The sequence below is a fragment of the Triturus cristatus genome, chromosome 9 (genome assembly GCF_964204655.1).
Source record: "Triturus cristatus chromosome 9, aTriCri1.1, whole genome shotgun sequence".
In the NCBI taxonomy this organism is placed as follows: Eukaryota; Metazoa; Chordata; class Amphibia; order Caudata; family Salamandridae; genus Triturus; species Triturus cristatus.
Window position 1 is genome coordinate 588,212,260 of NC_140592.1, and position 72,089 is coordinate 588,284,348.

Consider the following 72,089-nt stretch of genomic DNA (forward strand, 5'->3'; position numbering starts at 1 on the left):
CACACTGCCTTACTCGAAGAGAGGGTTTAAGGTCCCGGACTTTTTACTTTATTATCTATGTGCGCAAGCGCAATATGCGCATTTTTGGTATCATCCAATCCCATATCTCACGCATGCGGCGATTGAAGAAGGGGATGCACACCCGAGTCCACTAAGGGCTATCATAACCCATCAGAGGCCCCCGCTGCACAACCGCGATATAAATACTATTGATACGACAAATAATGCTTGGCGGGCAATGTGTAGAAAGGCGCGTAAATTGCTGTTGTATGCCCCGGCGCTGCTGATACATTATCACCCTGAGTTATCTGTTACCCAGGAAGAGTTATGCATGGGTCTGCTCAGACAGGTGGGCTTTGATACCATGGGGGATTTATACGGAAATGGGTCCTTTAAACCACTTGCAGAGCTGTCATTTATAAGTAATCAAATGTTATTATTTCAATTTACATATCACAGGCTACAGGGAGCACTGAAGAAACTATATCCGACTCACCCTGCGGAGCCACCGCAACTGACCACTTTACAGTTACTGATCACGACCCCAACTGCTAAGCGACTGGTATCCAGACTATATGCTACACTGCAGGAAGACATTGCAGACAATACACATAAAGCGATGGGGAAATGGAATAGTAGCCTAGATGATCCGCTAACGATGGAGGAATGGGCCATGGCTTGCTCTCTTACTGGTTTGTTGACACCAAATGGAAATTAGCGTATGTCACACTATAAATACCTCCACCAGACTTATTACACTCCAGCAAGGCTTCATAGATATGGTCGGCGGGCAGAATCCAAATGTTGTCGCTGTAATGCGGAAATAGCAGATTTCATACATCTGGCATGGTATTGTGACGCAGTGGCTGAGTACTGGTCAAAAGTAACACAGATGTTGGGTACAATGGTGGGCGCGAACATTGCATGCACCGTTCGCACATGTCTGCTGGGCTTGCTGCCTGAAATACGGGCAAATAAGCGTAAGTTTTGTGTGGTTGCGTTGCTCCTGGCTAAGCGGAGAATATCGTTATGCTGGGGCAGCAAGAGAGCTCAAAAGGTTAAACATTGGATTCAAGACTTGACGTATTGCAGAGACACCTTGCAAACATATGAGGAGGAACTACCAATGGGTTCTAAACCTAGAGACTACTGGAAATATTTGGTTCAATTTTTACAAATGTACCAAGTTGATTAACTATGTTTAACAGCTGCACTATACATGATGAGATCTCCAGTAACATGGTTAAATTATAAACAATGGACGAAGGATGTTGTTGTACCACGGCCTGTAAGTTACTTACATGTTGATACTGTATGTTTTCTTTTGTTAAAACATGCTAATAACTAATAAAAATAAAATTAAAAAAATGCTGCAGCTCGTGTGCTTCTCAAAGTTCCCAAATTAGCTACCTGTCTGTGAGAGGGTCAAATTTAAGTCTTTGTGTATGGTCCAAAAGGCACTCCACAAAACGGGCCCTCTCTACTTCCATAAGATCTTTATGTAAAACGGGACCTCTCTACTTCCAGAAGATCTTTATGTGGCATGTCTCCAGTCGTAATCTAAGATCAAGTAGAGCTAAATTAATGCCCTTTCTGAGAATAAACATAGCTAGAAGGGGAGGCAGATGCTGCTTTTTCTCGGCACGTAAACTTTGGAACACAATGTCTCTCTTTTTGAGATCAAATTCCAATCAGAAACACATCAGAAAGATTTAAAAAACGTGGCTTTTCTTCTTTCTCACTAAGTAGAATTTTCAAGCCTCTCTCATTGGTCGCTTGCGCCAAGATGCCTTAGCACTTGCGCGCTTTAAAAAATCTTTACTTACTTACTAAGCAGCAGGTCATCCTTCTTCTGTAGTATCTACAGGTCCAGGAGTGTACTGAAGAGTTGGATCTGAGGGATATATATATATATATATATATAATAGATATATTATCTACTGGCGGTCGCCAGTAGATATTTATAGTTAGGACCTATTTTCCATAGGAAATCCGCAACATTCTATTTGGAATAACGTTGGAGCCGGTTGACGAATCCTGATCCTACCCTGAAAGTTTCGTGGTGATCCGTCAAGCGGGGGCCGAGAAAAAAGGGGGGTCCCAAAACGCGTTTTCCCCATGCAATTTCCCATAGGATCTGTTGTCGCAGCTACAGCCCGAACCGCTGAACGGAATGACACCAAATTTGGCAAAGAGGTAGTCCTCAGTTTGGACTCGTGCCTTTTGCATATATGGTGTGAATCTGTTCAGTAGTTCCTGAGAAAATTAAGGTGAAAAAGTTAGTGATATCTATGGCCGCGGAGGATCCGCGGACCGTACCCGCACCGTGAGCGCACCCTCCCCGAACTGAGCGTGCACCCTCCGGATCACGTGCTGAATGCTAATTGGCTGTCGAGTGTCCCTCTACATTCGAAACCAGGAACTGTTGGCGGCCATTTTCTGCCTCGGTAGCAGCAAGGCTGAAGATGGAAGGGGAATAAGTGTGTAAAACATATAAAGGGGGCAGGGTGGAAATACTCTGACCCTCTAGAGGTGCTTAGGGGGTCCCAGGAGGACCCCCTGGGGCCCCCTTTAAAAACAAAAAAACGGCGAAATGCGCGCATGGTGCGCGCATCCTATTGCGTTGGATGCACGGATCCTCTCGCGGAGGGTGCGCGGATCCACGGCAATGTTTTTTTTAAAAAGACAAGAAATCATTGATTGTATGACTACGTTCTACACTGAAAGGTAGGGTGTATATTTCTGTTTTTTAAAGGTATGATTCTTATTGGTTAACAAAAACAGATTGTAAGGAACATTATATATGATAAGCTGATATGTTGAAAAGTCAAGCATACTTCCTGTCTTGATTAGCAACATTGTGTGCTGAACTTGTGACCTGTGAGCTCAGTGCAGTGTTCCATGAGCTGTTTCTATGGTAACAAGCAGAAGGCAGATTGGGGGAAGGGTTGAAATGTATTTCAGTTGGATAGGGTTGAAATGTTTAACCAATAGAAATGTGTGTTTGCTTTTGAGTTTATGTGTGAAGGATTGTGATTTGATGTTTACATGTATATGTGTGGAAAATGAGAGGGAAACTTTTCCATTCTTTGTTTTTGCTGAAATGTCCACAGTGCAGAGATTCTGTAAAAGAAAATATGGTGAGTGATTGAGATACTTCTTAATCTACAAAAGAACTTGAAAGATGAGTTATTTAATTGTGAGGGGATGTATGTAGACTATTTTGATTTTAATCAGACTAATGTATTTCTCCTGCTAAAGTGTTGGGAGTACTTTTTTTCTCTACAATCTGTGTGCATGTAGAAACCATTCTGTGATAAGCATTTGTGTTTTTCATGTGTTTGCAGACAGATAACTGTGCTGTTTTTATATTTTGGTAGAATTAGAAACCAGTCATTGTTTATAAATTTGTGAAATGATTTATGTTATGTTTCTATACTAAAATGTAGTACTACTTCTAGATGAAGAAATGTGTTTTGGTATAGTGCAAGAGATAGTGTTATTTGTCTAGAATCACACAGTCAGTCTGTGTGCATTTGGGAACCACTGTGAGAGAAGCATTTGGTAACATCATGTATTTGCTGACAGATAACTGTTGTAACTTGTCATGTTGTGAAGTTTTAGTAGCATTAGAAGACAGTTATGGCTTATGATTTGATTAAATGAGTCAGGCTTTGACAGAAAAGTGCAGTCCTGAAATATGTAGATTGTGTGCAGTTCCCTTACCACTTGCACTGTAGTGAATGAGTTTTGGTAAACTCCTAGGGAAAGTGGTGCTTGTCTAGAATCACAGTGTGAGTTAGTGTGTATTTGGGATCAGTGTGAGAGAAGCATTTGGTGATATCATGTATTTGCTGACAGATAACTTTTTTTAAACCTGTCATGTTGTGAAGTTTTAGAAGCATTAGAATCCAATCTTTGCTTATGCGTTGATTAAATGAGTCATGCTTTGACACTGGTGTCCTGTACTTAAATATGTAGATTGTGTTCAGTACCATTAACTCTTCTAGACTAGTGAATGAGTTTTGGTAAACTCATAGGATAGTGTTGATTGTCTAAAATCACACTGTGAGTCTGTGTGCATTTGGGTAAGGATTGTGAGAGAAGCATTTGGTAACATCGTGTATTTGCTGACAGATAACTGTTTTAAAACCGGTCATGTTGTCAAGTTTTAGTAGCATTAGAAGCCAGTCTTTGCTTATGCTTTGATTAAATGAGTCAGGCTTTGACACAAAAGTGCAGTCCTGAAATATGAAGATTGTGTGCAGTTCCCTTATCACTTCCACAGTAGTGAATGATTTTTGGTGAACTCCTAGGTATAGTGGATGTTGTCTAGAATCACACTGTGAGTCTGTGTGCATTTGGGAACCACTGTGAGAGAAGCATTTGGTAACATAGTGTATTTGCTGACAGATAACTGTTTTTTTTTTGTTTTTTTTTGTCCTCATATGTCACTTTCCACCCTTTCTCTCTTGGTGACGCCCTAGGGTGTTAATTCTCTGATATAATGGAAGGATCCTTCTCGTTTGAAAAGCCTAAGGGAGGAAAATTGCAAGAACTTAACTCCGACTATTCCAAAACAAGGAGATCCGCCAAGAGATTAAAAGCAACTTAATCATAGGACCGGACTTTACCGATAATTTAACTTTAAATTCAAACTTCTATATATGTCCCAGCCCTTCACCCATAGTGTTCAAAAAATAAAGACCAAAATCTAAACTTCTTTTCTTTCTGAGGAACAGCCATATCTAGTTTTCCAGTAGATCTCATAGCTTTGATCCAGGTTAAAACTGTCGGGGAGTCAGGAGAAACCCAGAGTTTACAAATTTCTCTGCGGGCCAGCAGAATAGCATAAAACACTAACTTCGTTTTATCGTTCAAACTCTTGGATTGTAGATCCAATCGGCCAGTAATAATAGTTTCGGGGCTTACCTTTATTCTTTGCTTTAAAATTGTTGATAAGCAGTTACTTACAGAATCCCAAAATATCTTGACTGACAGATAACTGTTGTAACTTGTCATGTTGTGAAGTTTTAGGAGCATTAGAAGACAGTTATGGCTTATGATTTGATTAAATGAGTCAGGCTTTGACAGAAAAGTGCAGTCCTGAAATATGTAGATTGTGTGCAGTTCCCTTACCACTTGCACTGTAGTGAATGAGTTTTGGTAAACTCCTAGGGAAAGTGGTGCTTGTCTAGAATCACAGTGTGAGTTAGTGTGTATTTGGGATCAGTGTGAGAGAAGCATTTGGTGATATCATGTATTTGCTGACAGATAACTTTTTTAAAACCTGTCATGTTGTGAAGTTTTAGTAGCATTAGAATCCAATCTTTGCTTATGCGTTGATTAAATGAGTCATGCTTTGACACTGGTGTCCTGTACTTAAATATGTAGATTGTGTTCAGTACCATTAACTCTTCTAGACTAGTGAATGAGTTTTGGTAAACTCATAGGATAGTGTTGATTGTCTAAAATCACACTGTGAGTCTGTGTGCATTTGGGTAAGGATTGTGAGAGAAGCATTTGGTAACATCGTGTATTTGGTGACAGATAACTGTTTTAAAACCGGTCATGTTGTCAAGTTTTAGTAGCATTAGAAGCCAGTCTTTGCTTATGCTTTGATTAAATGAGTCAGGCTTTGACACAAAAGTGCAGTCCTGAAATATGAAGATTGTGTGCAGTTCCCTTATCACTTCCACAGTAGTGAATGATTTTTGGTGAACTCCTAGGTATAGTGGATGTTGTCTAGAATCACACTGTGAGTCTGTGTGCATTTGGGAACCACTGTGAGAGAAGCATTTGGTAACATCATGTATTTGCTGACAGATAACTGTTGTAACTTGTCATGTTGTGAAGTTTTTGTAGCATTAGAAGACAGTTATGGCTTATGATTTGATTAAATGAGTCAGGCTTTGACAGAAAAGTGCAGTCCTGAAATATGTGGATTGTGTGCAGTTCCCTTACCACTTGCACTGTAGTGAATGAGTTTTGGTAAACTCCTAGGGAAAGTGGTGCTTGTCTAGAATCACAGTGTGAGTTAGTGTGTATTTGAGATCAGTGTGAGAGAAGCATTTGGTGATATCATGTATTTGCTGACAGATAACGTTTTTAAAACCTGTCATGTTGTGAAGTTTTAGTAGCATTAGAATCCAATCTTTGCTTATGCGTTGATTAAATGAGTCATGCTTTGACACTGGTGTCCTGTACTTAAATATGTAGATTGTGTTCAGTACCATTAACTCTTCTAGACTAGTGAATGAGTTTTGGTAAACTCATAGGATAGTGTTGATTGTCTAAAATAACACTGTGAGTCTGTGTGCATTTGGGTAAGGATTGTGAGAGAAGCATTTGGTAACATCGTGTATTTGCTGACAGATAACTGTTTTAAAACCGGTCATGTTGTCAAGTTTTAGTAGCATTAGAAGCCAGTCTTTGCTTATGCTTTGATTAAATGAGTCAGGCTTTGACACAAAAGTGCAGTCCTGAAATATGAAGATTGTGTGCAGTTCCCTTATCACTTCCACAGTAGTGAATGATTTTTGGTGAACTCCTAGGTATAGTGGATGTTGTCTAGAATCACACTGTGAGTCTGTGTCCATTTGGGAACCACTGTGAGAGAAGCATTTGGTAACATCGTGTATTTGCTGACAGATAACGAATTTAAAACCTGTCATGTTGTCAAGTTTTAGTAGCATTAGAAGCCAGTCATTGCTTATGTGTTGATTAAATGAGTCAGGCATTGACAGTAAAGTGCAGTCGTGAAATATGTAGATTGTGTGCAGTTCCCGTACCACTTCCACTGTAGTGAATGAGTTTTGGTAATCTGCTAGGGATAGTGTTGTTTGTCTAGAATCACACTGTGAGTCTGTGTGCATTTGGGAACCAGTGTGAGAGAAGAGTTTGGTAACATCGTGTAGTTGCTGATAGATAACTGTTTTAAAACATGTCATGTTGTCAAGTTTTAGTAGCATTAGAAGACAGTTATGGCTTATGCTTTCATTAAATGAGTCAGGCATTGACAGTAAATTGCAGTCGTAAAATATGTAGATTGTGTGCAGTTCCCTTACCACTTGCACTGTAGTGAATGAGTTTTGGTAAACTCCTAGGGATAGTGGGGCTTGTCTAGAATCACAGTGTGAGTTAGTGTGTATTTGGGATCAGTGTGAGAGAAGCATTTGGTGATATCATGTATTTGCTGACAGATAACTTTTTTTAAACCTGTCATGTTGTGAAGTTTTAGTAGCATTAGAATCCAATCTTTGCTTATGCGTTGATTAAATGAGTCATGCTTTGACACTGATGTCCTGTACTTAAATATGTAGATTGTGTTCAGTACCAATAACTCTTCTAGACTAGTGAATGAGTTTTGGTAAACTCCTAGGATAGTGTTGATTGTCTAAAATCACACTGTGAGTCTGTGTGCATTTGGGTAAGGATTGTGAGAGAAGCATTTGGTAACATCGTGTATTTGCTGACAGATAACTGTTTTAAAACCGGTCATGTTGTCAAGTTTTAGTAGCATTAGAAGCCAGTCTTTGCTTATGCTTTGATTAAATGAGTCAGGCTTTGACACCAAAGTGCAGTCCTGAAATATGAAGATTGTGTGCAGTTCCCTTATCACTTCCACAGTAGTGAATGATTTTTGGTAAACTCCTGGGTATAGTGGTTGTTGTCTAGAATCTCACTGTGAGTCTGTGTGCATTTGGGAACCACTGTGAGAGAAGCATTTGGTAACATCGTGTATTTGCTGACAGATAACGAATTTAAAACCTGTCATATTGTCAAGTTTTAGTAGCATTAGAAGCCAGTCATTGCTTATGCGTTGATTAAATGAGTCAGGCATTGACAGTAAAGTGCAGTCGTGAAATATGTAGATTGTGTGCAGTTCCCTTACCACTTCCAATGTAGTGAATGAGTTTTGGTAATCTGCTAGGGATAGTGTTGTTTGTCTAGAATCACACTATGAGTCTGTGTGCATTTGGGAACCAGTGTGAGAGAAGCGTTTGGTAACATCGTGTATTTGCTGATAGATAACTGTTTTAAAACATGTCATGTTGTCAAGTTTTAGTAGCATTAGAAGACAGTTATGGCTTACGCTTTCATTATATGAGTCAGGCATTGACAGTAAATTGTAGTCGTGAAATATGTAGATTGTGTGCAGTTCCCTTACCACTTGCACTGTAGTGAATGAGTTTTGGTAAACTCATAGGGATAGTGGTGCTTGTCTAGAATCACACTGTGAGTTAGTGTGTATTTGGGATTACTGTGAGAGAAGCATTTAGCAACATCATGTATTTGCTGACAGATGACTGTTTTAAAACCTGTCATGTTGTGAAGTTTTAGTAGCATTAGAATCCAGTCTTTGCTTATGCGTTGATTAAATGAGTCATGCTTTGACACTGATGTGGTGTACTTAAATATGTAGATTGTGTGCAGTACCATTAACTCATCCAGACTAGTGAATGAGTTTTGGTAAACTCCTAGGATAGTGTTGCTTGTCTAAAATCACACTGTGAGTCTGTGTGCATTTGGGTAAGGATTGTGAGAGAAGCATTTGGTAACATCGTGTATTTGGTGACAGATAACTGTTTTAAAACCGGTCATGTTGTCAAGTTTTAGTAGCATTAGAAGCCAGTCTTTGCTTATGCTTTGATTATATGAGTCAGGCTTTCACATAAAAGTGCAGTCCTGAAATATGAAGATTGTGTGCACTTCCTTTACCACTTCCATAGTAGTGAATGATTTTTGGTAAACTCCTATGTATAGTGGTTGTTGTCTAGAATCACACTGTGAGTCTGTGTGCATTTGGGAACCACTGTGAGAGAAGCATTTGGTAACATCGTGTATTTGCTGACAGATAACTAATTTAAAACCTCTCATGTTGTCAAGTTTTAGTAGCATTAGAAGCTAGTCTTTGCTTATGCATTGATAAAATGAGTCAGGGTTTGACACTAAGGTGCAGAACCACTGTGAGAGAAGCATTTGGTAACATCGTGTATTTGCTGACAGATAACGAATTTAAAACCTGTCATGTTGTCAAGTTTTAGTAGCATTAGAAGCCAGTCATTGCTTATGCGTTGATTAAATGAGTCAGGCATTGACAGTAAAGTGCAGTCGTGAAATATGTAGATTGTGTGCAGTTCCCTTACCACTTCCACTGTAGTGAATGAGTTTTGGTAATCTGCTAGGGATAGTGTTGTTTGTCTAGAATCACACTGTGAGTCTGTGTGCATTTGGGAACCAGTGTGAGAGAAGCGTTTGGTAACATCGTGTATTTGCTGATAGATAACTGTTTTAAAACATGTCATGTTGTCAAGTTTTAGTAGTATTAGAAGACAGTTATGGCTTATGCTTTCATTAAATGAGTCAGGCATTGACAGTAAATTGCAGTCGTGAAATATGTAGATTGTGTGCAGGTCCCTTACCACTTGCACTGTAGTGAATGAGTTTTGGTAATCTGATAGGGATAGTGTGGTTTGTCTAGAATCACACTGTGAGTCTGTGTGCATTTGGGAACCACTGTGAGAGAAGTGTTTGGTAACATCGTGGATTTGCTGACAGATAACTGTTTTAAAACATGTCATGTTGTCAAGTTTTAGTAGCATTAGAAGACAGTTATGGCTTACGCTTTCATTATATGAGTCAGGCATTGACAGTAAATTGTAGTCGTGAAATATGTAGATTGTGTGCAGTTCCCTTACCACTTGCACTGTAGTGAATGAGTTTTGGTAAACTCATAGGGATAGTGGTGCTTGTCTAGAATCACACTGTGAGTTAGTGTGTATTTGGGATTACTGTGAGAGAAGCATTTAGCAACATCATGTATTTGCTGACAGATGACTGTTTTAAAACCTGTCATGTTGTGAAGTTTTAGTAGCATTAGAATCCAGTCTTTGCTTATGCGTTGATTAAATGAGTCATGCTTTGACACTGATGTGGTGTACTTAAATATGTAGATTGTGTGCAGTACCATTAACTCATCCAGACTAGTGAATGAGTTTTGGTAAACTCCTAGGATAGTGTTGCTTGTCTAAAATCACACTGTGAGTCTGTGTGCATTTGGGTAAGGATTGTGAGAGAAGCATTTGGTAACATCGTGTATTTGGTGACAGATAACTGTTTTAAAACCGGTCATGTTGTCAAGTTTTAGTAGCATTAGAAGCCAGTCTTTGCTTATGCTTTGATTATATGAGTCAGGCTTTCACATAAAAGTGCAGTCCTGAAATATGAAGATTGTGTGCACTTCCTTTACCACTTCCATAGTAGTGAATGATTTTTGGTAAACTCCTATGTATAGTGGTTGTTGTCTAGAATCACACTGTGAGTCTGTGTGCATTTGGGAACCACTGTGAGAGAAGCATTTGGTAACATCGTGTATTTGCTGACAGATAACTAATTTAAAACCTCTCATGTTGTCAAGTTTTAGTAGCATTAGAAGCTAGTCTTTGCTTATGCATTGATAAAATGAGTCAGGGTTTGACACTAAGGTGCAGAACCACTGTGAGAGAAGCATTTGGTAACATCGTGTATTTGCTGACAGATAACGAATTTAAAACCTGTCATGTTGTCAAGTTTTAGTAGCATTAGAAGCCAGTCATTGCTTATGCGTTGATTAAATGAGTCAGGCATTGACAGTAAAGTGCAGTCGTGAAATATGTAGATTGTGTGCAGTTCCCTTACCACTTCCACTGTAGTGAATGAGTTTTGGTAATCTGCTAGGGATAGTGTTGTTTGTCTAGAATCACACTGTGAGTCTGTGTGCATTTGGGAACCAGTGTGAGAGAAGCGTTTGGTAACATCGTGTATTTGCTGATAGATAACTGTTTTAAAACATGTCATGTTGTCAAGTTTTAGTAGTATTAGAAGACAGTTATGGCTTATGCTTTCATTAAATGAGTCAGGCATTGACAGTAAATTGCAGTCGTGAAATATGTAGATTGTGTGCAGGTCCCTTACCACTTGCACTGTAGTGAATGAGTTTTGGTAATCTGATAGGGATAGTGTGGTTTGTCTAGAATCACACTGTGAGTCTGTGTGCATTTGGGAACCACTGTGAGAGAAGTGTTTGGTAACATCGTGGATTTGCTGACAGATAACTGTTTTAAAACATGTCATGTTGTCAAGTTTTAGTAGCATTAGAAGACAGTTATGGCTTACGCTTTCATTATATGAGTCAGGCATTGACAGTAAATTGTAGTCGTGAAATATGTAGATTGTGTGCAGTTCCCTTACCACTTGCACTGTAGTGAATGAGTTTTGGTAAACTCATAGGGATAGTGGTGCTTGTCTAGAATCCCACTGTGAGTTAGTGTGTATTTGGGATTACTGTGAGAGAAGCATTTAGTAACATCATGTATTTGCTGACAGATGACTGTTTTAAAACCTGTCATGTTGTGAAGTTTTAGTAGCATTAGAATCCAGTCTTTGCTTATGCGTTGATTAAATGAGTCATGCTTTGACACTGATGTGGTGTACTTAAATATGTAGATTGTGTGCAGTACCATTAACTCATCCAGACTAGTGAATGAGTTTTGGTAAACTCCTAGGATAGTGTTGCTTGTCTAAAATCACACTGTGAGTCTGTGTGCATTTGGGTAAGGATTGTGAGAGAAGCATTTGGTAACATCGTGTATTTGGTGACAGATAACTGTTTTAAAACCGGTCATGTTGTCAAGTTTTAGTAGCATTAGAAGCCAGTCTTTGCTTATGCTTTGATTATATGAGTCAGGCTTTCACATAAAAGTGCAGTCCTGAAATATGAAGATTGTGTGCACTTCCTTTACCACTTCCATAGTAGTGAATGATTTTTGGTAAACTCCTATGTATAGTGGTTGTTGTCTAGAATCACACTGTGAGTCTGTGTGCATTTGGGAACCACTGTGAGAGAAGCATTTGGTAACATCGTGTATTTGCTGAAAGATAACTAATTTAAAACCTCTCATGTTGTCAAGTTTTAGTAGCATTAGAAGCTAGTCTTTGCTTATGCATTGATAAAATGAGTCAGGGGTTGACACTAAGGTGCAGTACCATGTACTATTCTGTTCACTGTGGCAGAACTGAAAATTTAAAAGTTTTACTTAAGCACTGGCCTAGAAGTAGTCTGAATATCAAGTCAGTTTCTAAGTACCAAATAGATTGCTTCAAATAAAAGTGTTCTAACATACTATACACTTGTCTGTTACACCTTGAATTCCCTAGTCAGTATCCATACACTTCCAGCAAACATCCTGTCACTCCCCTTGCACTCCTCCAGTGACCTATTAAGCACGATGTACTAATCCATTGACTGTGCCAAAACCCAAACACTTATAAATTTACCTAGACACTCTCTTTCCAGTACTCTAATGATTCAGTCACTGCCTAAGTATTCATGCACTGAGCCAGGTCTTAGCACATGGACTACGTCAAACCCATATCCACTATGCATGCACTCCTCTAACCACCTACACACTTGTCTTTCACACCTTCAATTCCCCAGTCAGTATCCGTTCACTTCCAGCAAACACCCTGTCACTGCCGTTGCACTCCTCTAGCGACCCATTCAGCATCATGTACTAATCCATTCACAGCCCCAAACCCTAATAAATTCACCCAGGCACTCTCCTTGCAGTACTCTAATCATTCAGTCAGTACCCAAGTACTCATCCAGTGACCCAGGCCTTAGTATATGGACTGCTTTAAACCCTTATCCTCTATGTATGCAGTCCTCTAACCACCTACACAATTGTCTTTCACACCTTCAATTCCCTAGTCAGTATCTATACACTACCAGGAAATACCCTGTCACTCTCTTTGCAGTCCTCTAGTGACCCATTCAGAACCATGTACTAATCCATTCACTGTGCTAAAACCCAAACACTTATAAATTCACCAAGATACTATCTTTGCAGTACTCTAATCATTCAGTCAGTGCCTAAGTATTCATACACTGAGCCAGGTCTTAGCACATGGACTGCTTCAAACCCCTATGCACTATGCATGCAGTCTTCTAACCACCTAGACACTTGTCTTTCACACTTTCAATTTCCTATTCAGTATCCATACAGTCCAGCACTTGTCACTGCCTTTGCACTCCTCTAGTGACCCATTCAGTACCAGGTACTAATCTATTCCCTGTGCGAGAAGCCTAGCACTTATAAATTCACCTAGGCACTCTCCTTGCTGTACTATAATCATTCAGTCAGTACCCAAGTAGTCATGCAGAGAGCCAGGCCTTAGCACATGGACTGCTTTAAATGCCTATGCAGTATGGATGCAGTCCTCTAATCACCTACACAGTTGTGTTTCACACCTTCTTTTCCCTAGTTAGTATTCATACTCTTCTAGCAAACACCCTGTGAGTCACCCAGTGTGTCTCCTTATAGTACTGTAATCATTTAGTCAGTTAGCATGTAGTCTTTTAGTGAGGTAGGCTTTAGGGCATGAACTGCTTCACAGTAGTATGCACTATGCATGTAGTGTTTTAATGATCGTCACACTTGTGGTTCAGGGCTATAGTTTCATAGTCAGTTTTTATATAAAATGTGTTTGTAGAGTAATGGAATAGTATACATTTGAAAGTTATTAATATACATTTATTTGTGATTCTTTTTTACAGATACAGAACAGGAGTGTTTCGCATATGTTTGCACTCTTCTCTTGCAAGATTGTTTGGATGAAGGGTCCTTAGGTGTTTCATCATACCTGCTGTGCCGCACGTGTATTTTTTGTTAGGATCTCCTCGTAACCGAACTCTTTGGCAAATCTTGCGAGTGACGAAGGTGGCATTGGTCTTTGTTTGCTCCTTGGAAAAAGTAAAACATTTCCTCACCACTGAAGAAAAACGTTGTTGGTGTGGTGCCTTCTGCAAAACATTTTCTTCAGATTCAGTAAATATTTTAAAGCGGCAACATTTACAGTTTTTGTAAGTTAAACTTGTAAAATTTTGTTAGCTGTATGCATTTTATATATTTGTGATTTGTTTCTTGTGGTATTTTGTTGAGAATACCATGTTGTTGTTTTTTTAACAATCTTTCTTATTTTCCAGGTCTGTCGTCGACATCCATTGTCCCCACAGTAGTGTTCCACCTTGTTGTTTTTTATTATTGTTGTTACATTTTATTAGTTTATTGTTCATATATATGTTAATAAAAAAATAAAGTTTGAAAATAGTTTTTCGTTTATATATTTATTATTATAAAAAATAAAGTTTGAAAAAAAAATGAATAAAGTTTTTGGTTGTTCTCTTAACTGCTGTGTGACTCTTTCTTGTTCTTATTACTGTTATTTGATGGAGTCCAGTAATAAGATATCTCAAAAAAGAGTGGGGGTCTAAGGGATATAGTTTAGAGACTCAAACAGTTTATAATCCCCAAAGCCTTTGACAAATAAGAATAATTATACGCCATGAACCGCCTTTAATTATGACAGATAAAACTGTGTCATCGGCCACTGATGAACCGTTCTCTTAACTTTGTTATGACCAATAAGAATTATTACACACCCTTGGCTTTGGCTAACCCCTTTCGGGGTATATACATTCTGACACAGCGTGATGCTACAGTCAATCTGTATAGTAGTATGTCTCTGTCGGCAGTCAGACTCCCGTGGACCCATTCACCTGTTTTTTAAATGCGTACTCTGTATACCAAGTGTTTAACATTTAACGAACCGATGTCCAGGTTACAAAATGTTTTTCATTTATATCATTTCCTAGAGCGGTGCCTCCTAACCTGAGCAGTTGCCAGGTGAGGCGAGGTGCATACCCAGAACTATTCGGGTAAGTGGCAACAGAATTTTCTTATCACTTGATGTGATTTACAGTTGTCTTAATACATGAATGAGTATTTCGCACAATTGATAGTCTCAATCTTTATGCGGTTTTTTGACCTAATTGTGACGCTACACCTTGTGTTTTATTTTTTCAAGTTTGTTCTGCTCCTATTCTTACAGGTAATTTTTCCTGTCCCAACGACAAGGTTCAGGTTGTATAATTTATGTGAGATTTGCACAATATACACTACAATTTTGCAGTAGCTTTTTGGTCATGACGAAAGCTGGGATATAATTTATCGAGGAGCTGAAACATGTAGACCAGTTTTTCTAACACAGTTATTTGTTCAAACTGTTATAGCACTGTTTTATTTTGGCATCAAGGTAGCACTTTAATAAAAAATTTCTCTTGTGCCTTGTTAGCCAATTTTAACAATCACTTTTCCTTCTCACTTTCACTGCATACATCACCCACATCATCTTTTTTGTGGTTTCCTCCATTTGAAACAACATACTGTTTGATGTTTTTGGGACACACATTGAACCTGTATCTACGTTCATCTGGTAGAGGATGGTTCTCTGGGTGATTTCCTGAGGTTCCCAAATGATGAAGCGAGCCACTTTAAGTGGATGATGGGAATCTTCTCATGCATATACATACCCAAGGAGACACTAATACAGTTACAGTCCGACTTGATTAGGTATTCACTGATAAGTAGCGTCGAGGTCAAAAAATAGTACTTGACTCACAGTTTCTATTGTATATTTGATGGAGTCCACCATGGTGTTAAATTTTGGGGCACTTATCGCTGGAATACTGGTGATATCTGCAGTTTGCACCAACTTTAGAATAGTGTGTTAGATTTATCTCAACTTTACTTCCGTTAAAGTGCTGATAATGAAATGGAGAGTAGCCGTTCCCATGCAAAAAGACACGAGGTGCACCTTTCCGATTTATTCAAAATACTAAAATCCTGTATTGAATTGCACTGAGGTATTGGCTGCACTTACAGTGTACACTCAAAATCTATTAAGAAATCTCATTGTATTTATATTGATTGGGAATAGTGCGTCAGGTGCTGGATCTTGATGAGATACACTGCTCAGTTCGTATATTGTTCTGCACACGAAAAAAATCACATCACAACTTTCACACCAATTGCAATGCGAAACAAATTCCGGCGATAAGACACGTTAGCACCAGGGATTTTACACTTGCTTTCTGCTGGTGTTAAGCAGGACAACTACCTGCACCATGAAGGGGAACACAGCCAAGAGCCACACCAGAACACCCACAGGTACCATAGAGTCAATGAGCATGATACAGGGATACCCATGAGGGCCAGAAGACTCCTCTCAACAACTCCAGGACCGCCAATGCCCCCCAAACCCACATCTTAGTAAGTGCGTCCCTGTGGTCATTGTCTTAGCATGATAGGCACGAGCCCTGCAACATCACAGTGTGCTGTCACCTCAGCGTTGGCAGTGAGCCTGGATGTGTAGCTACGCATGCCTCCTCCTCATGCACAACTGGCGTGTGCTGGTCTGGGGTTCACAGGTCAGTGTAGGGGTGTGCCTATCCGGCAAGGGGAACGGGGTGTCTCAGACATGTCCGTGTACAGGAAGTGCGGTAAGTGTGTCTCTGTGTTCTGATGTGGCCTGCTACAAGAGCCGCAGCAGTCGATGTTGTAAACTGGCATGCACCACCTCCAAACGGCACTGTGATGTTGTAGTTGGAATGTAGCAGGACATGCGCAAATAGGCATTACAATGGTGTGCCGTACAAGTGCACGAGATACAACAGCGCACCGTACAAAAGTGTGGGGGCTCGTGGAAGGGAGGTGCAGCCATTTGGCAACATAACACACAGTGAACTCGACCATGTGCCACATGCTGGGCATCTCATCCATGATGACCACGGTCGCAGACATCCCACAACACCAACGACTGGCCTTTGTACACATCCTGTATGAATGCAGCGTGGTTTTCACTTCTATGCTCGTTCAGTGGTGTGATGTTGGCGGGTTGTGTGACTTGTGCTCCTTGTTGGTGTGTTTCATTTTGGCCATTGTTAGTCTATATGTGTGTTGTACTTAATTGTGAATGTGTGCCATTCTGCCCAACTCCTCCCCTCCCCCCACTCCCTGCTTCTTCCTCTTCCTAGTGCTGTTGTGTCTATAATTTTGTTGCTGCACACATAAATACATGTAAAGAATAAATTAGAATAGTTCCTTGATTCTTTTAGGTTTCAAAACTTCTCTATTGGTTTCTTTTTAATTTTCCATATGAACCGTTTTTTTAATATTCAACAACACATAGAAGTCAGAAGTGCAACGTATTCTATCAACACACTTTCTAGAACATTCTACAACACGTGCAGGTTAAAAGTTCATCAATTTTTTAAAACTTAACGATATTTTTTGTAACATTTTCTTGAATATTTAACGACACGTGCAGGTTAAAAGTTGACGACTGTTTTAAGTTCGAACAGTGCCTTCCAAATGCAAGTGCAAAAACAACAATTGATGGACAGAATGCAGAACAATGTCATACATTCACCCCAGTACAGAGATCTGGGCCTAAATCCATCGTTTTTTTGCTCACCATGCCGTTCCAGTTTGAACCCAGCCATATGCAAATCAGTCCTGACCCTGTGCCTCATGGGAACAGTCCAGCCCGAATTGCCAAGCCAGGTCCTCCCTGGACTGGAAACAAGCATCCTAGGACCGGTTTCTGGCATTTCAGCCGTCTTCAGCCAGGCTTGCTTGATTTCCAGTGGCATGGAGAGCAAGGGACCCACGTCTGGGCATACCCTTCCCACTCAGAGTGACAAATGCAAAAACAACAATTGATGGACAGAATGCAGAACAATGTCATACATTCACCCCAGTACAGAGATCTGGGCCTAAATCCATCGTTTTTTTGCTCACCATGCTGTTCCAGTTTGAACCCAGCCATATGCAAATCAGTCCTGACCCTGTGCCTCATGGGAACAGTCCAGCCCAAATTGCCAAGCCAGGTCCTCCCTGGACTGGAAACAAGCATCCTAGGACCGGTTTCTGGCATTTCAGCCGTCTTCAGACAGGCTTGCTTGATTTCCAGTGGCATGGAGAGCAAGGGACCCACGTCTGGGCATACCCTTCCCACTCGGGGTGACAAATGCAAAAACAACAATTGATGGACAGAATGCAGAACAATGTCATACATTCACCCCAGTACAAAGATCTGGGCCTAAATCCATCGTTTTTTTGCTCACCATGCCGTTCCAGTTTGAACCCAGCCATATGCAAATCAGTCCTGACCCTGTGCCTCATGGGAACAGTCCAGCCCGAATTGCCAAGCCAGCTGATGACGGCTGATAGCCAGAAACCGGTCCTAGGATGCTTTATTCCGGTCCAGGGAAGACATGGCTTGGCAGTTCGGGCTGGACTGTTCCCATGAGGCACAGGGTCAAGACTGATTTGCATATGGCCATGTCTAAACTGGGGTGGTGTAGTGGGCAAAAGAACGATGGATTTAACCCAGATCTCTTGACTGGGGGAGAATGTCTGCATTGTCAGCATTCCGTCCATCAATTGTTTGTTGTAACGCTTTTCGCCCTAAGTGGGATGGGTATTCCCAGACGTGGGACCCGTGCTCACTACGCCACTGGAGTCAAGCTATCCTGGCTGATGACGGCTGATAGCCAGAAACCGGTCCTAGGATGCTTGATTCCGGTCCAGGGAAGACATGGCTTGGCAGTTCGGGCTGGACTGTTCCCATGAGGCACAGGGTCAAGACTGATTTGCATATGGCCATGTCTAAACTGGGGTGGTGTAGTGGACAAAAGAACGATGGATTTAACCCAGATCTCTTGACTGGGGGAGAATGTCTGCATTGTCAGCATTCCGTCCATCAATTGTTTGTTGTAACGCTTTTCGCCCTAAGTGGGATGGGTATTCCCAGACGTGGGACCCGTGCTCACTACGCCACTGGAGTCAAGCTATCCTGGCTGATGACGGCTGATAGCCAGAAACCGGTCCTAGGATGCTTGATTCCGGTCCAGGGAAGACATGGCTTGGCAGTTCGGGCTGGACTGTTCCCATGAGGCACAGGGTCAAGACTGATTTGCATATGGCCATGTCTAAACTGGGGTGGTGTAGTGGGCAAAAGAACGATGGATTTAACCCAGATCTCTTGACTGGGGGAGAATGTCTGCATTGTCAGCATTCCGTCCATCAATTGTTTGTTGTAACGCTTTTCGCCCTAAGTGGGATGGGTATTCCCAGACGTGGGACCCGTGCTCACTACGCCACTGGAGTCAAGCTATCCTGGCTGATGACGGCTGATAGCCAGAAACCGGTCCTAGGATGCTTGATTCCGGTCCAGGGAAGACATGGCTTGGCAGTTCGGGCTGGACTGTTCCCATGAGGCACAGGGTCAAGACTGATTTGCATATGGCCATGTCTAAACTGGGGTGGTGTAGTGGGCAAAAGAACGATGGATTTAACCCAGATCTCTTGACTGGGGGAGAATGTCTGCATTGTCAGCATTCCGTCCATCAATTGTTTGTTGTAACGCTTTCCAAATGCAAGTAGCAGGTGTGGTTGATCTGAGCAAATTTTATCCTTTGATATGTACTCCACGTTGAAACTGCTTTTTCCTAACCAATCACAAAGATGCTTTTCCACAAAACTAATGTGCACCCTACTTTTAAAAAAGAATGCTTTTCATGATATCTTTAGAGATAAGTTATAGATAGGAATTAGCATTTCAAAAACCTTTGAAATTCACTGAAAAAACCATAGGTTTCAGGGGCGTTATAGTTAGGAATTGGCATTTAAAAAACCTTAGAAATTCACTGAAAAAACCATAGGTTTCAGGGGTGTAATAGTTAGCTGGACATATCCCTCGTACAAAACCCTAGAAATTCCCCTGTTATAGTTAGTTCAGCTAACTATAACTCACGCCCCCGCAATGCACTGCTGATGACGTCACATATTACATCACTCATGACATGGTCAGTAACATCACTGATGACATCACTGATGACATCTCAAATGACATCACTGATGACGTCATCCATGTGATAAATTACCGCATCTTCTCACACCCTAATATAACCTTTCATACACCGACTCAAAATTTCAGACTTCCATTCTCAAAACCATAGATACTCCAATACCAATAACTACATACCCACTTATTAACTCTTAGGTCTACATACACCTCCACTCATTCACCTGTACAGTCACTCATACTTACAGTCACTCCATACAAGACTATCATATGCGTTTATACACCTATATAGACACTCACACACCACCAATCATCCATAGAGGTACTCTCACACCTAGTCAGTCATGCAAATAATCACACTCCCATTTACTCACCTATGCAGTTATACACACTCAAGTTCACTTACTCATAAAAATAGTACCACATTCTTACGCTCTTATACAATCATTGATACAAGCACACATTCATCCATACAGTCACTCTCACCATCACACACTCTCACATATACCCACTTATATACTCTTACACACATATATACTGCCTTTCACATATGTAGTTAGTCACAAATATACCACTGAGATATACATTCAATCCCTAACACACCAATACATACACTCACTCAACCATACAGTTCATCACAGATGCACTCTTAAAACCATGCACCCACTGAATCACCCACTCACACATCTAGTCACAGAGTCACACAAACCCTACCCACACAAACACTCAGGCACCCATACAGATACTCAGACAACAAATCAATAACCCATATAGACACTCATATAGCTATTCACAAAACCATGCAGCCACTTATACACCAACATACAGACACATACAGACATTCACACAGTTTAGTCACTAGTCTGCAGTAAGATACATTTAATAACTCACTTATAGAGTCAGTTACACACCTAGAAAAACATCCATTCACACACTTGTACAACCAATTATTCTTCAACAGGCCTTTCCCCATATATATTAAACATATTAAAACTGTTCAGAAACACATACTCACTGGATGATGTCATCAGTGATGTCATCAGTGATGTCATTTGAGATGTCATCAGTGATGTCACTGACCATGTCATGAGTGATGTAATATATGACGTCATCAGCAGTGCATTGCGGGGGCGCAAGTTATAGTTAGCTGAACTAACTATAACAGGGGAATTTCTAGGGTTTTGTAAGAGGGAAATGTCCAGCTAACTATAACACCCCTGAAACCTATGGTTTTTTCAGTGAATATATATATATATATATATATATATATATATATATATATATATATATATATTCACTGAAAAAACCATAGGTTTCAGGGGTGTTATAGTTAGCTGGACTTTTCACTTGTACAAAACCATTGAAATTCCCCCGTTATAGTTAGTTCAGCTAACTATAATTCGCGCGCCCGCAATGCACTGCTGATGACGTCACATATTACATCACTCATGACATGGTCAGTGACATCACTCATGACATCACTGATGACATCTCAAATGACATCACTGATGACATCATCCAGTGAATGTGTGTTTTTCTGAAAATTAAATATGTTTTATATATGTATATTTCAAGGTCGATGGAAGAATAAATGGGTATACAAGTGTCTAAATGTATGATTTGTTTTTGAAAAATTGATTGTGTAACTGACTGATTAAGTGTATCATAGTGAATACATGGCTTAGTGAGTAATGTTTAAATATGTAAATATCTGTATCAGTCTCTCACTTTGTGTATAAGTGGCTGCATGGGTTGGTGAGTAGCTACATGGGTGTCTATATAGGTGTGAAGGGGCGGAGAGTGTAGCCGACGAAGTGGCGATTCCCTGGAGACTCTGTTCGCTCGGAGACCTTGTGCCCCCTTCTCGCCCCTTGCGGACGCCCGGCGTGCCCCGTGCAGCGGATGAATGGTATCCATACCCTTCCTTAACTGGGACACAAGAAATGGAACGTGGTACCTTTAACACAGCATATCTGGACGACGCGACTCCGCCCCCTGCTGACGTCACGAAGGGAAGGGCTACGAATCCAGAGGAATCCCAGAAGAGGACGGACGGTGTTTCCCAGGAGGCAGAGGACGAGTTGGAGTGGAGACGGGAGGAGAAGCGTGAGTGGGAGTGGAGAAGAAGAGAGAGAGTAGCTGTAGACGAGGAGATGAGAGGAGACGAGATCAGCAAGCCAGGAGGCCAATGACACCTCGAGCCGCCCCGCAACGTTCCCACGGGAGGAGCGTGGCTAGAACAGGTACGGGGCCGGGTAGCGGGCTGGGTGGGGAGGAGGACACCGCCTACGCTCTGAGCACCCGAGTCAGTGTAAATAGAGTGTGTACCGATCATCCCCCTCCCTTCACTGAGCACTACCCCTTCGTACACGCGTTGGAGCTAAAAAGCACTCGCGCACTTGGTTTCCCTCACCCCCGGTCCCTGTTGCCTACCGTAATGGACGATTGTCCTAACCCTTGGTTTTCTTCCCCTTCCTTTCTGGGTAACCCGCTGAGGATGCCCGATACCTCCAGATCCGAAACCCCTGAGGGACGACCTTCTCGGCAAGCAGAGGGTGGTGACGAAACCAGCCCCGTAGTCTCAGCCTGGAGTCTTACAGAAGAACAAGACAGCCTCCCCCTCTTCAACAAACTCTCGTTGGGCGGCCCGCCAAAAGAAAGTGTTGCATAAAATAAAACCCACTTTACCGCATCCTGGTCTGGTAGTCGACTCTGTCCCTGATACCCTGCCACAATAGGTTATTAGTTGTTTTTTTGAGTATCAGTCTGAGTGTCTGCATGGTTCGGTGGGGGGTATTACGTAGTGCATAGGTGCATGAATGAGTGACTCACTCTTTGTATGTGTTGAAGACAGCATGTGTGCAGGACTGTATGGGTGGATGAGTGTGTGTATGGGTGTGTTAGTGAGTGAATGACTGTCTCAATAGTGTCTTTATGAGTAACTACATATGTTTTAAACTAGTATATGTGACTATTGGTGTATATAAGTGAGTATATGTGAGAGTGAGAGATTGAAAGAGTTCCTGTATGAATAAGTATGTGTTTCTAAAAGTGATTGTTTAAAAGACTAAGTATGTGTAAGTTTCCGTAGAAGTAAGTGTGGTGGTGTGTGTATAACTGTATATGCAAATAAATGTATGTTTGATTCTTTATTAGCATGAGTGACTATGTGTGTGAGTAACTCTATGGATGAGTGGCATTGTGTAACAGGATGTATAGGTGTATGAGTACATATGATGAGTGAATACATGTATGAGTGACTGTATAGGACTGTTGGTGAATGAGTGGATGTGTATGTGGATCTTAGAATTACTGAAGAGGTTGTTGTAACTGGTATTGGTATGTCCATTGTTTTGAAAAGTTTAGTCTCTATTTTTGAATGTGTGTATCAAAGGTTATATTAGGGTGAGAGGAGGTCTGCCACTCTATCACAAGGATGATGTCATCAGTGATGTAATCAGTGATGTCATTTGAGATGTCATCAGTGATGTCATGCGTGATGTCACTGACCATGTCATGAGTGATGTAATATGTGACGTCATCAGCAGTGCATTGCGGGCACGCGAGTTATAGTTAGCTGAACTAACTATAACGGGGGAATTTCAATGGTTTTGTACAAGTGAAAAGTCCAGCTAACTATAACACCCCTGAAACCTATGGTTTTTTCAGTGAATTTCTGAGGTTTTTTAAATGCTAATTCCTAACTATAACGTGCCTGAAACCTATGATTTTTTCTGTGAATGTCAAAGGTTTTTTAAATGCTAATTTCTAACTATGCCTACAGAGATAGGACATGTGAAGAAAGAAGAAAAAATGCACAGAAAGAAAATAGAAGTGCAGAAAGGAGCAACAGAAGTCCTCAAAGACGAAGAAAAGTGCAGGAAGAAGGATAACGTGCAGAAAGAACAAAAAGAAGAGCAGAAAGAAGCCTTGTTGCAAAATCATCCTGTACCCTCAACTTTTTCAGACGGATACTGGTGGTAACTGAGTCTGACTAACCAGTCCTAGAGCCAGTGCTATGTTAAAAGACACTTAGAACACAGTGAAAACACCTACATACACTAGGGAACATTATGCGTTGGGGTCCCCCTGTGATTAGCATGACCTCCTCTGTAAGCCCCTAGTATATAATAGGGCAGGGGGATTAAAACTACCTCTTAAAACAGGCCACAGGGCGTTTTTGCACACGTTAACTCAGGCCCCGCCCCCTCCCTTCAACACTGTGTAAACACGCCCTGTGTCCGTTTTTAGTTGGGAGATTAAGTTCATTTGAATCCTGAGGGTCCCTAGGGTCCAACTAGCCCACTAGGTACCTCCAGTAAGTGCCACAGAGCTGCGTTGCAGAGAGGTGTAAAAAGTGGCACGGCCTGGACCACCTCTCTGCAATGCAGCTCAGTGGCGCTTACTGGAAGCACTTGGTGGGATAGTTAGCCCCCAGGGGCCCTCAGTATTGAAGGAAAATTATATCCCCAATTTAAAACGTGCCATAGTGCGTGTTTGCACACGTCACCTCAGGCCCCGTACCCTCCCTTCACCACTGTGTAAACGCGCCCTGTGGCTGTTCTAAGTTGAGAGATTAAGTCCCCTTGAATCCTAAGGGCCCCTAGGGTCAAACTAGACCACTAGGTACCTCCAGTAAGCGCCACAGAGCTGCGTTGCAGAGAGGTGTAAAAAGGGGCTTGGCCTCAGAACACCTGTCTGCAGCGCAGCTCCCTGGTGCATACTGGAGATGCCTGTTGGGCTAGTTGGCCCTCAGGGACCCTCAGTATTGAAGAGGAATTAATTCCCCAACTTACAACTCGCCAGGAGGCGCGTTTGCAGAGTGCTGCAAGGAAGGGGCGTGGCCTCCGGCACGATGCCAGTCTTTTATTTATTTTTGTTTTTTAAGAAGGGGTCTGTGTGGTTCCCCTTCTTATTCTAATTTATTGGCCCTGATGACCCCATCCCCCAGGGCCTGTCTCCTAATTATATTTTTTTGACCCCAATCCCCAGGGCCGGCCACTGTTTTTTATTATTTTTAAAAAATATATTTTTATAGACACACCTAGGACATGCTGGACAAACCGTACGTACCTATCACCATGACGATTTGCGTGATATTCATTTAAAGGCGACTATGCATACAATGAATCCACGTGGAATGTATTTACACCACTAGTGAAGCTCTGACATGTCTGATGCCCTACCGTGCCTAATCCCGGTAGACACCCTTGTCGTTTATTTATACAAACATGGGTAGCTATTGACGGGCACATTTAATACACATGCACACCAAGCCATTCAAAGGGGATTCGACAAAAATTCGACAAAAACTATGCAAGAAACCCCCCTCACGGTTAATAAAACACACATCCACTGCCGGATGTGTAATACTTTTTATTTTACTCTCTGGAAAGGGGACGAACATCACTTGAGAGACACAGCGCGCTCTAGGCAGAGCCCAATGCTGTGTTACACCCACCATTGCCTGTTGAGTGCCACACACCTCTGTGTTGTATTCCACTAGCTAGTGCATATGCTATGACACTCTCTAGCCCATGTGCACTGTAACACCACCCCGTGAATATGTCATGCCACACTTGTCTTCGCACGGGTTATATTGCCCCATCTAACGTGCCTTCCTCGATGCCTATGTTATAACGCACAGTGCTATGCCATACATATTACAATCTGGGATCCATATCTTTGTCACAGTGCATATGCAACGTTACACTCCCCAGCACATATTTTATATTACAACTTTAGAGACTAGTTAGGTTACACAACACTGCCCTGTGCATATTACACTCCAAGGCGCATATCGCATAGCACGCGCTAGTGCCTGTGCTATCTCGCGCTCTCCAATGAATCTGTCATTGCGCACAATGTATTGCATATTATATTTCACGCCCGGTTCATCTTATATCACACTTTTTGGTGCATAGTTTATACCATACACTATATCTAGTTTTCATTTTCAATCGTGCTCTCAGGACTATGTTCTATATAACACTGTGTTCACCTACCCTTTTCACGGGCATTACATTTTGCGATAGGGGGTGGAGGGTCAGGGGGTGTTTCTGCCAAGTGAGCCCGGAGTCACAGTCACAAACGTCCTCTTCTTCCTGAATAAAAGTGAGATTATGCTGCATACTTATTCATATTTTAAGTAGTTCGCACAGACACACGTTTTAAAAACAATAAAGTTCCTAATACCCGCCTTCTCTGAACAGTTAGCTTGCTGCCCCATCCCCCTCCTCCCTATCCTCTGTTGTGTGAATCCATGGACTAGCCTCCTCCCTCCTGCCATGCATGGTCTGATGTGCTGCCACTGCCCTCAATTTAGTATGATGTACCAGTCCACTCCTCCTGCCCTCCATTGCCCAATTCTATGCCCCATCATTGACCTCCTGCTTAAACTCTGTGCTTAGCTTGCTGCCCCTATTCTCCTTCCCCCTGCCCTCCGATGTCTTTGTGTATGCCCCTGCTCCATCCTTTTTGCCCACCATGTTCCATGGACCTGCCACTCCTATCTACTCTGAGTGTTCTGTTGAGCTGCCACTCCCCTTCCACCTGCCTAGCATTGTCAGATGACTGTAACCTGTCCCTGCCACCTCCACCCTGCCTGTCCACATGCCATGCCCCTATCCTCTTCCTCCTGTCCTACATGGTCCATTGTACTGCCACACCCTTCTGCCCTCCCTGGTCTGTTGTGCTGCAACTGCTCCTCCTGCCTGCCCCGTGCGGTCTGTTGTGAGGCCCTTCCCCTGAACTTTCTTGTCTGTGCACAGGTCCTGACCCTCCCTTCTATCCTCCATCGTCCTTTGTGCATGCCCCTGCACCCTCCTTCTTGCCCATCATAGCCATTGTGCTACCACTAACCCTCCCACTTGCCATGCATGGTCTTCTGTGCTGCCATGGCCCCTCCCACCTTCCCTGTGTGGTCAGTTAGCTGCCCCTGAACCCCTCCCACCTTCCCTCCATGGTCTGTGTGTATGCCATCACAGTCTCACTGTTGCTCTTCATGGTGTGTCTTGCTTCTAGTGCCCATCCTGCCTGACCTCCATGGCTATCTTGCTGCTCCTGCCCTGCCCCCTTGCCCCCAGCCCTCTGTTTACATGTGCAGACCCCTACTCCCTCCCTCCTGGCTTGTCTGTTCCATTGTAATGCCCCTGATCCAAACCCACCTGCCCTTTATGGTCTGTTATGCTGCAGCTTTCTCTCCTGTCTGTCCATTATGGTCCTGCCTCTTGCCCCTCTGTTCTCTGTTGTCCATGTGCATGGTCCTGTCCCCTCCCTCTTGCTTTCTATGGATTGTTGTGCTGCACTCCCGTCCCGCATGCCCTGTGTGGAGTATTGTGCTGCCGCAAACCCTGATGCCTGCCCTGCAGGGTCAGTTTGGTGCACCTCTCCATGTCCCTCCTGTCCTCTGTTATCCAAGTCCATGTCCCTACCTCATTTCCTTCCATGATTCAATGTACCATACTTGCGAACATTTTGAACTTGGTAAGAGGGAGATTTTGAAAAAAAACTGGGGTATTGATTTTCCCCTTTGAGTTACATTGAAAAAGAGGAGATTGTAGACAGGAGACAGATAAAATAAAGCCCATTTGAGCTTAAAAACATTGGACGTTTCCTGGCTGAATCGGGTCTGTTGGCATGTATGGTTGTACTACCATTGCCTCTTCCTTCTGCCCACAATGGTCTATTACATTGCCACAGCCTCTCTTGCAAGTCCTGTATTGTTGGTTTGTTGCCCCTGCCCCCCTTTCCACTGCCCTCCATAGTCTGTTGTGCTGCCACGGCCCTTCCTGCCTGCTCAGTGTGGTTAAATTGTTGCCTTTGCACCCTCCTACCTGCCTTCAATTTTCAGAGTCCGTGCCCCTGGCCTCTGCCTTTCAACAGTATCCTAATGAACAACTAGATTGCTAACATTCTATATTTATTACAAAAGTGTGGAACGCCTGACGTCATCTTGATGTAATCAAAACTGTAATACCTAGAGCATTTCCTTTAGAAATTACATATATGAGAGGGTCTTATTGACATCAAAATTATGGTTAGTGCTCTAAAAGACTAAAAAAAGGACATATTTTCTGAGTTTTCAAATAGCGAGAAAGCACTTTTAAATTATTTGTTACCTTTATGTTTTTTTATCCAGTTGACCACTTGATTAAATGTTGCACTTAGGGGAGAGGATGTGGTGTTACTTCCAGAACTGCAGACTTTGCAACTGGGGAACCAGGTTGGAGTTTCTGCTTCAGCTCGACATTCTGTGATTCTGGTCAAATCACTTAGTCTCCCCATGTCTACAACCAAAATGAATTTGTTCTTGTGTGATGTAACCAATGCTCATGTAAAGCACTCCAATACCTGACAAGTCTGCACTATATAACACTGCAAAAACACAAAATAATAAGTGTTTTGCACACTTCTGTCATTTGGCTATATTTGGGCTACATCTGGGTGATTTTGGGCTACATTTGGGCTCTTTTGTCTCCGGTGGCCATCTTGGGAGATTTATTTGTTATGAAGTTTCCTAATTTCCTCATGTACTGCAGTCTCCTCAGTAGGAAATGCTTTCAGTTTTTTACTTTGATTCCATCATGAAGGTATTCAGATATGTCACACATTTGCCATAAATTCTGAATGTTAGCACTCTAGTTGCTCATTAGATCACTGTAGTAAAACTACTGTTCACCATGGAAGTCTGCTCCTGGTATTAAAAGTGCATGTTTCAGTCTGCATGTCAGAATTTTTTAATGAAATAGAAGAGAAGTCACTCAAAATGTGCTCTCATTTTCTTTCTTCAGCATTAATCATAATTTCTATGGCAAAATGAACCCCCTCATTGTGTTCCTTTTTAAATTAAATGTTTTAAGTGTTACCAGTTTATTCCAATCAAGATGGCTTCAGGTGTGCCGTACTTTTGTCATAATTAAGACAGTAAGCGCTCTAGTTGTTTTTAAGAACACTCTGGGACATTCTGTCATTGGGCTATACTTGGGCTACATCTGGGTGGTATTTGGGCTACATTTGGGCTCTTTTGTCTCTGGTGGTCATCTTGGCAGACTTATTTGTTATGAAGTTTCCTAATTTCCTCATTTACTGCAGTCTCCTCAGTAGGAAATACTTTCAGTGTTTTACTTTGATTCCAAAGGCATTCAGATGTGTCACACATTTGCCATAAATTCAGAATGTTAGCACTCTTTTTGCTCATTAGATCACTGTAGTAAAGCTACTGCTCACCAGGGAAAACTGCTGCTGGTATTGAAAGTGCATGTTTCAGTCTGCATGTCAGAATTGTTTAATGAAATAGAAGAGGATTTGAGAAGTCACTCAAAATGTGCCCTAATTTTTCTTTCTGCAGCACTAATCATACTTTGTATGGAAAAATGAACCCCCTCATTTTGTTCCTTTTTAATTTAAATGTTTTAAGAGTTACCACTTTAATCCAAGCAAGATGGCTTCAGGTGTGCCATACATTTATCATAAGTAGGGCTTTTAGCGCTCTAGTTGTTCTTTGGAACACTCTGGGAAGCTGCAGTAGAACACAAAGGAATCAACTGACAGTCTCTGCCCTTGTTGGATGTACATGTTTTACTGAGAATGTCAGACTTCATTCTCACATGACTGAGAAAGATAATGTGAATTTACAGAAAATAAGCTCTCAGTTTAGCTTATAGATCACCTTCCAAACCTCTGTGGGAAAAGCATGAGAAAATATTTTTCTCTCAATCATGATATCCCAGCAGAAGGCTTTTTCACATGATGAAATCACCTTAGAACATACCACAATTCCTACAATGAGTATGGTCCCATCAACAAATGATTTATAATGTAACTAAAGTCTTAAAACCTTCTATTAACTGCAATGCTTTTTAATGAGGTGCTATCATGTATATTGGTCCCAAGATGACTGCCAACACTTCTTGGATGATGTGCTGACAGCCAATCAGATCTCAGGATGAGATGTGTGGTTAGGCTCCGCCCACATATCTATATATGATTTTACTTTTGATTTTCTCAGGAACTACTGAACAGATTGACACCAGACCTGCAAAAGGCACATCCCTGACCTGAGGACTACCTCTCTGCCAAATTTCAAGTAATTCTGTTCAGCCGTTCGGGCTGTACCTTGGACTAAAGGCCCCTATGGAAAATTGCATGGGGGAAACGCGTTTTGGGACCCCCCTTTTTTCTCAGCCCCCGCTTGATGATTCTCCCCTAGACTTTCAGGGTAGGAGCGGAGCGCCTGTTCTGCTTGGGTTTTCCGATCAGATAGAACCCGCTCAACAGAGCCTCTCTAACCCAAACCAGAACGTTACCCCCTCCCTAGGGCCTATTTACACCTGAATAACCACATATATGTACCACCTAAGGACACGGAATTCCTACTATATATACCGAGACCTACAAGTCACAGCCTCGCGGTCCCAAACGGACCCAGGACTTCCTGCCCAGACGGCAGCCACAGCCTCGCGGTCCCAAACGGACCCAGGACTTCCTGCCCAGACGGCAGTCACAGCCTCGCGGTCCCAAACGGACCCAGGACTTCCTGCCCAGACGGCAGCCACAGCCTCGCGGTCCCAAACGGACCCAGGACTTCCTGCCCAGATGGCAGCCACAGCCTCGCGGTCCCAAACGGACCCAGGACTTCCTGCCCAGACGGCAGCCACAGCCTCGCGGTCCCAAACGGACCCAGGACTTCCTGCCCAGACGGCAGCCACAGCCTCGCGGTCCCAAACGGACCCAGGACTTCCTGCCCAGACGGCAGCCTTAGCACGAGTTCATCCTATAATTACCACGACATACAACAAGGGAATCAGTGTTACTATATATCAGATCACACAAAGACAGCTAGTTGAGCACAACTTGTTCCCCAGTTCGAGGGGCTCCTTTCTCCCTTATTCAGTTACCACCTACCTGATCAGGATTAACATCTGTTCATGTCAGGTCACAGCTGACTAGAAGAATAGGTTACCCTCTTACACAAGAACACGTAGCACATATTGCTTTACTACAAACTGAATACTTTATTTAGTTATTACATGCACACTCACGGAACATAATACATATCACATAACCTGCAAAGAAAAGTGAAAGATTAAGTTGTATACTCTAATAGTAAGGGGTTGACATCACCTTGGTCGTATGTAGCCTGCACTCAATGGTCATCTAGGTTCCCTTCTCGTCTGCGCCTCGGCTTCGCCTGGAAGTCACACAATCACGGGTTTACTCCCGTCTCCCTCTCCGAGTCACTGGGACCTCTTCCTCATCGGCTACTCTCTTCTCTTTGGAATATCTATTTCTCGGTTTTTCTCCACCTTCAAGTTTGTCATCTGTCTTCCCTGGAATACGTAGTAGCTTTACTGCTAACGGCCAGGTGCCGCCTATGGACTAAAAGCAAGTGCCAGTATCTGCCTCAAACTTTTACTAATATAGATGTGCATTTCCTCATGGAAAATTCCAGCCCGTAACCTGCCGCCCACCAAATTCTTGTACCTCCCCGTGCCAAGGACACGTTCCCAGCCGGCCGGCCTGATGTAGTGTCTTCGGCATGAAGAAAAATACAATCCTTCGATAAGGGCCGGCCTGAACCGGTTCTCTCCAAGCGAATAACACCTCATAACTAAAACATTACGTTTGACCTAGAAGCATCCCAAGCTGCCGGAGCAGAAAGAAAGATGGAGTCCCTCCTGATTGAGGCCTACCAGGCCTGAATTCAGCACGGCTCCATGAAATACCCTCACTACAGGACAGGTTACCCCTAATACTAACGAATCTATCCCCTAGGCTATGTGTGCAAGCCCTGATCTATGGGGAAGAACACAGGATCATGTCGAAGTGCCTAGTAAATAGGCTCTATACACTACTCTAACCCTTAAACTTGAATGGAAAGAGACTGAAGTCATATTGGTCCCTCTTTAACACAAGAAAGGCCGGGAAAATCGAGCAGTACATTTCACCCTTGACTTCAGTCTATTATACATTCATTAAATGGAGCTAACATCTGTGGAAGAATAATATGAAACAAAGCTAACTGATCTATGTCTAGTACCAAGTGTGCAGAATTGAAGTAATGAAGGAATACACTGAATAAAGCAACAGATAGAAATCAAAACAGCAACAGCAATCAAAATACCACCTAATGTTTGGCGTAGCATGTGTATATCAGGTAACCAATTAAAGAGCCAGTCAAACCAGCCCTGGTCAATGTGTTTTCTAACTTCTTCTGTTAAGTCACGCAACTTGTCGATGTGAGCACGAATGGATTGTGTATGGTCAGACAAGTTAAAACAACAGAGACCTTCGAAGTCCGAGCAATCATGTCCATGTTTAAGCAAAAGATAATCAATGGCTGCTCTATTTTGCAAAATGGCCCTACGTTCACCCTGGGCGTCTAATAGCATGTCAGACAAAATTGTAGAAGTATGATTAATAGATTTCACCATCCAGCAGGCCATTTTCCCAATAGATTTGGCATTATAAACCGCCAAAGCAGGAACACCAATAATTGAAACAGCTAAGCTAAGGTATTCAGACTTGGAATATAAATGCAAAGATGGGTCACAATCCTCCTGTAACATTACAGTATCTCGAAGCACACGAGAGTTGGCATTCGGATGTGATGCGAACATCAACAAACTGAGTCTCGTAATGGCACAAGGGCCTCCGGAAATGTTTGCAGGGACAAATGGCCAGGAAGTATTACCACATGAGAAAAGCCATCCGGCAGGTAGTAACATCGTGCGATAGTGACTGGGGGTAACTACCAAACTATTACAAGTCATATTGTTCTGAACTGAAACACATGTGGTCGGTGTCCTTTGAAAGCACAAAGTCCGTTCGTGAGCTGTAAACGAAGTGGCGTCTTTTAGTTTTAGGCGCAGACATTCAGAGATCGCACTAGGATTACACGTAAGAAAGAAGCACAAATCACCTTGTGTGATATTATAAGTAAGTATTTGGGACTGGATGGGGGTTTGCTCGTTCGGCAATTCAATACATAGGGGGCAATATACATGGGTAGCAAAATCACCCAGGAGAATATTGGGACGGGCCTTCGAGACATTAAAAATATGAATTAAAGTTTCCAATGAGGCGGGGACAGCAACCAGACAGGTCGCCAGAATGTCATGTACAGATCTCATCGGTGTCAAACAGAAGTGAGGGGCATCAGTCACCCTCTTAGCTAGTGCGGTCCAAAAGTTCGATGATGAATCCCATGCAGCGAAGGAACGCAACACTCGGGTTCCCAGTTCATCCCGGGTTGATAGGATCCCTCCTTTCTCGTCGTACCAGTCCTAAAACAGTCCGGCTCCGACACATCCTGCAGCAACAATCCAAAGAATGATCTGAAAGAGAACCAAATACAGGCATTAATCATTCTCGTAAATAACATTTATCAGCCGGGACCGCTTCCCAGCTATCTTTCCCTGGTCTCATAACCAAAATGGTATTGTCCTGACCGGTGGCAATGACCTCTGCTTGTTCAGGGGGATTCTTAGGCGACTGCACCCAAACTCTGGCCCCAGGATTATCTGTGGAGCCAAAACCTTTCTGGCCACGTACAGTTAGCAACGTTGGAGCAGTGCCTTTCATTAATACACCACTGAAAACAGGCATTATGAGTAATTGAGCCACTCGGTCAGTGCGATGTATCAGTAAGTCAACCTCACTGCTATTCAGCAGGAGCACCTTAATCTCTCCCTGATAATCACTGTCGATAATTCCTCCAAGCACCTGAATGCCTTTTACAGCCAGCCCCGATCTAGGGGCGATCAATCCGAAATTTCCAGGTGGTATCTGAACACCAACACCTGTCTCTATGATGACTCGATCTCTACTTTTTATAACAATGTCATCCATAGCATGCAAGTCTAAACCTGCCGACCCTGGGGTCGCTCTACATGGAGCCAAAGCTCCGGGAGTAATTTCCCAATACATCACAGTTTCTCTGATTTCATTAGGCATAGCCTCAACATTCGGGGGAAACAAACGCATAAGTGGAGATTCAGCATTTAAAAAAGGACGATTATTCAAAATCAATAGTGCTTGGGGCAAAAAGTCTCGCCAATTTTTATACTTGTCATCTGTTAACTTACGCAGCTGGTCCTTTAGCAGGCCATTCAATCTCTCCACCAGGCCCGAGGCCTGTGGGTAGTAGGGTATATGGAATATCCATTGAATATTATTTTCCGCACAGAATTCCTGTACCAATCTTCCACGAAAATGGGACGCATTATCAGATTGAATTTGGAATGGCACACCATAGTACATCATAGTCAATTCTAATGTTTTAATGGTATTCAATTGGGTAGCTTGCTTACAGGGAAGGGCTACCAGCAGGCCTCTGTATGTATCAACAATAGTGCAAACATATTGACAATTCCTACTCATGGGAAGTGGACCAATGTAATCAATCTGCCAAATTTGAGCGGGCAGTTTCCCGCGATGTAAATGACCTTTAACAATTTGGGGCACCTTACGCTGTCTGATATGCTGACAAACGGGGCAGTGTAAAATAACATTTTTAATTAGATCTAGGGGAATATAAATTCCTCGATCAGCAGCCCACCTGCTAGTGGCCTTCTCTCCGAAATGTCCTGCCTTCTGGTGTGCCCATTTTGCCAATCCCGCAATATCAGAATCTTGCCTGTCCACCACTGCCTCAGCAATTTTAGACTTCTCATCTGCAATGTTATGAAAAAATTTGTCAAGAGAATCTATCGGGGTGTGAGCATCCACATGGAAGATTGTAACAGTACTCTGTGGGAGCATCTCCCAAATCTCTTGCCATAACTCTTTTCCCCATAATTCTTTGGAGTGTAACTTCCAATTATGGGAATGCCAAGTTGGCAACCAAACAGCCAGTCCATTGGCAGTAGACCAAGAATCGGTGAAAATATGACATGTACCAGGTAACTCTTGTTTCAAAACTTGGTAAACAGCGTAAAGCTCGGCAAATTGGCTGCTTTTACCCTCACCAGTTGTGCTCAACAATTTCTGTGTAATCGGATTATAGGACACCGCCTTCCAGTGCCGTGTCATCCCTATAAACCTCGCTGAACCATCAGTGAACCAAACATGGTTTCTTTCCGCTGCGGACAAATCATCAAAAGGCTTACCCCACTTGACAGGAGACTCCTGTGCTAAAGGTACGGAACATTCACTCTCAGTCTCAGTCGACGGCGCTCGCGCCACCTGCTCATGTAAAGAAGCAACTCCTTTCGGGCCCACACGTGCCCTGTCTTGTATGTACCATTTCCATTTAATCACACTCGCCTCTTGAGCGTGTCCAATTCGGTGAGTTTTCGGCGAACTCAGAACCCACTGCATGATAGGAATTTCCGGACGCAGAACTATATCATGTTCCAAAGTCAATTGCTCGGTATCCACCAGAGCCCAATAACAAGCAAGTAACTGTTTCTCAAAGGGTGTGTAACGCTCACCAGCATCAGGTAACTTTTTGGTCCAAAAACCTAACGGTACTTTACTCCTGCCTTGTTTCTGCCACAAACTCCAATTTGCATAAAGGCCCTGTACAGACACATTCAAATCCACGTCACCATCACGTACAGGCCATAAATCCAGAGCATGTTGAATTGCCTCTTTTGCCAGACTAAACGCATCTTGCTGTGGTTTATCCCATTCAAATGCATTCTTTTTACGCGTGACCCGGTACAAGGGGGCCAATATTTGACTCAAATGAGGAATATGCTGGCGCCAAAAGCCAAACAGACCAATGAAGCTCTGGGCTTCTTTCCTATTTCTAGGAACTGCAAAATCAAGAATCTTCTGTTTAACCTGAGGGATCACTTCACGGTGCCCTTCATGCCAATTAATACCCAAAAATTTTACAGCCTGGGACGGACCTTGCAATTTATCTGGGTTGATTTCCCAACCTTTCCCACGCAGGCACTCAATGACTCTGTCTAATTGGGTCTGAACTTCCTCTTGTGTTTCGCCTTGGATCAAAACATCATCAATATAATGACATATCTGAATTTGGGGATGAACCGGTACCTCAGCCAAATGCTCTGCCACCAGCCGGTGACATATCATAGGACTATGCACATAGCCCTGGGGAAGACTTCTAAACGTCATCTGACGCCCGTTCCACGTAAAACTGAATTGTTCCTGACACTCTGGGGCAATCGGAATTGAAAAGAAAGCATTAGCAATATCAATGGACGCATACCATGTACCTGGATGCTTTTGGATTCTCTCAATTAGTGTAATAACATCCGGTACTGCAACAGTCAAAGAGGGTGTGTGTCTGTTCAATTCTCGATAATCAACGGTCATGCGCCAAGAGTTATCACTCTTACGCACCGGCCAAACAGGATTATTCCAAGCAGAAGTAACTGGGGTTATGACTCCTGCATCCACCAACTCCTGAATAGTGGTACTAATCTCCTCATGACCACCTGGAATACGATACTGCTTCTGACAAACCACTTTTGTCGCATGGGGAACTTGTATGGGGGGCATTCTTAAACGACCAACCCGTATAGGTCTGGACGATATATAATGCGTTGTTCCAAATTGGTAACATCCGTCATCTAGATGCAAAGTCATTCCTCTCAAAATATCAATCCCAATTATGAATTCTAGAAGTGGCACTACTAGTACAGAATACTCTTTTCTAGGAATTCTACCTATTCTCATTTCAAGCAAAGTTTGAACTGCAGGGGTTTCTTTTCCACCTAATCCGGTAATAGTAAAAGGCTGACCTGTAAACTTCTTCGATTTTCCATGAATAAGAGTGGCCTCCGCTCCTGTATCTACCAATGCTCGGGCCCTTTGGATATTACGATGTCTCCAATAAATGTCAATATCTACATAGGGTCTATTATCTCTGTGAGCCCATCTGTGTACCGGAGCTTGACCTATTTCCTAATCATTCTTACTGCATTCTGTATACCAGGATAAATCAGGATAAAGACTCTCACGCTTCTTAGGTATCGGTACCTCCTGTTCATATCCATTCCCAGTACGGAACGGATTCGTATCTTCTGCATTGTACTGCGGGTTACGATCGACCAAACTGTGACGATCCTCTCTCATCCTCAACTCAGGGGATTGATCCCTATCATCTCTACGTCTGCTGTAAACATAGTCAGTTCTCCCCCTTTCTCTTTCCCCCTCTCTCTCCCTGTCTCTCTCTCGACGGGGGGACACATCACGTACAGAACGTCGATCATCACGACGAACAGAGCGCCCACGGCGGTCATCATCACCGCTACCGTCAGAACCACCACGATCACACTCAGTGGTCCGAACACGCCGGGCACCCTCCTTTCGATCCAAGCCACGTTTGCGAAACAACTCCCACAAACGAGCGGTAGTCTCACCATCAATGTCCTCCCTCCGCACACCATCAGCCAGAAGACCAGAAAAAATATCACGTCTAGTAAATTTATTTTCACCAGGAGTACGAGTGTCAGGCCGGGACTGACGTTCAGGTTTAAACCACTCACCCAACTCACCGAGTTGGCGCACCGATTCCAAAACCGTAGATAACACGTTACCAGTCTGATTAATCAATAAAGTCATCATGACCTGCTTATAGGCAACAGGGGAAGATCGAATGATACGGTTCCGCACAGAAGATGTCAACAAACCATCAAGCAATCTGTCAGCAGTACCCAGAAAAATTGCCGTTTTCATCACCTCCTCTTTGAGACGTTGAGCAGCATCACGCAAAGTATACCACGGCTTGTCATTCACAGGCCAGTCAGATTCAGTAGGATATTTTTGATTACAACCCTCAGTCGCCAATTGGAGTAAAGAAATCTGACCACCACCATTATAGTTACGAAAATGATCCTGCACAGTAGAATCCAAACTCAAGGAACAGAACTTTAAACAATCGCCAGTATCCAACATAATACCAGCAGCGCCCAGTTCATAAAGGCGCACCATCCATGTGAGCAAGGACTCACCAGCTCGCTGCCGAAATCGCTGCAAAATATCACTAATTTCCTGCTGAGTAAAGTCTTTTAAACAGTCCAAAGAAATACCCTGCGGAGCATTGGGAGACGGCTGCAACTTCCGACGGAAAACTGGATGCGCAGAAACCGCGGGACGAGCATCACAAGGAGCCCGATCAGTACTCGTAGAGGGACAATCAGTGTAAGAGGCATTGATCCCACTCGAAGAACGAGCGTAATCACGGGGTGCACCATCAAAGGTGCGAGAAGCAGACCTACAATCATGGCGGGAGCGAGAAGACTCGCGCTTGGCAGACTCCTCACCCGAGGAACAAGAATCAGTCGAGTTCCAGATATTACCATCCCATTCATCAGGATTCCAATCCAGCCCGGCTGTCGCCACGACCAGACGCACCTTTCGCGTCGAAACCCGACCGCGCCTGTTCTTGTATTTATAACGAGCAATTCGCACAGCCGCCCGTTCGGCAATAGTTTGGTAAGTCTCAAGTTTATCAGCAAGCAACTTATTTTGACACCGCAACAAAGTATGAGAATTCTGAATCTCAACAAAGTGCGCTTCCACATCTTTAAGAGATATCTGTAACTTCAACAATCTCTCATGCAGAATCCTGTATGCAGACAAAAGAATCCAACCTCTGCGCCCCAAAATGGGAATCTCCTCACCCTTCGATACGGGTGCCTTCTGCAAACAAGCAATCACATTAGCCGGCTCTGCCAGCTCCAAAGAAGAATTCCAATTCTCACTCAAACCAGTAGAATCAGCCCACTCACGGGCCAAGGCTTCATAAGGCGTTGAATCCCATCCGGGAATATCAACGGGCAACTTAAAAGTAGATTTAGACCTTCTAGAAAACATCGTGAAAAAGGAAAAAGAAGAAAAGAAGAAGAAAGAAAGAGAAAAAAACTACACACACAATTATACAAAAATAAAATGCAAACAAAACCACGCACGCGCCGAAAGCAAACACAGTACAACACAACGCACACAGGTTTCGTAAACGGTTCGTGACGCCAAATGTTCTGCTTGGGTTTTCCGATCAGATAGAACCCGCTCAACAGAGCCTCTCTAACCCAAACCAGAACGTTACCCCCTCCCTAGGGCCTATTTACACCTGAATAACCACATATATGTACCACCTAAGGACAGGGAATTCCTACTATATATACCAAGACCTACAAGTCACAGCCTCGCGGTCCCAAACGGACCCAGGACTTCCTGCCCAGACGGCAGCCACAGCCTCGCGGTCCCAAACGGACCCAGGACTTCCTGCCCAGACGGCAGTCACAGCCTCGCGGTCCCAAACGGACCCAGGACTTCCTGCCCAGACGGCAGCCACAGCCTCGCGGTCCCAAACGGACCCAGGACTTCCTGCCCAGACGGCAGCCACAGCCTCGCGGTCCCAAACGGACCCAGGACTTCCTGCCCAGACGGCAGCCCCAGCCTCGCGGTCCCAAACGGACCCAGGACTTCCTGCCCAGACGGCAGCCACAGCCTCGCGGTCCCAAACGGACCCAGGACTTCCTGCCCAGACGGCAGCCTTAGCACGAGTTCATCCTATAATTACCACGACATACAACAAGGGAATCAGTGTTACTATATATCAGATCACACAAAGACAGCTAGTTGAGCACAACTTGTTCCCCAGTTCGAGGGGCTCCTTTCTCCCTTATTCAGTTACCACCTACCTGATCAGGATTAACATCTGTTCATGTCAGGTCACAGCTGACTAGAAGAATAGGTTACCCTCTTACACAAGAACACGTAGCACATATTGCTTTACTACAAACTGAATACTTTATTTAGTTATTACATGCACACTCACGGAACATAATACATATCACATAACCTGCAAAGAAAAGTGAAAGATTAAGTTGTATACTCTAATAGTAAGGGGTTGACATCACCTTGGTCGTATGTAGCCTGCACTCAATGGTCATCTAGGTTCCCTTCTCGTCTGCGCCTCGGCTTCGCCTGGAAGTCACACAATCACGGGTTTACTCCCGTCTCCCTCTCCGAGTCACTGGGACCTCTTCCTCATCGGCTACTCTCTTCTCTTTGGAATATCTATTTCTCGGTTTTTCTCCACCTTCAAGTTTGTCATCTGTCTTCCCTGGAATACGTAGTAGCTTTACTGCTAACGGCCAGGTGCCGCCTATGGACTAAAAGCAAGTGCCAGTATCTGCCTCAAACTTTTACTAATATAGATGTGCATTTCCTCATGGAAAATTCCAGCCCGTAACCTGCCGCCCACCAAATTCTTGTACCTCCCCGTGCCAAGGACACGTTCCCAGCCGGCCGGCCTGATGTAGTGTCTTCGGCATGAAGAAAAATACAATCCTTCGATAAGGGCCGGCCTGAACCGGTTCTCTCCAAGCGAATAACACCTCATAACTAAAACATTACGTTTGACCTAGAAGCATCCCAAGCTGCCGGAGCAGAAAGAAAGATGGAGTCCCTCCTGATTGAGGCCTACCAGGCCTGAATTCAGCACGGCTCCATGAAATACCCTCACTACAGGACAGGTTACCCCTAATACTAACGAATCTATCCCCTAGGCTATGTGTGCAAGCCCTGATCTATGGGGAAGAACACAGGATCATGTCGAAGTGCCTAGTAAATAGGCTCTATACACTACTCTAACCCTTAAACTTGAATGGAAAGAGACTGAAGTCATATTGGTCCCTCTTTAACACAAGAAAGGCCGGGAAAATCGAGCAGTACAGCGCCCCACCTATTTTGAAAATTTCGCGAGGATTCGTCAACCGGCGCCAAAGTTATTCCAAATAGAATGTTGCGGATTTCCTATGGAAACACGGTCCTAACTATAACTATCTACTGGCGACCGCCAGTAGATAATATATACACATATATTTATTCACTGAAAAAACCATAGGTTTCAGGTATGTTATAGTTAGGAATTAGCATGTAAAAAACCTTTAAAATTCACCAAAAAAAACATAGGTTTCAGGGGTGTTATAGTTAGCTGGACATTTCACTCGTACAAAACCATAGAAATTCCTCCGTTATAGTTAGTTCTACTAACTATAACTCGCGCGCCCGCAATCCACTGCTGATGATGTCACATATTACATCATTCATGACATGGTCAGTGACTTCACTGATGACATCACTGATGACATCATCCAGTGAATGTGGTTTGGTTCGTTATTTAAATATGTATTATATATATAGCAATCTGCATTGAAGAATGAGTGGATATATAAATATAAATATCTTGATGGAGGATTTAGTAGCAGTGTGATTGACTGTTTACTTGATTTATTTATAGTGTCTCACTAAATATATTGGATAGTGACTAAACTGTGTGAATATCTGTAGAGTGAATGTGTGTGTGATTCGGTGGGGGGGTGTGACTGCCCAAAGATGTGTGAATATTTGATTCAGTAGGTATATGAGGTTAATGACTACATGTTATAACAGTTGTTTGGGTGAGTGAATATCTTTATGGGTGTGGTGATGAGCAAATATATTTCTCAATGGTACATGTCCAACAAACTACAAAAATAAAAAACAGTGTATGTGACAGTTGCTGTATATAATTAAGTATACATAAGACTCAGTGATTGTATGAGTGACTGTATGGATAACTGTATACTTGTAATAGTGATTTTATAACACACTAAGTATGAGTTACTAAATGAAGTCGTGTTTGTATAAGTGTGTAGCTGAGTAAATGTAAGTATGATCCATTGTTTGCATAAGTGAGTAGGATGACTGCATAAGTAAATAGTTTGTGTGGTGGTGTGTAATGTCAATATAGGTGTATAAGTATTTTTGATAGTGTTCTATTGATCATTCACAGCATGTACGACTGAATCTATAGGTAAGTGATTAGATGTGTGTGCAGATCTAGGAATCACTGAGTGGGTTTTTAGAAACTTGTACTGGTGTGTAAATGGATTCAAATATTGTACTCTGTATTTTACAGTGAGTGATGAAAGGGTATATTAGTGTATGATGAGGTTTATCTGATTGTCACGTGGATGGTGTCATCAGTGATGTCATTTGAGATGTCATCAGTGATGTCATCAGTGATGTCACTGACCATGTCATGAATTCTTTTTTTTTTTTTCATTTTTTTTTTTTTAAACAAAAAGTGTCGATACAAAATAAAACTTTGTTACCAGACCAAAAGGAGCCCCCCACCCCAAGTCTGAAAACAATGACAATATTTGTTTGCAAGTAGTGAAATCAAATCAATTTAACCAAAGATTGACAAGAAACAGATAAATATATAAAGAGTATCAATACAACACAGAAAAAAAAAACTCAAATCCAGATACCCCAACATAGCTACGCCTCCTATATATTCAACATGCTAAGCCAGTTAGTTAGGGGTGCCCAAATCTCCAAACCTCTTTTTTTCCTGACCCTGCCTTGTTTAGCGTATATAGCTGTCTCAAGATTGTGAGTGGACAGCAGTCTAGCCTGCCATTGAGCGAAGGAGGGAGGGTTCGGGTCTTTCCAGTAAGAGGCAATACAAATTCGGAGAATAGTCATAGCCAGAAACAGAAAGGCACCCCCGGATTATTTTTTTTCAAAGATATATTTATTAAATGCTTACAGCTTACAATCTGGGAAGGCACCACCACAGGATCCCACGCAGGGGATCAGAAAAACCTCAGCATGACCATAACGAATACACAATTGGCCTAAAACGGCACAAAATCAACTCCTATACTCGGTCGATAAGCCAACTGGAGAACACAGTTTCTAAACTTAATGGAGCTGTACAAGAAAGTCTTTGCAGAGGAACAAAGTAAACAGGCAAGTCTATAGAAAGTTTGACTTCCTCCTGTGAAGGGGACCTCCCAAGGTGCATCAATGGAATGCTAAACATGAAATAAAGAACAGAAGGGAGAAAGAGAACAGAAGGAAAAGGGAAAAGCAAATACAAAATCATCCCATCGTGGGACAATCACAGAACAAGAGTCCACAAAAAAAACCAACACCCCCCCCCAACCCTACCCGTGGTGGCGGCAAAGCACAAAGATTTGAGATGTTGTGTGATGCATGACTCTGATTAAAATTGAAAGAGGTGGAGGCTTCTAATGGAAGAGGGGCATACAGCAGCCGGGAGGCCTCTGGAAAGGAAGGAAACAAGGGGTCCCCATTTAAATTCAAAGTTCTTATAGTCATCCCTGAAAATATCGGCCATCCACTCCAAGCTAAGCAGGCGCCAGAGGCGAGAGTGCCAGAGTGACACAGCAGGTGCCTCCCTCCGCTTCCAAGCAGCCGCAAGGGTGACTTTAGCCGCCCCAATACAAAGCCACATGATCTTTTTGTCTGCCCGTGTCTGATGTACCAGGGAGGCGTCGCGCAGCCCCAGAAGCACGCCGGCCATCGTGGTGGGAATGGGGTAACCCAGCATGTCTTTTATATGCGCCAGGATTTCTTCCCAGAAGGGCCGGATAGTCGGGCAGTCCCGCCAAATATGCCGGAAGTCCCCAAGTAAACCACACCCTCTCCAACACCTATCCGAGGTAGTGGGAAAAATCTGCCTGAGTTTGGCTGGATGCAGATACCAGTCCATCATGGTCTTCAAATGGGCCTCCCTGAGTTCCGTAGAATGATTGAAGCGTGCAATGTCCGACCAGAGGTGCAGCCACTCCTCGTCAGAGATAGAGCGGTGAATCATGTCTTCCCACATAGACATATACCTGGGGCGTGGGGATGAAGCTGTTTTGAGTAGGAAACTATATATGAATGAGATCACTCCTTTCATACTAGTAGTCTTAGTAAGATAGGCCTCAAATTGCGTGAGGGGCCATGTGGCCGCATCCCGCACCTGAGGAGAGAGAGCCCAATGCATCAATTGCGTATAGTGATATCGCTCCGTGTTCTCTAAGTGATAATCTCGTTTGCACTGATCAAAAGTGAGTGGGTCAAAGTTGTGGAACAAGTGCGCTAGGGCCAGGCAGCCACCCTGTCTCCAAGCATCAAAAGGTCCCTCGTGTTGGGCAGGAGTGAATGCCGGATTAAAATGGAGTGGAGTAAATGGGGATGGGAACGTGGTCCACCTGTCGTCGCCCGAGACCGAATCCCATGTTTTGAGCGTGGTGCGTGTAGGGGTGCTAATGTATGTGTTTCGGGGTCTGTCCTGTCGCGCGCGCCACACCAGGTCCCAAATGGTTCGCCCCGTCACACTGCGGTCCATATGGAGCCAGTGTTTCTCGGAGTCCCGTTGAGACCATTCAGTGAGGACTCTCAGCTGTGCTGCTTTGTAGTAAAGGAGAATGTCCGGTAGGCCCACTCCGCCAGCAGAGCGGGAGCGACGAAGCAGCGTGTAAGAGAAACGTGCTCGACCTCCCTGCCAGATAAAGCGCAGGATCATGGACTTTACTTTGCGCAAAAAACCGGGCTCCAATTCGATAGGTAAGGCCTGACAAAGGTAAAGAAGTTTTGGAAGGAGAGTCATCTTGATCGCATGGACGCGGCCCAACCAAGACAGGAATAGAGGCTTCCATTTCGTGAGTTCCGATTGAATACGTGTGAGAATGGGAGGGAAGTTAGCGGCAAAGAGTCCCCCAAGTCTCGGCGTCAGGTGAATCCCCAGGTATTGAATGGAGGAGGCGGCCCATGAGAGCGGGGTAAGCGATTGAAGTCGGAGAACCTCAGTAGGTGAGAGGGTGAGATTAAGTATATAAGATTTGCCTAAATTCGTTTTAAACCCTGATACTAGTTCAAAACGCTCCAGTTCCCCCTGAAAGGGAGGCAAGGATGTCTCCGGCTCCGATAGGAAGAAGAGAACATCGTCTGCGAACAGCGAAATTTAATGGGATTCTCCCGTAAATGGAATTCCTTGAATGAAAGGGTTGTTTCTGATCGCAAGAGCCAAGGGTTCAATACTAAGTGCAAAAAGGAGGCGGGAAAGGGGACAGCCCAGGCGTGTACCTCTCGAGTGGTAAAAGGTGGAGGAATGTACCCCATTAATCACAACTCTAGAGCGGGGGAGACGATAGTTAGCTCTCACCATGTTAAGGAATTTAGGCGCAAAACCGAATGCCCCAAGCGTGCAAAATAGGAACCCCCAGTCCACCCGGTCGAAGGCCTTCTCAGCGTCTAGGCCCACCAGGACCGCAGGAATCTGACGCTTTGTTGCCTTTTCAATCAAGTGCATAATTCTGCGGGTATTGTCGTGCGTCTGACGCCCTTTGATAAAACCCGACTGATCAGGGTGGATGAGGATGGGCATGAGGTCATTGAGGCGTTTGGCAATGATCGAGGAGTTTAATTTAGCATCAAGATTTAGTACGGCAATCGGCCGATAGGAAGCACAAAGCTGGGCGTCCTTCCCTGGTTTGGGAATCACAGAGATCACTGCATCTGACATGGAGTCAGAGGTGGAACCATCTTCCGCCAATTTTATTGAAAAGGCGGACAAGGTAAGGAGCGACATCAGGGGCAAAGGTCTTGTAAAAAAGAGCCGTATAGCCGTCCGGCCCCGGAGCTTTGTGAGATTTCAGGTTGCGAATAGCCCCAGTAACATCCTCTAATGTGATAGGAGCGGTGAGTAATTCATTCCAAGAAGCCGACACCTGGGGCAGAGACAGTGACTTGAGGTTGTCGTGTTGGGCACCCAAGTCCAAGGAATCCCCAGAGTATGGATTCCCATAGAAAGACCCAAAGAGCTCCGCCTTGTCCCCGTCCTTATGGGTAATAGCCCCCGAGGGGTTCAAAATGCCACCTATGTATTCCTTCTCTCGTTTGCCTTTCAGTTGTCTGGCAAGATGTTTCCCAACTTTATTGCCCTGGGTGTACGATAAATGTCGTAGCTTAAGGAGCGTGAATTCCGCCCTGTTATTGTAAATAGCCTTGAGTTTACCCCGGAGGGCCGTGAGGCCGCGGAGTGTTTGCCGTGTGGGATTGGTCTTGTGAGTACGCTCAAGGGCTGACAATTCAGACTCCAAGTTCTCTCTCACGTGCACGTTGCTTATTCAGTGCCGCGTTGAGTGCTATACACTCCCCTCGGATAACCGCCTTCAATGCATCCCAGGTGACAAACTCCGAGGTATCTTCCGGCCTATTAGTGTTAAAGAATTCTGTAATGGCGGTGCGGATTTTGGAACAGGAGTCCTTATCCCGAGAAAGTGACGGAGGAAAATACCATCTGGGAGTGATCGAGGCCGTCCCCCGCCAATTAAGACAAACAGAGAACAGCCTATGATCTGATTCAGGGAGGGGGAAGATCTTGGCATCCTGTAAGGCACCTTGCAGCGACTGGCTCGCGAAAATATAGTCCAACCGGGAGTATGTATGGTGGACATGTGAATAAAACGTATAATCTCGCGAATGTGGAAAAAGAGCGTGCCAAGTATCAAGGAGGCCCAGATCATGCATGCGTTGCTGTGTCTCCCCCGAAAAGGAACCCAAGCCTGCCCGTTGAGCAGAGGAACTGTCCAGTTCTTTTTGCCAGATCAGATTGAAATCGCCCAGAATTACTAGGGGACCCTCTGCAAAATCAGTCAATTTCCCCAGGAATGCGTTTAAGAAACCCGTCTGACCAGTGTTGGGGGCGTACAATGCCGCAAAAGTACAGACTTTTCCTCGCAGGCGGCCTTTAACCATCACCCAACGCCCCTCCCTGTCGGTCTGAACACCAGATGGTTGAAAGTGCGTGGAAGAGCGAAACATAATGGCCACCCCTCGATGTTTCGTGAGGGCTGAGGACTTGTAAATCATGGGAAAGAGTTTGTGTCTGAGACGTGAATCCTCGGACCTGACTAAATGCGTCTCCTGCAGAGCTACAATGTCAAGGTGGTGATTAATAATATATTTCCATACTTTGTGACGCTTTTGGGGAGAGTTGAGACCCCTAACATTCCAAGTACCTATGGATATCGGCATCATTTTACATGAGGAAAACTACATCCCATCCCAGCCCGCCAATACCTGACATGCCGCCGTCCCCAAGCTGCCCCCCGGAAGCGGCCGAAGGCCAGAGTCCATGAGCCATGCCCTCCCGTGCACGGGAAGATTCCCCCCAAGCCATACGAAAGAGCCGCCACACCACCCCCCCCCAACCCCCCTAGGAAAGAATAAACAAAGAAAAACATAATAACCATTCGCACGTAAGTGGTGGTCTCGCCGTGGAGCCAATACGGCCCCTCAGAGACCACAGGGGGTAACAGGTCCGAGGACCCGGCCACGCCCGCCTCGGCAGGGCAGTTAACCAAAGGCCAATGTATGCGGCTCTCAAGAAGGCCCCTAAAATAGAGAGGGCCAGACTTACCAGTGTGCCAAACCTAGACACTCGCACAAAGAAGGTAACTACATTGGGAAACAGAACGAGCAACCATAATGTGGCACGAAAAACACATCCAAAAGCCGGCAAGGATACAACCAGCAGCGCTGGGACCACTGCGCTAGTATCAAAAGGAAACATCAGCAGTCTTACTTATGAAGTCTTCAGCGTCTATGGCCCCACCTCCTCTGCCAGGGGAATCCTCAGTTCCAGAGGAAGCGGTCACAGCAGGGCACAGAACTCCCCCGGCAGGAGCCGGCCCCCATCGTGAAGCAACAGGAGCTCCCAGGGGCACCCGCCAAAACCACAAGCGGATCCGGAGGCAAGTTGTTTAGCCCCGGTAACCTCCAGCAGGCGATCAGCGCCGCCCCCTGCGGGACCAGGCAGAGGAAGAAGAGGCCCCTCGGGAGGGACCGCCAACTGCGCCCTGGACGTCAGCATCCCCGCCAGATGGAATGCCCAGCAAGTCCAAGCCATCCTGGAGGTTGGTGATGTGGTGTTGTTTATTCCGAAATTCAAAGCTGAGCCCAAATGGATATGTCCATCTGTATCTGCTCTTGTCGTCCCGCAATTTAGTAGTAACCGGCCTGAGCAATTGTCGCCGGGCCAAAGTCGCTGGTGCGACATCCTGGTAGATGGAGCAGGTGCGATCCTGGAAGGTGATGGACTCCCTGGTTCTGGCAGCCTGGAGGACAGCCTCCTTGATCTTGTAAGAGTGGAATTTGGCCAGGACGTCCCGAGGCCGCTTCTTCTCTCCCTGTTGCGGGGGCCCCACTCGATGCACTCTGTCCAATTTTATTTTGAGAATCTGTGGAGACACAATCTCAGAGAAGAGACCCACCACAAAGGCCTCCAGATTTGGACCCTCCGCGCCCTCCTCCAGGTCTCGGATGCGTATGTTCTCCCTCCGAGCCCTGTTCTCGAGGTCCTCTGCCCGGAGCTGCGATTGATGGAGTTGTTCCTTAAGGAAGTTGACATCGTCCCGCAGACCGTTAGAGAGCTGCTCCTGCTCTTGGTGGTGGGCTTCGAGGTCCAGGACTCGGGTGCCAACTGAGTCCACATCCCGCTGGAGGGAGGTCAGCCTCTTGGTCAGGTCTGCTCGCAGCTGGTCAATGGAAGTTCTGATATCATGCCCAATGTCTTTGCGTAATTCAGATTGGAAGTCCTTAAACATGGTTAGCAGATCAGCTTTCGTGAGTGCCATCTCAGCGGGCCCTGCGTCCCCTCGCAGTGAAGCAAGCTTGCCTGCAGTCGAAAAGAAATCGGAGACCTTGTTTGAAGTCTTGGCTGTGGACTCCTCAGGCGGCATAAGGCAAACCCGTGCGAGGTGCGCTGATGGAAGCAGCGTAAAGCGCACCCACGTCGGTCTGTGGAATGATGGTAGGCACCGGAGCTATGAGTGAACCCCGTGCCACTCAACGCCGCACCTCACCTCCCAGGTGCGCAGCCAGAAGCCTCCCGGGGAGACACCCACGACCCCGGCAGCAGGAGGAATCGTAAGGCTCCTGGGTGTCACAAAGCCCCTTGGTCAGTCCAGGTGCATTGCCCCCGCAATGGACCACCGCAGTGGAGGCAGAAAGATGCGGGGCGGTGAAAGCTGGGTCACCTCCGGCGAGGTTCACAGGTCTGAAGCGCTGGCGGGACGCGCAACGTGGAGCAGCCGCGAGGGCGAGTCTCGGCGGAAGATAGGCCCCGGCCCAACAAGCTGCTCCCCGAAGGGCCACCCAACGTCCAGCCGGACAGTGACTCCGCGGGTGAGGTCTAAAGGAGCCCTCTCATGAAGCGCCGACATTCGAGTCCAGGCCGCAGGGCAGGCGGGCAGAAGAGCGCCATGAACGAATGCGGTGCCGCCATCTTGGAGTCAGGCATCCCGGCGAAGACAGCAGCCGGCCGTTGCCACCAAGTGCCGGTAGTACCTCTGGGGCCCCCAGACCATCCCCCACTTGCTTCACAGTCCGGTATTCTCCAGGGGTCCACACAGCCGCCGCCCAGCCGTACAGGCCACCGTCGACATTACGAGGGCGCCGCCATGTTGATCCGGTGCGCACCTCGCGAACAGATGATGGAGGAGAACGGGGCCGACCCCGCGATGTTCAGCACCCGCCGAGGCCCTCCGCCGCTGCTCCAGAGCGTCACACGCTCATCGCCGTCTACGGAGCATAGGGAAGTCGCCGCAGCCGCCGAAAATCCCTGCCAGGCGGCGCGCGATCCGGGAGCCGAGACGGATTAGGTCCGGTCGGCCATCTTGCCCGGCCAAGCCCCCCACCCCCGGATTTTATATTAAGCGTATTATTTACTCCTAGCATTACAGTGACAGGCAGCAGTTGTATATCTTGAAGAAGCACTCTACTAATAAATGATTGTACCCTTTCGAGTAATGGGGCCAATTTTGAACATGTAGCAAACATGTGTATAGAATCAGCGCTATACTCAGCACATCGCGGGCAAGTTGTACCAATGCCAGTGCCCCATTTGGCCACCCTACTTGGACTAATATATAAGAAAAAGCCAGTTTAAAAAAACTGAGCTTGCAACTGACCATGTCATGAATGATGTAATATGTGACATCATCAGCAGTGGATTGCGGGCGCGCGAGTTATAGTTAGTAGAACTAACTATAACGGAGGAATTTCTATGGTTTTGTACGAGTGAAATGTCCAGCTAACTATAACACCCCTGAAACCTATGGTTTTTTCTGTGAATTTCTAAGGTTTTTTAAATGCTAATTCCTAACTATAACATACCTGAAACCTATGTTTTTTTCAGTAAATTTCTCAGGTTTTTTTAAATGCTAGTTTCTAACTAAAACGCCCCTGAAACCTATGGTTTTTTCAGTGAATTTCAAAGGTTTATTAGATGCTAATTTCTAACTATAACATATCTCTAACCTATGGTTTTTTACTGAATTTGATAGGTTAATTGTTTTATTTACATTTTTTATTTACATTTTTTATACTGTTTTTCTTCATTTGTTAAACTTCCTTTTTTTACATTTTTTTATAAATTAGATTACGTTTTTAATGTAAAATTGTAAAAAAATATTTAAAAAATATTTTAACTATTTTTTATTTTTGTATTTTATATTTTTTTAAATATGTTGTTAATATTTTTTAATTTTTATTTTTCAATTTTTTGGGGGAAGTCGCGCACCCAATGCGTACTGTTCTCGAACAATGCGCAGAACCTAGCCGCCAATTTATGACTGTTGTTCAGGATCTGCGTAGGGTGTGCGATGGATACGTATTTTCCTGCGCGATTGCTATGCAACCCGTACGCGACTTCAAGCGCATACACGACGCATACGTTGAACGTTACGCGACGCTCGCGTGCTTCTGCGTGACGTCATATACGTATTTGGCGCGGTGGGTGCGCGAGTCCCGCAAAATGTTTTTATGTCAAAAAAGATATATATATGTATTTAATATAAATATTAAGGCAAGACATAATCTGAGCTACTCATAAAAATAATGTATTTTTACTTTTAATAAACCTATATTTCTTTTTAATGCAATTTCGCGAAGTCGTGCTGGGTGCGTGCTGCCTATGCGCAGGGTGCGCGGATCCCATGTGACCTGAGAAAAAGAGATTTGATTGGTTCATTAGACTTCCTATTCTAACTATTGAAAGACCCCACCCATTTCAATCATTCTTCTTAGACCTTCTTTGGAGGAGCATCTCTGTTCTTTAAAGAACCTTTTTTTGGCTAAGTGGACACTTAGTACTGATTTTTTGACAGAAACAGTGGCTTCAGGACAGCAGTCATCACCTCAATCTCAGCATTCATCAGATGATAAATGTTTGGTTGAACCACCACGCCCTGAAAGGTATACTTCTGTTATGTGGATTTTTTTTTTCGTTCCAAGAGGGACAAAATAAGACCAATGCCACCAAAGTGACATGTAAAATCTGTCAAAGAGTGCTGTCACGCGGTGATCCCACAAAGAAGTACTCATGTAGTACAGCCAGCATGATGAAACATCTGAAGACTGTGCATCCTGTTAACCTGGCACGTGAGGAGTGTCGAAGAATGCGAGTTCTTCCACCACCTGCAGCACCAAGTACTTCCAGGACGACTGCCTCTAAAGAACATCTGGACATACGTCCTCAATTTGCAACCCTAAAAGTGCTTTGTTTGAAGTGCAGCGAATTACTGTGCTATGCAGAGCAGTCCATTGATTTAATTTGCCGGTTGCAAGAGAATCATCGGTGTTAGAGGTTTTTTTCCCCCTGAAGTTCATTGTTTTGTTCCTCCAGTTCTGTTTTTTTCCTTTTTGAAGAAAACCCCCAAAAATCAAACAAAAAATCAGAAAATATATATATATATATATATATATAAAACAAAAAATCAGGAAAACAAAGTTCTTGTCAGAACTGACTTCTCTGGTTTAAAAAAAGCTATATTTGAATGATAGTGTGTGAAAGTTGAGATGAATGTATGTGTAGTGCATATTTGACTGAAAGAATGCATTAGTAGTGTATGTGAATGTATAAGTGCGGAACTATGAGGAAGTGCTGCAGCATCACACAGTAAGTTCTTTAGCTGCAGTGTGCTGTGGTACTTCAGAAGCACAGGGATGCAACATATGTACATAAATATGTTGCAAGTCTATGCTTCCCTCTGCACTGCTGCTTAAACAGCAGCCATGTGGTGACACAGGCACCCTTGCACCATGGTGCAAGGATATCTGTGTCGTGTGGAGTTTGTTTTTGTGCAGGAAGACACATCTTCCAGTACAAAAACAATCAGTAAAGGCATTTTTCTCCTTCAATGTATGCTGAGCATTGTAGCATATATTGAAAGAGAAAAAATGAGGAGAAATTAAAACAAATCTCCTTGTTGTGCCTTGCTACACCAATTGGAGGATGGTGCACCATTCACACACATGTCCAGATTTATTATTTCTGATAAATCTGGAGATGTGTCTTGTTCTATGAATGTTCTGTGCAATCACGCACAGCAACACCTATAGAACACCCTTTCAACACTAAGGGGCTGATTCCGATCCGGGTTGGAAGGGCACCGAACGCGATCGGCTGGAAACACTACGTTTTCCAGCCGACTCATACAGCTGTACGAGTGAGCAAGTACGATGCGAGCTACGTGAAATTCACCGACAGAGTCGTTTCCGGGTCCGAACTGCTCCGTATGTCTCGGTCGGAATCTAACCGTGGCGTGCAATGGATGCGATTTACAACCGATTCAGTACGATGCACGTGTCGGACAGCCTGTGCGAGCCGGAGTGTCTGGCTTGCAAAACATCCGGGTGGTTGACTTTGCGGGTTGGCGTCGGACCCCCTGCACCCGCAGCCCTACGACTTGGACACAGGGGGAGACCTATGGGTCTCCCCAACACAGGCATGTACAGTGCGGATGGCACCGATGCGTACCCACTGTAGGGGGCGCACTTGTCCACGACGTACCCATTCAGTCAATGGGAGCCCATGTACGCGTCGTACGACCTGCTCCCATTGACTTCTATGGGAGTCCGACCGAACCGAGTCATGCAGCATACGGCCGCATCATACTCGCTGGGTCGGACTGCAGGCCTCCGGCTCGGTCGGAAAACACTCCGGATCCGGCTCGGTCAGAGTGCTTTCCGACCCGGATCGGAATCGGCCCCAAAGTGGTGTGTATGATGAAGTTGTATTTATATGGAGAAGAAAAGGTACACAGAGTCCCTTTTCCTCTTTTTGTAAATATGAAAGAGTGTCTTGCGCTATAAGTATGTTACAAAAAGTGACATATTTTTGGAACAGGATGCTTCTAAAATTGCCCTATAAGTGCTTAGGGATTGGCAGACTATTACAATAACAACATTTTGGTAGTACATTGTTTTAAAAATTGCACGAGAATGATAGGAGCTAAGCACAGATTATTGTCTCCAAAGATGCTCAAAGAAGAATGATTGAAAAGATTGCAGTCTTTCAATAGGTAGAATGGGAAATATTATGAACCAGTCAAATCTTTTTTTTTCAGGTCACATGATATCCTATGACACGTAGATTCCAAACCTACATAGATATAAACTTGCTGTTTTGAAGACTGTATTTATACTTCAATGCTTTTTGCAGATCTTTTTGCAAAGTATATAAATACATTTTCTTGTACTACGGTTAATGGCTAGGCCAATCCTTAACTACATGAGTAATAAGTAGAGTCATTTCAGTACTGCAAACAGAGAACAAGATAAATGTATAAGTACTTACGTTTTGGCAAACCATGTCCCATATACCTCTCTCCAATGCAAGTCTTTGACACTTTCTGCATATATCTGGTGGGTTACTTGGACACAGGGACACTTAGGTGCCGATCACGATCCGGCAAAAACCGGGTACGAACCGTCGGACGGAGCATATTCTCCGTCCGACGCGTACCCGGTCGTCAAAATATACAAACATGGAATTACGATTCGCACGGGTACACCATTACCGTACGAATCGTAAAAAAGACCGACCGAACAAAAAACACCTACCAATGCGATCCGGGAAAGCGCCGACCTGACGTCGGGACGCACGCAGCCAGCCATTCACGACCCAGGAATCACGATTCGCACCGACGTCACCCCGCACGGTGAATATTTTGCGGCAGCCAAAAACTGCCGGGAAATCAGGACGACGCGAACAAGGACCACCAGTACGCGACGGACAGACGGCGACGCGAACAAGGAGGACCAGTACGTGACGGACACACAGGACGACGCCACCAAGGAGGACCCGTACGCGACAGGACGACGCGATCAAGGAGGACCCGTACGCGACAGGACGACGCGAGCAAGGAGTACCAGTACGCGACGGACAGACATGGACCCGAACCTACGAGTCATCCCTGCCCTCATAGCAGTACACCTCCTCTACAGGTTACGACGCAGACGCCGCAGAAGGTCAGAATAACTAAGGGAGGGGGGAAAGTGGGGTGGGGTGGGGGTGGCACGACCAGGGCAGGCCACAAAACAACCACATGAGTGACACACTACACATGGCCTGGACATACCTGACTCCCATGCCCTGGTCACCACGAGGGGGTGGGGGCGTGTCCTGATAATCCAGCGACCGCCACAACGGAAGTCCGTCACCACGCGAACCGGCAACACAACCAGACAGGTACGTCCCGTACCCACGCCTGAAGAGCGTGGGTACGAGTCGGACCACGCCCACACACGTCACCCCAACAATGGCGGGACGGATCGCACCCACGTGGCAAAGGCCTGGGTACGGGCCGCACAAACATCACATAGCGTGGGGACGGATATGTACGGACCCTACCCCCACCCCGTATGCAAGGAGCGTACCCCCCAGCCCAACAGTGCAAGTACGACCCGTACCCCCACCCGCGGACGTACGGAGCGTACCCCCAGCCCAACAGTGTAAGTACGACCCGTACCCCCACCCGCGAATGCAAGGAGCGTACCCCCCTGCCCAACAGTGTAAGTACGACCCGTACCCCCACCCGCGTATGCATGGAGCGTACCCCCCATGCCAACAGTGTAAGTACGACTCGAACCCCCACCCACGAATGCAAGGAGCGTACCCCCCTGCCCAACAGTGCAAGTACGACCCGTACCCACACCCGCGGACGTACGGAGCGTACCCCCAGCCCAACAGTGTAAGTACGACCCGTACCCCCACCCGCGAATGCAAGGAGCGTACCCCCCTGCCCAACAGTGTAAGTACGACCCGTACCCCCACCCGCGTATGCATGGAGCGTACCCCCCATGCCAACAGTGTAAGTACGACTCGAACCCCCACCCACGAATGCAAGGAGCGTACCCCCCTGCCCAACAGTGTAAGTACGACCCGTACCCACACCCGCGGACGTACGGAGCGTACCCCCAGCCCAACAGTGTAAGTTCGACCCGTACCCCCACCCGCGGACGTACGGAGCGTACCCCCAGCCCAACAGTGTAAGTACGACCCGTACCCCCACCCGCGGACGTACGGAGCGTACCCCCAGCCCAACAGTGTAAGTACGACCCGTACCCCCACCCGCGGACGTACGGAGCGTACCCCCCTGCCCAACAGTGTAAGTACGACCCGTACCCCCACCCGCGGACGCACGGAGCGTACCCCAAGCCCAACAGTGTAAGTATGACCCGTACCCCCACCCGCGGACGTACGGAGCGTACCCCCAGCCCAACAGTGTAAGTACGACCCGTACCCCCACCCGCGAATGCAAGGAGCGTACCCCCCTGCCCAACAGTGTAAGTACGACCCGTACCCCCACCCGCGTATGCATGGAGCGTACCCCCCATGCCAACAGTGTAAGTACGACTCGAACCCCCACCCACGAATGCAAGGAGCGTACCCCCCTGCCCAACAGTGTAAGTACGACCCGTACCCACACCCGCGGACGTACGGAGCGTACCCCCAGCCCAACAGTGTAAGTACGACCCGTACCCCCACCCGCGGACGTACGGAGCGTACCCCCAGCCCAACAGTGTAAGTACGACCCGTACCCCCACCCGCGGACGTACGGAGCGTACCCCCAGCCCAACAGTGTAAGTACGACCCGTACCCCCACCCGCGGACGTACGGAGCGTACCCCCAGCCCAACAGTGTAAGTACGACCCGTACCCCCACCCGCGGACGCACGGAGCGTACCCCCAGCCCAACAGTGTAAGTACGACCCGTACCCCCACCCGCGGACGTACGGAGCGTACCCCCAGCCCAACAGTGTAAGTACGACCCGTACCCCCACCCGCGAATGCAAGGAGCGTACCCCCCTGCCCAACAGTGTAAGTACGACCCGTACCCCCACCCGCGTATGCATGGAGCGTACCCCCCATGCCAACAGTGTAAGTACGACTCGAACCCCCACCCACGAATGCAAGGAGCGTACCCCCCTGCCCAACAGTGTAAGTACGACCCGTACCCACACCCGCGGACGTACGGAGCGTACCCCCACCACACCAGTGTCAGTAGACACGTACCCTCACCTCTAATGCAGTGTGCGTAACCCCACCGTGTATGTGCCAAGCGCACATATCCAGTAATCGGAGGTGTGTGTGCAGAGTCCACCCAGCAGTGCCCTGAGACAGGAGTGGTGGGTGTGGAGTCCTCCCAGCAGTGCCCTGAGACAGGAGGGGTGGGTGCCCATCACTCCCAGCAGTGCCCAGAGACAGGAGGGGTGTGTGCAGAGTCCTCCCAGCAGTGCCCTGACACAGGAGGGGTGGGTGCAGAGTCCTCCCAGCAGTGCCCTGAGACAGGAGGGGTGGGTGCCCATCACTCCCAGCAGTGCCCAGAGACAGGAGGGGTGTGTGCAGAGTCCTCCCAGCAGTGCCCAGACACAGGAGGGGTGGGTGTGGAGTCCTCCCAGCAGTGCCCTGAGACAGGAGGGGTGGGTGCAGAGACCTCCCAGCAGTGCCCTAAGACAGGAGGGGTGGGTGTGGAGTCCTCCCAGCAGTGCCCTGACACAGGAGGGGTGGGTGCAGAGTCCTCCCAGCAGTGTCCAGACCCAGGAGGGGTGGGTGCAGAGTCCTCCCAGCAGTGCCCAGAGACAGGAGGGGTGTGTGCAGAGTCCTCCCAGCAGTGTCCAGACCCAGGAGGGGTGGGTGCAGAGACCTCCCAGCAGTGCCCTGAGACAGGAGGGGTGGGTGGTGAGTCCTCCCAGCAGTGCCCAGAGACAGGAGGGGTGGGTGCAGAGTCCTCCCAGCAGTGTCCAGACCCAGGAGGGGTGGGTGGTGAGTCCTCCCAGCAGTGCCCAGAGACAGGAGGGGTGTGTGCAGAGTCCTCCCAGCAGTGTCCAGACCCAGGAGGGGTGTGTGCAGAGTCCTCCCAGCAGTGTCCAGACCCAGGAGGGGTGGGTGCAGAGTCCTCCCAGCAGTGTCCACACCCAGGAGGGGTGTAACACATGTGTGTGATGCCACAATTACCCACATCCATACTGCCTACAAGGGAACATGTCCCCATGAACTCATGTCAACTGACTCCACACACAAGTACAGTGATCACCAAGGATGCCACGATTGTTGCAGGTGGAGACATGGCCATGCATGCATGGCCAAAGTAGAAGGGCTCCGTCACACACACAGCTCATGTACACACAGCTCTGCGCTAAACATTGGGAACACCCTGCAGGGAAGAAACTGGGTACACAGAGTAAGGAATACACCCTGGGACAATTGAACCATGCAGTAACTGCTGACATGACCTAAGGAAGTTAGCCAACACCTTGTGATGGCACACAGATCCTAGGGTGGCCCCAAAGAGCAGAACACTACTACAAATCCCACACACCCAAAGCCTTAAACACCACCCAAAACAATGTAGCAGCCCCACCAACACCAATACCACCATAGCAGGAGTGTGATAATGAAAAAAAAAATAAGCTTTAATCAGCATGAGCACAATGTCCGTGGATCAACGGCAGTTCAAAGTCAACAAAGGCCATAGGGCAGTCAATTATTCCCAGCTGCATGGGGGACACAGTGGGATGTGTGTCCCCTACCTTGCCTGCACAGTCAAATGCCATCGTCTTCCATACTGGTGAGGGCATCAGGGGGGGGGGAAGCAACAGGCACCGCAGGGACATCAGGGCAAAGGGGCGGCGTTGTGGGTGCAGGGATGGAGGACTCAACCACAGGGGGTGTGTCATGGCCAAAGGCGGAGGCCAGGATGGCACTACACACCTTAGCAAGGTCCTCCAGGGAGTCCCCTGCACCCAAAGTGACCTCAGGCCCCAAGGAGGGGGGGGGGTTCAGAGGGATGGGTTGCAGCGCCACCGGGGGAGGGTGGAGACAGGGGGGGAGACTCAACCACCCTGACCGAGGACTTCCTTGACCGCTTGCGTGGTGGCGTAACTGTGGGGCTCAGGGACAGAGCGGCCATGAAGGAGTCCTTGGGGGAGATGTGGCCAGGAGAGCTGAGGGGAGGGGATTTGGAGGGAGTGGATTGTGTGGAATGCGGACTCCCACTCTGGCTGCGTGTCACACGTTTGCCCCCCGACCCAGTGGGTGTGCCTATCTCACCCTGTGTGTGCGTGTCAGGAGGAGTGCGGTGGACCTTCCCTGCTGGTGTGGTGCCTGTGTCTGTTGTGGTGGGTGCATGCCGACGTCTGGGTGTACGTGGGACAGGCATGGAAGTGGGAAGTGTGGATGGGGCAGGGGTAGGTGGGGGGAGGTCGCGCTGCAGGAGACCCACTGCTGCAGTCAGTGTGGAGTCTAGGGACCTCAGCAAGTTGCGTTGGTCAGCCTGCAAAGAATGAATGCCCTCCAAGAATGCCTCGATGTTGGTGAGGGTTTTCCCGTGGGAATGGAGGACATTCAGGATCGCAGCCTGACCAACCTGCATTTGCCGCTGGATGTCCATAGACTCAGCATTGGCGGCAGCAGTGGAGACAGGGGCAGGGGGTGCGGTGCCTGGCAGGAAGGAGACATGCGGTGACCGGGCACGCTGGGAAGGGACACGAGCAAGTGGGAGGCGGTTGGTGGGAACTGAGGGGGCGGTGGCAGGTGTTGTTCCACTGTCAGCTGCTGGTGCAGCCTCCGCCAACCCTGAGACATCCTCCTCGGACCTGTCAGCTTCGTAGTCTGATGTGCCAGTCGACAGGTCCTCGGCCACACTATCCTCCGCCTCTGTCCCACTCGATGTGCCAGCCCCGATGTCACGGCTGCCACTGGTGCTCGGTCCCTCCGCCTGGTCCGTGTCCATGTCTCCCTCTGTGTCCCCCGGCGATGCTGTGGGCAGGGTGGAGAGACAGAAATTAATCAGACACCTGTACACATCTGTCACATGAGTCCAATCTACATAGTCAACATTGCATAGCCTGAAGAGGCAGATCCCTAACATCTGCAAAACAAGGTACCGATGTAGGGCATGAAACACAGTTGGTTGAGCCACCATGCCACTGAAATACCATGGAGAGCATGAGACAATAGCTGATGACAGGAAACGGAGTCTGACATAGCACCCAGGCCCTGGGGACAATCCTGCACTGCCTCTGCACCACACAGCGTTTGTGAAAATACCTATGACCAGGGACAATATCCATGAACTTGAGACACATGCTGCATAGGTAATGCTGCAAACATGCCCAACATAACTCGGTCACTGCACCTTGCGTGTGTGTCCAGTAACATCACACACTGTCCAGACCCAGCAATTAGGAATCAGGATTTGACACATAGGCATTGCCCGCCCCAAGCAACCCCCACACGATGCTAATTGCTGAGACCCAGGTGGCACCAACATCTCATAGTCTGGGTGATAAACACAGTGGCAGGCAAAAGGCAAGATTGGACGCAAAACAGCAAAGGTGCGCCTGTACAAATAATGAGGTACCAGTGCCCATCCTCAGATGAGTATAACAAGACACACAGGCACTGGCAACTGTGAGTATGAAGAGGGACAATCAGGTCAGGCTGCACAGTGGACACCTGTACATAATAGCACGTCTATATACATGGTGACAGGGGACAATGGCACAGAGCACAACCTACGCTGTAGACAGTGAGAGTGTCCACGTTGATGATGACACAAACAACACTGAGGATAAGGTGCCCCAGGGGACAGTATTGGGCACGCAACTACATGCTACTGAATGGGAATGACTGCTACACACGTCACCATCCCTGCACTATGCGTAGCGCACACTCATGCACATCATGTCACAGGCCACTACATAGGACATGCGCGCTGTAAGGCATGACACATGAGAGACCAACTCCCATGTCTGGAGCCAGCATCAGTGCCAACTGACATGGAACCCACATGCAGTGAACTTGACAGTTCACAGGCAAGGTCCCACAACCTGTTACCCACCACCACCACCCATGATGCTACAGTCATTGTTCTCGTGGACAAAGCGCCAGCCTACATTACCTTGTGAAGGAGTGACTACACACAGACCAGGGAACACATTGCAAGGAGGGGAAGGGTGGCAGGGGCGCTGCGCTACACTTGGGCAAACTGGATGGGCACAGCACCTTTAAACCCTGCCAGTGAATTAATGCCACTGTGCCCTTACAAATGCCGGTGACACACAACAAACGCACATGTACCTACCCCCTTCCGCCTGCTGCATCGCCTGTAAGCGCCTCTCCAGGTCTGGAAAGACCACCGGCAGCACACGCCTGTGGAGGTGGGTCAGACGGCGGCGGCCGCGGTTCTTGTGGCTCTCAGGTGAGTCCCCCAGCAGGAGCCGTGCAATCCTCCGCGTCCAGCACCGGATATCCTGCCAGCGTTTCCTCACCTGGGACAGGCTCCGCCTCCGACCATCCACACGCCTCACGGCACTGACGGCGGTCAGCCAGATCTGCTCCTTGGCAGAGGCGCCTACCTGTGAGGAAGTACAAGTGACACCACATCAATACACCAGCCACATGTCACAGAGAGACATATGTGAACATAATAGCTGGTTACTACATGGCATGTAATGCAGCCAACGCATTGCACCTCTGTCATAGGGACATCATCCTCTGGTGAGGGAAAAGGCAGTACGTGCCATAGTGGGTACTCAGGTGGAATGATGGCAATGTCACAATCAATGATCAAGGCTCACACTGTGCATCACACCCACACCTCCTGTCTCAGGGCACTGCTGGGAGGACTCTGCACACACACCTCCTGTCTCAGGGCACTGCTGGGAGGACTCTGCACACACCCCTCCTGTCTCAGGGCACTGCTGGGAGACATCAGGCACCCCCCCCCTGGTACCCCCCCGACAGTACATGGCATGTGTGTCACACCGGGTCACAATGCTTGAAGACACAGTCACAACATAGGGACAGTCTGTGGCAGTGGCCTATGCACTCACCTGATACCCTGGTCGCCCATACAGCATGGGGTACTGTGGGAGGATCACATCCAGCAGAGCCATGTTCTCCTCCAGGGTGAATGGCTGTGTCCTCTCCACAGCCCTTGACATGGTTCCAGGGAATCAGTAGCAGCAGCTTGGTCGACAAATGCAAAGATGTGCAGGCAAGTAATCCCTCATGGGACCTGGCTGCCTTATATGTGGCCTTCTGCCCAGTCTCATGCACAGGAGTACAGAGTGATTGGTCACTCACATTTGCATCCTATGTTTCCACCAATCCCTTCAAACCTAGCAGTCTGTGGGTTCTCTATCGGTTTCATTCTCCTGCATGATGTCAGCCCCACAAACACATTGCAACAAAGTAGAAGAATTCCAACTGACTTCTGCTGTGCACCTTCCAGAACAAAATCGAAATTTGAACCTGGTCGCCATGACAACCAGCATGCATGTAGGCCTTAATACTTGTCCCCTATGTAATTAGGAGAATCACACACAGGTACGGTGCGTTTCCGGGCCCTAGGGCACCCCAAATGCATGGCAACGGCCCGTACATGCATGCCTACGTTCAAAATCACTATGGTTCTGCACGCGTATGCGTACTCGTTGTGGTACGGACCGTACAAATGCCTGTACGCTCACTATCACTATGGGTCTGTGTACCCGTAGTGATAGTGAGCGTACATGCGAGTGTACGGTCCGTACCACTACGTGTACGCATACGCGTGCAGAACCATAGTGATAGTGAGCGTAGATGCGAGTGTACGGTCCGTACCACTACGTGTACGCATACGCGTGCAGAACCATAGTGATAGTGAGCGTAGATGCGAGTGTACGGTCCGTACCACTACGTGTACGCATACGCGTGCAGAACCATAGTGATAGTGAGCGTACAGGCATTTGTACGGTCCGTACCACTACGTGTACGCATACGCGTGCAGACCCATAGTGAGAGGGCCGTACACTCGCATGTACGCTCACTATCACTATGGGTCTGCACGCGTATGCGTACTCGTTGTGGTACGGACCGTACAAATGCCTGTACGCTCACTATCACTATGGGTCTGTGTACCCGTAGTGATAGTGAGCGTACATGCGAGTGTACGGTCCGTACCACTACGTGTACGCATACGCGTGCAGAACCATAGTGATAGTGAGCGTAGATGCGAGTGTACGGTCCGTACCACTACGTGTACGCATACGCGTGCAGAACCATAGTGATAGTGAGCGTAGATGCGAGTGTACGGTCCGTACCACTACGTGTACGCATACGCGTGCAGAACCATAGTGATAGTGAGCGTACAGGCATTTGTACGGTCCGTACCACTACGTGTACGCATACGCGTGCAGACCCATAGTGAGAGGGCCGTACACTCGCATGTACGCTCACTATCACTATGGGTCTGCACGCGTATGCGTACTCGTTGTGGTACGGACCGTACAAATGCCTGTACGCTCACTATCACTATGGTTCTGCACGCGTATGCGTACTCGTTGTGGTACGGACCGTACAAATGCCTGTACGCTCACTATCACTATGGGTCTGTGTACCCGTAGTGATAGTGAGCGTACATGCGAGTGTACGGTCCGTACCACTACGTGTACGCATACGCGTGCAGAACCATAGTGATAGTGAGCGTAGATGCGAGTGTACGGTCCGTACCACTACGTGTACGCATAGGCGTGCAGAACCATAGTGATAGTGAGCGTACAGGCATTTGTACGGTCCGTACCACTACGTGTACGCATACGCGTGCAGACCCATAGTGAGAGGGCCGTACACTCGCATGTACGCTCACTATCACTATGGGTCTGCACGCGTATGCGTACTCGTTGTGGTACGGACCGTACAAATGCCTGTACGCTCACTATCACTATGGGTCTGTGTACCCGTAGTGATAGTGAGCGTACATGCGAGTGTACGGTCCGTACCACTACGTGTACGCATACGCGTGCAGAACCATAGTGATAGTGAGCGTAGATGCGAGTGTACGGTCCGTACCACTACGTGTACGCATACGCGTGCAGAACCATAGTGATAGTGAGCGTACAGGCATTTGTACGGTCCGTACCACTACGTGTACGCATACGCGTGCAGACCCATAGTGAGAGGGCCGTACACTCGCATGTACGCTCACTATCACTATGGGTCTGCACGCGTATGCGTACTCGTTGTGGTACGGACCGTACAAATGCCTGTACGCTCGCCATCACGATGGGTACACATACGGCAGCACTCCCACAGTGATTGGGGAACATACACAGGCCCTCTTAGCAGCAGTACGCCGGTTTGTACACATCACTGTGGTGATAGTCGACACACAGGTAGGAATAGGGCGGACATACTTGTCCATGGATGGACATACTTGTCCAGGAATGGACATCAAGGCATCGTCTGTGCATTACTACATGTGTGGGGCACAGGTGTGACAGGCTGTGATGTGGAACATGCCTCCTGAGTGGAGGAGGCACCAGATGTATGATGAGATGTGTACAGGTGTACTGTGTGAGGGTGCAATGTGTGCCAGGCATGCCCTTGACTCCTTTGACATGTGTGCATGTCGTACTGCGCACTTGGGGTGAGCGTCACTGGCATGGCACGGACACCAACACACGGAAGTGTCCCATGATGCCCGGTACAGGGGTCATGACACCTGACTTGTCACTACCCACAGTGCACAATGTGACTATGTCATTTATGTGTCCGGGATTTACATCAGGTTGATGTTGTAGCACCCTCAAAAGCTGCAGCCGTTGCAGCAACCAACATGTGTCTGTGTGTAGATTGTCATTGCACACTGTTCCGCACACCATGCCACATGTGGTATCTGATGTGAGGTGCACATGTATGCATGGGACACGGAGTAGCGTGACAAGGCCATGTCAGCATCCTCACAAGGAATGTGTGGTGAGTCATGACATGTGCACCTTCATGGCAAGGTGTGTGGGCAGGCCTAGTGTAATGTCATGTGACCTGTGGCTCCGGTGTTCCGCTACCAGTCTCTACAATCGGCATCCTACTTCTGCTGATGTGTGGGTGTATGTCACTTCTGTCTTGCGTCGGGCTGTTCACTTGCACTGGGACACAGCTATTCCCATGGCGTGGCATGGGGAGGTTCTCAATCACCGTGTGTAGCTGGGTCTTGGAAGGAGTGTCACCTTGCATCCATACGTGTCCTGGGCATGTAGCACATGCCTGACTCCCTATGTGGCATGTGTGTATTGGCAGATTTACATGTGCTCAGTAGACATGAGTTGTTCTCGTAGTGCACTCACTCTTCCTTGTCACTTCCAAATTACTGCAGAGCGCCTCCTGTTGCCCGAAGAATTCCAGACTTGGCCACCATGCAGGAGAATGACAGGATCCGGCTCTACCGCTTCACCCAACCGTTGATTCTGGAGCTGACGGCGAGACTGGCACCACACCTGCAACCGCAGCACAGGTATCCTACGGCACTGACACCCCAGCTGAAGGTAATGGCTGCCCTACATTTCCTTGCCACGGGTACCTTCCAATATACCATAGCTCATGTTGGTGGCATGTCCCAGAGCATGTTCAGCGGTGTGCTGCATGATTTCTTGGAGGCCATGTTGATTCACCTGGATGACTTCATCAAGTTCCCAACCCCTGAACAGATGACTGAGGTCAAACGTGGTTTCTATGCCCTGGGAGGGATGCCCCATGTCATTGGGTCCATAGATGGGACACATGTAGGTTTGGTACCACCACACGCACGGGAGGTGGCGTACCGCAATCGGAAGCACTACCACTCCATCAATGCCCTTGTGGTGTGTCTGTCCAACATGGTGATTTCACATGTCTGTGCTCGTTTTCCAGGATCAGCACACGATGCCTACATCATGAGGCGTAGCGGGATGCCTGATATGATGATGCAGCTGCGCAACGAACGTGCATGTGTTGTTGGTGGGTACAGTCTGTCTGTCCTGTATTCTGTTTGGCCGAGCAGCACTACCGCTTCGCCTGTTCTAACGATATCCATGTGCTTTCCATTTAGGGGACGCTGGCTATCCCAACATGCCTTGGCTGCTGACACCTCTCCGCAACCCCATCACGCCGGCCCTGCTCCGCTACAACACCGCCCATGGCCGGACAAGGCGAGTGATAGAGAGGACGTTTGGCATGCTGAAGAGCCGATTCCGGTGCCTCCACAAGACCGGCGGCGCACTCCCATATGCCCCGGCGAAGGTCTGCAAGATCTTCATGGTCTGCTGCATGCTGCACAACATGGCAGTTGAAAGAGCTGTGCCCCTCATCCTGGATCAAGATGACGAGGACCATCCACCCGTGGAGGACGAAGGGCTTGGCAATGGGGCTAGTGATGTGGAGGATGTGGAGCCGCAAGAGGACATCCGGACTCGGCTCATACGCGACTTCTTTGCTTAGTGGTGAGTACCAGGGTCTGAGTGTGCACGCATTGGTCCCCGTGTGGCATGCGTTGTGATGTGTGTCTCCACCTGCATGTATGGCACGTGGGTCAGAGGTGTGTGTGGGTGTGTCACTGGAGTGATGGTGGCAGTGATGGTAGTATTTCCCCAGACATAATTGTGACCTAGCATGTTGTCATACATACATGTGTCGAGTACATGCACATGCAAGTGGCTGTGCTTCTTGTGGCTGACTTCTTGTGTGTCTCTCTTCCCCAGGTACCTGCGCATGCCGTTTGCTGGTTGCATTGTTGTGGCACTGCTATTCCTCATGGACATGGCATCGTGGGCTGACTCAGCGTTACAGGCACGGACACGTTTGGAAGTCTCCATGGGGTAAGGGATGCATCTGGGGTGTATTGGGTGTGGCAGTTGTTCACGATGTGTGCACACTGCCCCGGTCGGGGTTTGGGTCCTCTGCAGACATGTGGCATCCCCATGGGACACGACATGCAGCTGGGTACACCTGAATAGATGGCCTGCCTGGTTGTCAGTCATCAGTGATGGGATGGTGGATTGTGATGAAGGCATCAATGTGTGTGACACTGCCCTCGGACACATACGGTTAACATTGTCTTGACATGGCGTGGGACTTCCACATCAGCGGATGTATGGTGTATGGCAGGCTCTCCGTGAGCAGCTGTGGGTATTTAGCTATTATCCGACACTTGTGTGCCAGTTCCATGGCTATCACGCATTTGTGCTGCAGAAGGGGGGTGCCAGTGTTGGAGCCACATGTTACTCCACATGATGTGTTCATGTGTACTTCAAGTTGCCTCTGCAATCCCAAACACATGACTATTAAAGGTGTCCCTATGCCTCCAAGGTGCCTCTTCTCAGTCAATGCTGGTGTGTTGGCACGGTGCATCCTGCATGTCTGGCATGGTATTCCCTGATTGTGGCTATGTGTCAATGTGTCGAGTGGCAAGATGCAAGCTGTGTGTGTGTGCTGAGACTGTGTAATGGGCATGATGTCCATGACTGTGTGGGTATTGTGACATGTGCCATCCCCATGCATCCAACGTTGTCCATGACCCCATTCTCTGCATCCACCGGACTCAAGCTTGCAGGACATGGTTCTGCCACCTGTCTACACGTACCTGGGTGCCCCCCAGGACACGGGCCAGGATCCCTGACCTCTGCGCATGACTGTTGCTGTACTCAATGTGTCTGTCAGCACGGTTGTTCGGCCACCCCCTCAGCTGGTTCTGACCATCACGGGTGTGTATGGTGCTCCATGTCTGTCTTGCCTAGAAAACTGTGACCCATGTGTCCTGTGCCAGACTCAGGCCCCAGGGTGTGGATGGTTGAAGTGAACAGATGACTCAGGCATGTTTAGACTGTACAAGACACATGTTAGGTAATAATGCTACCAGCAGGCATCTACTCTTAATAGTGTGATTTATTATTGGGGGGGGGGCCAAGTGAGGGCCTTTCCGGGATTAGGGAATCCAAAGTTCAGTAGGGGAGTTGGTGTCCTTGCCATTGGAAATCCTCAGAGTCCATGCCACAGTCTTTGTCAACATTGGTCAGCCAGTGACCAGCAGGGCCATGTGGCAGAGAATGTCTCTTGATGCTGTGATGCTGTTGCTCCAGTGGGCCAGGTGCCAGGCCAGGTGTCCTGGGAGATGGTGATGTGGCAGCCACCCTCACGGTCCTTTCCGTGGACGACCCGGCTTCCTGCGGGGAACCTCAGCAGCAGGCCGTGACGACGTCTGGGATGCTCCGTCGGATGTTTCCTCCTCCTCCTCATGATCCCTCCCTGTGGGTGGTGATGTTCTCCGCCTTCTGGCACAGGGAGGGTCGGCCATGGTGTCGGCCATCCGACGGAGTTCAGCGTGAATCCCCTGGGACGCCGTCACTTGCTCAGCCTGTCTGTCCTCCATCCTCCGTTGGTGTAGCTGTAGACAGGCTATTAGCTCCGCATGTTGCTGGGCCTGCTGGACCTTGATCCCCTCGAGGACGGACACAACCTGGGCCATGCCCGTGGTGTCCTGCCGGTATGAGTCCAGGATGTTACGGACATGGGAAAATACCGGATCCCCAGCCAACTGGTCAGGCTCGCGCCTCCGCCGCTCTCCACTCCCACCACCCCTGCCCACTTGCGTCTGGCCTGCACTTGTGGGCACATGGGGTCTCCGGGACCCCTGAGGGGTGGCATTGGCGTTGTCGCCTGCCTCCTCCTGGGTGCCCGGGACACCGTGTCCCTCCTGGCGAGCCTGGCTGCATTGTGGTGTTGGGGCAGGGATCCTGGGTGTCTCCTGGGATGTGGCAGGAGTGGGGGTGGTGGTTGGCACGGTTGTACCTGACGCAGGTGCTGCAGGTGGTTGGACACCAGAGGGGCCAGGTCGGTCGGGGTCGTCCGCAGAGTGGTGAGAGTGGTCGCTGCCGGTGGGATCGGTCTCCTGCAGATCCGGGTCCTGTGAGTGTTCCCCCCCAGTGTTGGGGGGTGCAGCACGACGTTGACCTGTGTGTGAGAGAGACAATGTTACTTTTGATCCATGCAACATCCATGTTGCATCCGTTACAAAGTTGGCACATTTCCTCTTGGAATTAGGATCTGTCTTGCATTCCACTCACAGTGCACTTGTGCATGTGTGTGTCCCTTGGGCACCAATTTGGCCCCTTTAACTATGTGTGGCACAGTCTTACTTGCTGCGTCAAGTGTGACTGCAGTCAGCAGTGGAGTGTGCATGTGTGCCGAGCTATGCGTTTGCGCCTTCCTTGTAGCACTGTACATGTGCACATGGAGTGGATCCACACACTCATATGATGCAGGTGGCTGTCCTTGTGCTCGTGTACAGGTTGTAACATGGCCCTGCGTTTTGCCATGATGAAGAGGGGGGGTTCTGGCACTGGGCACCCTTGTCTACATGCACGCAGTCCACCTGCTGACGAGCAGACATTCCCACACACCAAAGGACTGATTTGCTCTCCCTGTGTCTCCCTCCTTCTCTGTCCCCCTCTCCCTCCCTCTCTGTCCCCCTCTCCCTCCCTCTGTGTCCCCCTCTCCCTCCCTCTGTGTCCCCCTCTCCCTCCCTCTGTGTGTCAGCCTCCTCCCTCTGTCCATCTTCCTGTGTCTCCCTCCCTCTGTGTCCCCCTCTCCCTCCCTCTGTGTGTCAGCCTCCTCCCTCTGTCCATCTTCCTGTGTCCCCCTCCCTCTCTGTCCCCCTCTCCCTCCCTCTCTGTCCCCCTCTCCCTCCCTCTGTGTGTCAGCCTCCTCCCTCTGTCCATCTTCCTGTGTCTCCCTCCCTCTCAGTCCCCCTCTCCCTCCCTCTGTGTCCCCCTCTCCCTCCCTCTGTGTCCCCCTCTCCCTCCCTCTCTGTCCCCCTCTCCCTCCCTCTCTGTCCCCCTCTCCCTCCCTCTGTGTCCCCCTCTCCCTCCCTCTGTGTCCCCCTCTCCCTCCCTCTGTGTCCCCCTCTCCCTCCCTCTGTGTGTCAGCCTCCTCCCTCTGTCCATCTTCCTGTGTCTCCCTCCCTCTGTGTCCCCCTCTCCCTCCCTCTGTGTGTCAGCCTCCTCCCTCTGTCCATCTTCCTGTGTCCCCCTCCCTCTCTGTCCCCCTCTCCCTCCCTCTCTGTCCCCCTCTCCCTCCCTCTGTGTGTCAGCCTCCTCCCTCTGTCCATCTTCCTGTGTCTCCCTCCCTCTCAGTCCCCCTCTCCCTCCCTCTGTGTCCCCCTCTCCCTCCCTCTGTGTCCCCCTCTCCCTCCCTCTCTGTCCCCCTCTCCCTCCCTCTGTGTGTCAGCCTCCTCCCTCTGTCCATCTTCCTGTGTCCCCCTCCCTCTCTGTCCCCCTCTCCCTCCCTCTCTGTCCCCCTCTCCCTCCCTCTGTGTGTCAGCCTCCTCCCTCTGTCCATCTTCCTGTGTCTCCCTCCCTCTCAGTCCCCCTCTCCCTCCCTCTGTGTCCCCCTCTCCCTCCCTCCGTGTGTCACCCTCTGTCACCTTGGCCCAGCTTCCTGGGCACACACTGTTAGCAGATCTTTGAGTGGCCCTTGGCCTGTTGATGTGAGTTTGTTTCTGATCTCCAGGCACCCATTTTGTCTGCTGTGTGTCTGTGCGCTGCTGCTGTGGTGGTGTGTGCTGCCACTCTTTCACACTGTTGGCTGTTCATTAGCTGCTGGCATGTGCAAAACAGTGCCTTCACCCCCATGTGTTGATGCAAGGCATCCGCCATTTGCTGGCAAGTCATTCCTGTGTTGGGACACAGTGTTTGTCTGGCTGTGACCTAGGCCATATGGGCAGAGGGCATTGTTGTCTGCTTTGGAGTCGCACTATGTGATTCTTGGTGCCCACACTCCCGCCATCCGGGTTACCGTGTCATGTGTTGTTGTCTTCTGTGGCCTGTGACTTGACATTGTCCAGCTGGGTGCATGGGGCATGGTGGCAGCAGTGGCATGTGCCTGCTCATGGAGTGTGGTTGAGTAATGCGATGGCTTGTGGTGTTTGCGTGCCTGTTATTAATTTTGGTTGTGGTTGCAGTTCCCCCCATGTGAGGTGCGTTGTTTGTGTACTCACCCGGGTCTCGGAGTCCTTCTACTCCTTCAACTGCCTCCACCGGCAGTATGGCCATCACCCTCTCCTCCCAGGGATGGTACTGTACGGCTCTGTGGGAGGGCCCTCCTCCGGTGGCGTTGGCCTGGTCGTGTTCCTCCTGTCTCTTGGCTCTGACCCTCCTCCGCAGATTGTACCACCTGTTCTGGCAATCCTGCTTGGTCCTCCTGGTGTCCGCAACAGCATTCACAGCATCGACGATGGTCTGCCACATGGCTGTTTTGGCTGCCTGGCTGGTGCTTCTGACCAATGTTCCAAAGATCTGTGGCTCGACTCTGAGGATTTGATCAACAAGGACCTCCAACTCTCGGTGACTGAACTTTGGATTCTTGGTAGTGGGCATGGTGAGGGGTGTGGGTGGGGATGGTGTGGGTGTGGGGGGTGTGTGGATGTTGGGGGGGGGTGTGGATGGTTGTGTGTGTGTGTGAATGTGATGAGAGGGTGTTTGTGAGGGTGGTCGTGTGAAGGTGTGCAAGTGTAAGATGTGGTGTCGCTTGTAGTCTGGTTCTGTGGTGTCTGGCAGCAGTGGGTCTGTTGCAAAGGCTCATGGTTTGTGTGTGTGGGCCCTTTTTATTGGTCCATGGGTGGGTGTGGCAGTGTTTGAATTTTGGGTGGGTGTGTTATAAGGAGTGGTGGTGTATTGGGCCTCTGTTTGTTTTTGACAGTTGCAGGTCAGTGATTGTGTTATTTTAGTGGTTGTTGGCCATGTTTAGTGGCTGTGTGCCTTTCGAATGGTGTATTGTTGAGTTGTTTTGTTTTGTCCTTGTTGTGTACGTGCGTTTTGAGCGTGTGTACGGTGTGTACATGGGCCATTTGGTTGTACGATTTGGTCCTTGTGTGTGGCTTTGTACGACTCGTACATGCGGTTGTGATGTTGGGGCATGGGGTGCGCTCCGTACTTAGGAGGTTGTGTTGGGGGTGCGCCAGGAACGTACTGGGGTTGGGGTACGACTGGAACGTACTGGGGTGTACATAGACGGTGGTACGACACGTACAGGGGTGGGGGGGTGTACATAGACGGTGGTACGACACGTACAGGGGTGGGGGGTGTACATTGACGGTGGTACGACACGTACAGGGGTGGGGGGGTGTACATTGACGGTGGTACGACACGTACAGGGGTGGGGGGGTGTACATTGACGGTGGTACGACACGTACAGGGGTGGGGGGGTGTACATTGACGGTGGTACGACACGTACAGGGGTGGGGGGGTGTACATTGACGGTGGTACGACACGTACTGGGGTGGGGGTACGACTGGAACGTACTGGGGTGTACATGGACGGTGGTACGACACGTACAGGGGTGGGGGGGTGTACATGGACGGTGGTACGACACGTACAGGGGTGGGGGGGTGTACATTGACGGTGGTACGACACGTACAGGGGTGGGGGGGTGTACATTGACGGTGGTACGACACGTACTGGGGTGGGGGTACGACTGGAACGTACTGGGGTGTACATAGACGGTGGTACGACACGTACAGGGGTGGGGGGGTGTACATTGACGGTGGTACGACACGTACAGGGGTGGGGGGGTGTACATTGACGGTGGTACGACACGTACAGGGGTGGGGGGGTGTACATTGACGGTGGTACGACACGTACTGGGGTGGGGGTACGACTGGAACGTACTGGGGTGTACATGGACGGTGGTACGACACGTACAGGGGTGGGGGGGTGTACATAGACGGTGGTACGACACGTACAGGGGTGGGGGTACGACTGGAACGTACTGGGGTGTACATAGACGGTGGTACGACACGTACAGGGGTGGGGGGGTGTACATTGACGGTGGTACGACACGTACAGGGGTGGGGGGGTGTACATAGACGGTGGTACGACACGTACAGGGGTGGGGGGTGTACATTGACGGTGGTACGACACGTACAGGGGTGGGGGGGTGTACATTGACGGTGGTACGACACGTACAGGGGTGGGGGGGTGTACATTGATGGTGGTACGACACGTACTGGGTGGGGGTACGACTGGAACGTACTGGGGTGTACATGGACGGTGGTACGACACGTACAGGGGTGGGGGGGTGTACATTGACGTCGGTACGACACGTACTGGGGTGTAGGTACACGGGGGTATGACACGTACTGGGGTGGGGGTGGGGCTCGAACGTACTGGGGTGTAGGTTCACGGTGGTACGACACGTACTGGGGTGGGGGTACGACTGGAACGTACTGGGGTGTACATAGACGGTGGTACGACACGTACAGGGGTGGGGGGGTGTACATTGACGGTGGTACGACACGTACAGGGGTGGGGGGGTGTACATTGACGGTGGTACGACACGTACTGGGGTGGGGGTGCGACTGGAACGTACTGGGGTGTACATAGACGGTGGTACGACACGTACAGGGGTGGGGGGGTGTACATTGACGGTGG